Source organism: Erigeron canadensis, chromosome 6 (assembly GCF_010389155.1).
Source record: "Erigeron canadensis isolate Cc75 chromosome 6, C_canadensis_v1, whole genome shotgun sequence".
Classification (NCBI taxonomy): Eukaryota; Viridiplantae; Streptophyta; class Magnoliopsida; order Asterales; family Asteraceae; genus Erigeron; species Erigeron canadensis.
The window spans coordinates 39,773,578-39,834,525 of NC_057766.1; the positions used below are offsets into that span (position 1 = coordinate 39,773,578).

Consider the following 60,948-nt stretch of genomic DNA (forward strand, 5'->3'; position numbering starts at 1 on the left):
CTATAAAACTTATATAACAAACAAACACGAATACTATCCCTGATTTTTATTAATATATTATTTTAATAATATAAAAAGGAAGGTGGTCTGATTGGGACAACGCATCATATATAGCATATCATGGTGATATGGAGGATCTACATGTACATAAATATATGAATGATTTCATGAAGTTGGGTGAACCGTTGAAGGCTCGTGTGGAACGAGGACGACCATCACGTACCATTCCCGCCGCTAAAGTCCCTATTGCATATTATTATTATTATTATTATTATTATTATTATTATTATTATTATTATTATTATAACGTTCGAACGTATTGAATTTCTACATAGACATTTATAAATGAAATAATACCACGAACAATCTATTTTGCAACGCATTTATTCATTTGTTGATAAGAAATGTAATTCATGATTTTGTATAAGGATTTGGCTGTTTGGTTAATTTACAAGTGTGTAACTCTTTTGTTTTTCTTAAATTAAATCAATGATCCTCTTCAAACTTTTACCTTTTCGATTTATTTTTTTAGTTATGTTAGTATTATTTTCATGGCATCATCAATTTTCCCTTTTTCTTCTTAATACATAACATCACCTTCGAATTTAATACTTCTAGTTCACTAAACATTACGATATCATATTTTATTCATAATATATCCAATCAAAATAAAATAAATAATTTATTTATAAAAAAATAATGAATCATTATGTAAGGTCTAAAATTTGCACAACTTAGATTACAACTAATGTAAATATCAAGTAACAAGAATATTAATATGAACAAGTTTAATCAGATATATTATTGATTATATAATAGTGAAATCTGAAATTTGTTAGAAATTTTTACTAACACAAAAACTCAACAATTGTGCAATGCAAATTACACCAAGTAAAATGTTAAGGCACACACCAACAAGGGAAATTGTTTCACAATGTGTTGCCTTCTATAGTGGTAGAGATAAGGCAATACATTTCATCATATAGGTGATGACATGTAGAGGGTTGTCGATTATTTATTGGAATAGAATTTTGGCATCTGTCCTTTCTTTTTTCTTCTTTGTTTGTTTTTTATTTCTGGTATGAGGAGAAGCTTGAGGTACAGGTTTATTAATTGGATACACATATCACATGAAGTGTCCTATTAATTGGAAACGTATCTCTTTGGGACCGAGTTTCTCTCTTTTTGTTTCCCGCCCATACTTGACTTACAAGATATGGGGTGCGTTATAAGTGATGATTGTTGAGAAACGTGGACAATCATCAGTGCCGAGTCTTCTGAGTGAATCCTTGACTTAACACATTTATCTCTAAATTTTCTTCAATCACCGTACCTGTCTCGTCTCTTTCAACTTTTTTTTTTTACAAATGATCGGCTAAAGTTTTATTGTAATATCTTAATCAAGTTACTAGAAAAGAAAAATGCTAATTGGAAGAAAACTTGACTAAAACATTACTACTCCATCTATATTGAAATAGTAATTGTTTACTTGAAAATAATACTTTTACAAAAATTCAATTATTGTATACTATAATGTCAGGATTACCACATTTTCATTAGTTTTGTAAGGATTCATATAAAAATCATTTTTCTAAAAAGTTAAACTATCCATTTTCAAAGAGACACTTAATTATTAATTGACATAAAAAATGAAAATTGGATAAATGTTCTTAGAAAGATTGAGTATATAGAATGTGTTGAAAATCCGTCACGAACAATGCGCAACACGTCATATATATATATATATATGAGAAAAGTGAGTGTGGGGTTGTCTCATACCTAAGTTGGCTAGAAAATCTCTCACGTATTAATATTTTAATATTAATGAATAAATGATGGACACCTTGATTTTTATGGAATAAAAAATCAAGATGTGAAGGGTTTTTTTACCCAAGTTGGGTGGTGTTGTCCCACACATTCACTTCTCATATATATATATATATATATATTATAAAGAATTTTGAATATGCATCATACCTGTGACTGTGAGTATGGAATAAATTATGGTTAAATCTAGTAACCGATGATCAAAGCTAAATAATAATAAACATTTACCGTTGTACCGCGCGGGTACTTTCTCTCATATGTTTAGTTAGAGTTTTGGATTTCTCTTAAATTTTTACAATCACATTAAAATCAAAACTTGTAAATATAGTGGATGACGGCAAATAGCCTTGTGATTTCGAATCGTAAACTCAATTTTTTGAAGTCTTCATGTTAATAACTTATGATAAGTAATCTAAGTAATAGGAGTTGAAGAGCTGAGAAAGAAATAATCAATCAAATAAGGTTATAATGTGTTTTGTATCCATAAGCCACGATTTAAAGTTTAATTTTAAGTCTAATAAGAAATTTGAATTTATATACAATTAAAAAAGATAATTTAATCAAATAAATAATTAAAAGGACACGTGTTGATCAAGGATTACGCCACTTGTCGTTTCAAGAACATTGCAATCCTGTTTTAGTTTATTGATAGATATATATTGTAACAAACCGAACTTTTTAATTAACGGTTGACTTGAGTTGTTAAGTCAACACTACGTGTCCGTTAAGTCTTTAGGGGATTTAACGCTTAGATGTGTTTGATGTGCTAAACGTGTGAGGCTTGAATGCCTTAATGATTGATGTATTAATGTGTTTAAGGTGTATTTATATGCCTTTAAAGGTGCTTAAAGTGTTTAATGTGTTGTAAGTACTCCCAATAGGAGTTTTGAGCCAAATATGAGCTCTATGGAAGTTCGGGGACTAGTTTTGACATAGGTGGAAACCTAAAAACGGGATTAAGGGTTTTGTATCAACTTATTTGCCCCTAATTGCAAAAAATTAATCCTCTCTTTGAACCCTAAACCACCCCCTAGCCTATATCAATCCTCTATTTGATTTTCAACCGATTTCGGGTCCATTAGGAGCAATTAATCACTTGTATATCGATCCGGTAATCATCTTCAAGGTAAGGATTGTATTCTCCACTGATTTTAGGTCATTCCTAAGTGTTCATCTCATTCATACTGGAACTTGATCGGTTATTTGTGTTTCATTGCTAGAATCGGTGATTTCGGATCGTTCGGTAACCCTTATTTCGATCAATTGAGGTTTAGTGATTTCCTACAGGTATGAACGTGATATTGATGATTTCTTTTGATGATATTATGTATTTCATAAGAGTGTCACATCTGGTCTTGAGGTTTGATTTGGATTCGATTGCGTTTGTGAGTCAATTTAGGTCATTCGGATGTCAAATCGATTGTAAAATGAGTATAATGAATCCATGAATCAATTGATGATTTGATAAATATATATAAGCCTTAATTTGATGTGTATGAACTGTAGAGGTCATGGTGGCTTGACATGGATGTTTGATGGTGGAAATTGTTTGCAAAACAAAGGGTTTATTAGGTCTGAAAATTTAGTCGTATTGCAAAAATCATATCTTCTTTATATGAACGTATTAAAAGATGAATCTTACATTTTTGAAAACTTCTTTGAGTCCCCTACGTTTGTTAAGAACTGAGTTTTCTCTCATTTGGTTGTCTTGTATGCCAAAAGTAGTCTACAAAAACTGAAGTCAAAATATGAAAGTAGTCTACAAAATATGAAGGTAGTCTACAAAAAGAGTCAAGTAGTCTACAGAATGGTATAGTAGTCTACAATAGGTGAAAGTAGTCAACAAAGACTATTATACGACATGTATATAGACTATAGGCCGGTTTAGCTTCATTCATGCTTGTTAATCGGTCCTATGTTTGTAATAGGTAGTCGGGAATACTTGTTTTGCACAATAACCTTAGTTATCGTTTGTGTGCGCTTCTACGAGGTAAGATAACATCTTTTGTTACCTGGTGGTACAACAAAACATGTTTTTCATAAGTAAAACCTTCCAAACGTTTATGTATGATTAAAAGTAAAGTAAATGGGATTATGGGAGGTTGATATGGGATATGATGCTTACCTTTCTATGATGAATGACATGTATATGTAGGTTGCAAAGGCATAAGGTAACTTCCCATATTATGGAATGAAGATATGCATATGAAATGTGAATATGATATGATGCCATGTTATGTTATATGGTCATGATACGATGTTATGCTTAAGCTAAATGATCATGATATAATGTTATGCTTTTGATATGTGAACACATAATGGTGACATGTTTATGATATGATTACATGTGTGGCTTTATCACCTAGTCACTAGTCCTTTGATTAGGATTGCCATGTTCACGTGTACGTTAAGGGCCCTAAAGTAAAGATGATATGTGATTAACTTAGGTGAAAGTGTAGCCTACGTTAATATAAAGTAAAGATAAAAGTGATTAGTTTAGGTGAAAGTGTAGCCTAAACTAATGTAATAAAGAAGTCTCGAGCATATGTAAAGTTGTGTTAAGCTTAACCCGTGCTAGTTGTAAAGTTAGTGCGTACGTGGTCACTTGAGTTGCTCCTTGTGGCATAGTTATGTTTGTTTATTCCGGGTGGAGTAACTAACCACTAATGCGTAAAGGCATAAACGGTTTATTCAGTTGGAAATGACTTTGTCTTTCCTTAACAACGTCGATGGACCCCTTATTGGTTACCCATCATGTCGGGTGTGAGAACTCCCTGTATGGTCTATGACCGCCTACACACAACCCCACATCCCTAAGTATGTGTGGCTTATGTCACATAGCCTACGTCTAGGCAAAAGAAAAGTAAAGATATAAAGAAAGTAAAGAAAGATGAAAAGTAAAGCTTTATGATGATAGTCACACTTAGGATTATGATGTTTCTAATGTGTTATGCTATATGACGCTTACGATGTTTATGATGTTTCTTATGTTTATGATGTTTATGATGCTCATGTGATATTAACATATAATGATGATATGATTTTGTTAATATATCTAATCGGCAAATATTTTCAAATATGTTATTCTTACTTAGCTAATTTATTAGCTAACACTTGCTCTTTGAAAATGTTGTGCCATCAGATTAGATGAGTTTGGAGCTAAAGAAAGGATAACTTAGTGAGCATGGGTAGAGACATTAAAGACGATAGTATTTATGTTCTTGATGCTTAAGTTACCCTTAGCCTTTTGTTTGGCTACTTCATTTACGATATTATGATTAAAGACTATGTAATAATGCTTGACGTTAATGTTGGTGCCAAACATGGATTTTCTTTTATTATTTCGATGATGCATATAGTAACACCAAATGTTTTCAAATGTTTCATCCGATTACGGATGGACAGCTTTGTATGAGATCCTTTTCCGCTATTATTAAATGCCGTTAGATAAAAGTTTTTTAAAATCCAGGTTTTTTAACGACGGGTGTTACAAGTTGGTATCAGAGCAATGGTTTAAGTGAACCAAAATTCGACCAAGACCTTAGGATTTTGGACTTAAACCACATGAGAAATGATAGACTTAAGTATCTATGCTTTAGCTTTATGATGAAATACTTTTAGGACGGGTTGGGATGAGTGAGAGTGTAGATTAAGGCTTATGTTATGTTTTATGCTTAATCTATATTCATGTAATTAGCCTTATTCCTCTACCTATGTAGGAAGGTTGCTTTTTTTTTTACCTAAATGGTAGGAAATGCCTTGCAACCTTTGCATGGTAGGAAATGCCTTGCAACCTTTGCATGGTATGAGGATGCAAAGGTTGAAGGGTCTTTTCTACCATTTAATTAGGTAAAAAAAAAATAGAAGCAGAGTTCCTACTTAAGTATAGGTAAGGTATGCCTACATCTTAATCACTCTCATATACCTTAGAGGTATTGAGACTTAAAACCCGCTGAAGAAGCTAGGTTTTGAATGTATTTTACTTTTATATAGAGAGAGATCGATTGAGGGGGTAAACTTGTGAAATTATCTAGAAGTGTGTTTGTTAATACAAAAATTATTTAATTATATATGATAACAAAGACTAGTTCCATTATCATTTTCCTTTGATTCATAAATAATACTGTATATATATATATATTTCAAAGTTAATTAGTCTTTTGTAATATAGAGCTTTTCATACAGTATTTCTTATCTTTAATCAATAATTAACTAAAGTTGTGCTTCTCATTGTGTTGAATAATCGGTCTGATCAGTAAGTAGAATATATTGCTTACATCTTATTCTGTTAATATAATATAGTGCTTCAGTCATATTTGTTGAAAAAGATCAGTTGATCTTAATATTCCAGGTGGACTACGAGTAGAATGAAACTATTCTTCGAGTACATATCATATTAACTTATTAAGCTATCAACATCCACAAAAGTTTGGCCATTTAGAGAAATACATACATACACACGTATATGGATTCAACATCAACAATATTCAATCTTGTCACAAGTAATGTTTAAGGAAAGTAATTAAGATGTAAACAACCATACAGAGTTACAAACTGCTTCTAAATATGGATTCAACAAAAGATGGTAATTTATCCATAAATTAATAACATCAAGGAATGAGCTGTTATAAACGTATAAAAATAATTATACATTTTTATATCAAAATAAGTTTAACCTTAAATTTTAAATAGTTAAGTGTATAACTATTTTACTCAGCCCAAAGGATTGTATCTAGCAAGATACAAAGTTTAATTAAAATAATAATCATTGAATTATTTTTGCAAAGTATGTTTATAAATGCAAAAGTCTTGTGCATGAGAAAATGAGCGACGAAAAAGGGTGGCTCCGAACATGTACATCACATCCAAAAGTTATATAATATTTAACCAATCGGCCATCGCATATATATCTTATTTAGTTATGTTTAATTATATGTTTGAGAGTAACTAAATACCCACAAACGATCATAATCCTGACAAAATAAAACATATATGTACACTACATATTTGAACTTGGATTGAACATTTGCCAAAAGAAAGGTACGCTGCATATTTGAACTTGGAGATCGAAAATATAATTGTTTCATATTTATGAGATTAAAGATGATCGATCACTTTAAATCATCATACCGCAGCGGGGAGGGGGCCGGGATCTTAGGAAATTCTCTGTCTACAATAGTTTGCAGATCGAATTTGAATTAAGGGAAAAATCGAAGTAACTACAAAAGATAATGTGTTGGCAGAAAGAGACTGAATGTATCGGATTAATAATCTTCAAAAATTGAAATGAGAACCATTCTATACTGCCTTACAAAAAAGAAAAAGAAATAAGAGAACCTTTCAACTTCCATAAGTTACTCTTTTGACACGGATATGACTCTTAATTACCATCGTAGAATATATAAGTAACAATCAGCCAACATGCGTTTGGCTTCATGTTGACAAAGGTATAGGTTAGTTTGGAAAAAATCGTAGGTGTCGTACATTTAGGAATTTTTTTTTGAATTATAGACAGTATAAAGAATAAAAGTCTTTAAAATTAAGTGAATGCAATTATAATCTCAATGACAGTTTTTCCTTTCTTTGACAAAAGATGAAGATGATGTGAGAGGTAACACTCTCAATGAAACACAAACACATATATTAACAGCCTTACTTTCATGTCTCACCCTCTCCAGCATTCTTAATTGGTTATATATTCATATTTCACACGCTTTCTCATACATTTATTCTTAATTAATTTAACAAAAGGTTCCATTGATCAATTTATAGAACTTGTAATTAATCTATGCATTATTGTAGAAACATACCGTATTGTTAAAAATGTGAAACAGTTTTTGTTTCCAAACGTTTTTTTTTTTTTTTAACAATTATGCATGTTGCCTAGGAAAAAATGATTTTTCCTAAACAACCGGGTTGACCTTAATTTGCTTATAGGTCTCAGCATCATATATATTGTTCTTCTTATATGGTGCAAATAATAATAGACAGTATTTCAACTCCACTAATTAAAAAGGGTTGGAGGCCACTTCTCCTGCCCCAATATAATTCAACATTATCAAGAGCCAATGATCAAGTTGTGAGGGTGACGTTCATATTTTTAAAGCTAATCTGTAATATGAACTCTAAAACTTTTAGAGATAGCTACTTGCATTAAATCTTGAGGTTTAATTTGTTTATACTATTTTCAGCTTACTCTTTAGTCTCTATTTTTAGTGTGTTTTCATACTCATTTCTTAGTAACCGGATATCGTAATCACATATCTTTATATACTATTCCACTGTAATCACCAGGACCCACATATTGTAGTATTTGTTACAAGAAAAGATCCATATAGTATGAGATTGTTTATTGTTGACAGTTGACATTGGCTAGAAATACAAGGAAAGTAGGTGTTATTGGTCTTGACTACTTCCTGATTCCCTTGGTTAAGTTGTGATAAGGCTACATATATTATACCGACTACGTACCACTAGATTTTTTTTCTTCTTAAACTGATGATGCTTGCATTGTATTATAAAAAATCAAGTTAAAAATTCGAAAGAATGTATTATAACTATAAATATTCAAAGTAGAATTTGCATTCTTTGTGTCTAATTTGTACACATTTTCAAATAGTTGACTTTTCAACTAGAATATTCGAGATATATAGTCGATCCAAGAGAGATCAAAAGGCTATAACTTGAATCATGTGTAATAATTGAGGTAGCAATGTATATAGGCCTACATTACCATTTAGTCCTGCTAAATATTTGTTGAAAAGTTTTGTGCAGCATGCATGCTCCCCTTTGCTAGTTTAGATTCACATGTACTTGTCATATACATTCCATGTTTCTTCCGTGTTCTTTTGACTTGATTCATATTGTCTTCATCCACTGGATCAGGGTCAAGATAACAAAATGAAACAACGCAACACGACATGGCGTACATGATCTCTAAGGCTTTTGATTCTGGCATGATTCTCTAGTAAATATGATATATAAATTGGATTACATAATCATGAGCATAAAAGTTCAATTTTGGGGACAAAAACTGCACGAATGAAGTTTCTTAAAAGTCTTATATATAGCTTCCTCATTTTTCACACTCTATGTTTAGAGACGATTCAAAATCTCGACCTAAAAGTTGTTTGTATGTATATATATATATAATGGCTAACACATGAGCATTTTGCTCTTTCAAGTAACATATCTATACTCCTCTATAAAGCATATTGCTTTTTTTATTTTTGGAAATTAAGCATTTTTTCAGTATTCCCATAATACCCTTACACCCTTACCTTCTTTCTAATCATTACACGATCTCCTCGACCTTCTATCACCCTCTGCCGCCACCCTCCTTCTCCACCACCGCCCTTGATCTCCACCACCGCCTCCCTTTTATATTGTCCTCGTCTTCTAGCCGCTGCAACGCGCGGGCACTATGCTCGTATATATATATACTAGCTAGCTGGTCGATCTTAATATTTAAGTCAATGTCGGATTATTATTCGTTGATTATTTCCTTATACAAACAAGCTAATTGATTAGGTTGGGCACGTCCAGTATCAATTCTAGCTAGCTCAAGCCAATTTTGAACAAAAGTCTAATTGGATCGATCAGTAGAATAATATTGGACTTGCATCTTCCATATATAGGTCATTCCATTATATCAAGGCTAACAAACCAGCGAGCCCAAGCTAGTTAAAAAGAAATACTTGATAAGGTTTATAACTTTTAAAATAAGTTTATTTAAAAATCTTAATAATTATTAGCCGTAAAAGTTAAATAACTAAAAAAATCTAGCCAGATTCAAACCAAGAACAAATAGTTATTCGAATATAAACTCCGAGACAATTAAAAAAAACTTACTCAAACTCTATCAAATCAATCTCAAGCACAGTACGTAACTACAATAATAAACACAAATTCGAAAATCTTACTACTTAAGTCAGACTCGACTTATATGCCTCACTTCACTAAGTATGAACGATGGAAGTAGACATCATAAAAGTCCAAAAACTTAATAAAGAAAAGTTAAGTGTGTATTTTACAAAGTACAACAAATATAGGGGTCTGATAGTTTGCAAGTATCAGACAAAAGTTCACAGAGGGCGTTGACTTTATTATTCAGGGGATTGACATTCAATGGAACCGGCGGTGGTGAAACTGAAGCCGATCGAAGCAACACCGGAAACCTTCAAAGATTTCGGTCAAGTCATCCAGGCGTCGCCGGACGGTGAAGCTTTCGGCCCTCACGATGCTCAACTCGATCTATCTCAAGGCATTCCTAGGTGCCCCATTTCACTATTTCAATTTTGTTAATCGGCAGTTTTGCTATTTTATGTATAAAATTTTCGATAATTTGCCACGTCATCATATATATTAACTATCATAAAACTTTCGTTACTAGTTGTTAATTAACTATTTTTATGTTTATTTATCGCATTATTATATTACTGGTTCTTGACAAATTTGATATATATTTCTTGTTTATTTATTCGTTGTACATTTAACTGGTAGAAAGTAAGGATAATTATTATTATCGTGATTCCTTTTTCAATACTTTTGTTACTAGATTTTATATCATGAACCTTCAAGATCAGGCCCTCAAGTTTTCGAGTATAACACACCATGCAAATGTGACCCAATGCCTTGGTTCAATTGGCGGTGAATCTTGGTATCTTGGAGTTTCAAAGCCCTCTATAGTGGAAGAAATGGATGAAAATGTGGTGCAAGCACGCAGCGGTCACTTGTTTGTGCCTCCTGCTGTCGACAGTGTTCAGGTCTTTAAAATCACAGGCCCGAAATCTTTGAAGCTGATTCGAGGGACTTGGCATGCCGGCCCATTGTTTAAGCCGAAGACAATGCATTTCTACAATCTTGAGCTTAGCAATACCAATGTAAGTACTTCACTTGTACTCAAAACACTAGAATTTCAAGGTGCCATTGGGGTGGTTGTTTGATCCTAATTTGTGCTTTTATTTTTTGTACAGGTAGTGGATCACACAACCCATAATTTCAAAAAGGGAAACGCAACTATGTTTATAATAGATGACTAGGCTGATTAGTGATTTTACAGATGCTTCTAACTATGTTTGTTGCTTATGATGTAATTGAGAACTTGCTCTTGTATTTCAACTCGTGTTTTGCTTATGTTGTTTTCATTCAAGAATCACACCAAAATCTTAGTAAGTTGTTGAAGAAAACAAACATTTCGACACAATAAGATTAGCAAATATCATTCAGAGACCTCCCCAAACCGCAGTCCTGATCTGAGCAGAACTCTATTTACGCGTACTTATCATCCTAGACTGCACCAATATCATCAATGCCCAATGAGAACATATGGATTGGAAAAACATTTTATCTTGTGTAGAATACCAGAACAACCTTCTTCAGAGCTGTCACCATCTTTGATCAATACCAGTTAGCCAGTGGTGGTGTTGGTGGTGGTGAAACTGAAGGCAATAGAAGCAAAAGTTCAGTGGCTGTTTTTCCAATCGCTACAAATATCAGGCTCCATTGTAACTTATTAGAACATTCTGAAATATCATCCATATGTAGTTGTGTGTGTATGGATTTTGATAGGGGCAATTAAAGCTGTGAAGCGGAAGGCAATAAGAGCAGCACCCAGACGCTTCAAAGAGTTGGGACATGTGGCTCGGGTTTCACCAGACGGTGAAGAATTCGGGCCTCATGATGCTCACCTCTCCCTCTCCCAAGACACTCCTAACTTTTCTCTCTTCTCTTTTCTAAATAGTTTGAAACTTGGATTACCTGTTACCATTGGTAGGGTGGTGTTCAAGATGGACAGGGCCGTCCCGTGGATCTCATAGTCCCAAACCATCAATTATAGCCTCGTTGGGTATACAAACAAGTGACTTGGCATGCTGGATGGTTATTCAAGCCAGGGAACACAATGGATTATTGAAACCTTGAACAGAGTAATATGAATGTTAAGTATAATTGATCGGAACTTCACTAGCATTTCTTGTTTTGTAGAATTATAGTAGCAATGCTAGATGAAAATTAGACATGCTTAGTTGAGGTATATATTGGGGCCAATTAACATGGGTGCTCTTTGGTTCAGATTACCATCTCTGTTTTTGGCTAAATTACTCTCAAAAGTATTCTAGAAATACACTAATTTACAAATACGATATTTTTACCTTATAGCTCCAAACTGGCATACTTCAGTATTTTTTTTTGCCATTATATATTATAGTTGAAAGCAGGAAGCTTGCAACTGTTAAAAGCCAAGTTTGATATATTCATAAGGTTCTTGTGTTTTATTTTATTTCATTAATCACAAACCTGCAGTCTGCGGCCTTGATTGTCTAGTTCACTGATATTCTATCTGTTTCATTTTCAAGCTACATATTTGCAATTGTCATCTATTTGCTGATTTTAATTCATGTGTATTTGTTTGCGCAGGTGGTTGATCATATAACTCTGATTTCAAGAAGGAAAACTCAACGGTGTTTGTTATAGATGAGTAGTTATATAGTGGTAATATAAAAGTGATTGTCATCTATCTTCAAGCTTCTTGTAAGTCGTCTACAGACATGCAAAAAGCTAGGCTTTTGCCAAAGATCCTGCAGTTATATGATGCATATGAGAGCCTCTTATTACACCATCTTGTTTTCTAATTATAAGAAACCTGCCTGCGGTTCCTATCATGTTCTGCAATCATGTAGGTTATCGGATTTAATAAGCAATGTAGGAAGCCTTAAAAAAAATTGATAGGATTCTATTCCACCGGTGATACTATTTCCTGTTGGTGGTGTTTTGTGTTTGCCTATTCTCTGAAGTGCAACACTACTTTCTAGTTTCTTGATGCTTTAGATTCCGATAGGCTTTGATTTTGACCACCATCACAATCGCCCGATATAAGCCATATATAAGAGCCTGAGCAGATTCCATATTCTTCTGAATCTCTGCTTCACCCATTAACAATGATTCACCAGTTATGTTTGTAAAGAAATAAGCTGCTTTTTCGACTAGTATAGCGTTGAATGTACAACAACTTTGAATACAATTGACGAGCGTTTGCTTTTATATAAGAACCGGAAATACCTCATCAGCCCCAGGATGACTTTCGTTTGCATCAACCGAAGCATTTGAATAGCAAGTTACTGATGACCTTACAGCAACTAAAGATACACATAAGTTTGTCTCGTAGTACCTATAACTAGAATCCTTTAACTACTAATCACATTAGAACAATAAAAGGAAAAAAGGAAGAGCCTAGTAATCAATCTATGGATACGAATTCGCTACACAGCCAAAACATAAATTGCGTATATAATCCCCGGTAGGTACCCCAATATCGTCAGCAACAGGCATATCCAAAACTCTATCTGTATCCATGATTACCAAATAGACGCCAGCTCCTGAATCCACTCAGAAGATCATGGTTTCTGTTTGGGAGATCAAATCAGCTGATCGAAAGATCAAAGCCTACCGAGATTCTTTTTCTCTCTCTCAGACTCCATTTAGGAATTTCATGATGATGCACTTAAGCAAAAATAATCTACCACTACCGCAAAAGTGGTTGATAAAGAAACCATCCTGTGAATTACTGATGAGGTCAAGAGTTTGATGATAGGAGATTTGAAGAGAAGATGTAAATATCAAGAAGAAGAAATATCTCGGGCCTGACATGCAAATCAAATGCTTCAACAACCTTTGAAGTCTTCAAGATAACTTTAGAATGAAGAGACGAGAAAATTGATGCATGTGGGATCACTAGCTTTTGGAGTTGAGGGTCAAGTTAAGGAGAAAACTTGAATGATTTTCATCTCTAATAGACATTGTCAAGGAAACTAAAGATAATGAAAAAGGATCAAATAAGACTACTCGAAGAGGCAAAGGTTTATTAAAACATGCTACTGACATGAATGACATGAGTCGCGTATTCAATAAAAAAAAATCGATAAACAAGTTAAACAACATGAAAATCTTAAGACCAGGTTCAATGAAGAAGCAAAAACATTAAAATTTTCTGTAACAAAATACTAGAGCTGAAAGAGAACACCAAAGTATTTTGTAAGTATAAGCCATTGAATTCGAAAGGAATTAATGAAGCAGCTTCAATGGCATTCAACTTTGAAACTTATAATGGTGGCAAACTGAGAGTAGTATCAAATAAGAGTGATTTCGAAGTTTAATTAATTCATTACTCCAAAAGCTAATCAAGTTGTTGTTTTTAAGAACACATTCTCATTTACAAACAATGTATATGCATACATTGTATCCATCAAGAATCGAGGTTGTAAATGTGAAATGTGTTGCAAATGCAAAATGTGTTCTCTAAAAGTTCTTAGATGGATACAATGTATGCATACTATGTTTGTAATGAGGATGTGTCTTAAAAAACATCGGCTAGATTTGCTTTTGGACTAAAGACTGAATCAAACCTCTTATCATCATACTCTTGACCTCATCAGTAACGAGCGGGATAGTTTCTTTATCAACCTCATTTGCAGTAGTGTGGAGATTATTTTTGCTTAACCTCTTCATCACGAGATTTCTTAGATCGATTGGAGTGTGGAGAGAGAGAATAAGAATCTCAGTGGCGACTAATTTGATCTTCGGAGCAGCTGATTTTATCTTTCGAACAGAAAACTTGATCTTCTGAGAGGACTCATGGAGCTGGCGTCATGGGGTCTATTGAGTGAGTATGTGACCCGCATTCTTCAAGCAAGGCGTTTGTAGTACGACATAGCAGGACAAGAAAATCTGAAGGAGAGTCATCGCCGCCGCGAGAGATGGATTCGCCGCAGGTGGAGCCGCCTAGAAAATATAATGTTGAATGATGAAAATTTCATGTAGACAAATGTTGAAAATTCAAATAAGATGCTTGACATCCAAAGACTCATGGAGCTGGTATCATGGGGTCTATTGGGTGAGTATGTAACCCGTATTCTTCAAGCAAGGCGTCAGGCGTGTATAGTACGCCATAGCAGGACGATAAAATCTGAAGGAGAGTCGCCGCCGCCGCTAGAGATGGATTCGCCGGAGGTGGAGCCGCCTAGAGAATATAATGTTGAATGATGAAAATTTCATGTAGACAAATGTTGAAAATTCAAATAAGATGCTTGTGACATATTATAAACGTACCCAAACCTATTAAATGACAATATTTAAATGCAAATACACATACAGGTCATGAAGTCAAACGTCGAAGTTCTCATCTTCTTGAATACTTAGAATCAAAAAAACCGATAGCCCAATATCTCGACGGTATATGGGGAGGTTAATAGACTTTACATCAACCTAAATAGAGAGGTTGTTTCTATTTCTACCTAAATGTTAGATATGACCCTCATAACTTCACATGAGATGAGGATCGAACTCATGACCTCTGTCTTCAGAGACCAGTATGTTACCATTGATCTAAAACATGTTGTTTTAAATACTTAGAATCAAGTTTTTTTATAATGAAGCTGTTTGTGACTGTTCAAAGTCCTTGCCTTCCTCTCCATTCCACACAAAACTTTAATTAATAGGTACTTATTACTTAAAGTCTTAAATCCCTGTCATTGTATGACAATCACTTGATAACAACTCATTTTTATGTCAAACCATTGTCATACACCGAAGTAGAATATATATATATATATATATATATTTCAGGAAATTGAAAACATCCTTCACACTAGCAGATCTTGAGGGTAGTCAAGAGGGGAAAGAAAGTCACGGGAAGGGGTCAAGAGTCGCGAAGAACCAAAATAATATTAAGAAAAATCTCTTTTACCCAAAACACGAATAAATAGCACTACTGAGCTAGAAGAAAGGGGGGGGGGGGGGGGGGGTTCCCTAGTAAGATCCTTAGAAAAAAAAAAAAAAAGGTCATTTATTCACACTTATTTATAAGAATTTTGAAAAAAGTTAAAAGGTATTCATATTTAAAAGAGGTGAAGAAATTTAAAAAATTATAACTTTTTCACACTTATACATGTGAGGAAAAAAAGTTCACACTTAGAAGTGTAAGGATTTATTTGTAACACCAAATTTTTCACACAAGAAAGATGTAAAAAAAAATAAGTGTTACAATTTGACTTTCACACTTTTAAGTGTGAATATGTTTGACATTTGTTCACACTTTTAGATGTGAATTTTTTCTTTCCATACATATAAGTGTGAAAAAATTATAATTTTTCAATTTTTTTTTTTACAATTTTATATGTGTATAATTTTTAAACATTTATAAGTCAAGAGGGGAAAGAAAGTCACGGGAAGGGGTCAAGAGTTACGAAGAACCAAAATAATATTAAGAAAAATCTCTTTTACCCAAAACACGAATAAATAGCACTACTGAGCTAGAAGAAGGGGGGGGGGGGGGGGTTTTCCCTAGTAAGATCCTTAAAAAAAAAAAAAAAAACGTCATTTATTCACACTTATTTATAAGAATTTTGAAAAAAGTTAAAAGGTATTCATATTTAAAAGAGGTGAAGAAATTTAAAAAATTATAACTTTTTCACACTTATACATGTGAGGAAAAAAAGTTCACACTTAGAAGTGTAAGGATTTATTTGTAACACCAAATTTTTTCATACAAGAAAGATGTAAAAAAAATAAGTGTTACAATTTGACTTTCACACTTTTAAGTGTGAATATGTTTGACATTTGTTCACACTTTTAGATGTGAATTTTTTCTTTCCATACATATAAGTGTGAAAAAATTATAATTTTTCAAATTTTTTTTTACAATTTTATATGTGTATAATTTTTAAACATTTATAAGTGTGACTATATTACACAAGACATGACATTTTTATCAGGTAAAAACAAAATAAAAGTTGAAATTAGAGGATACCACTTTTAGTGTTGAGGGTGTAACTTTCAAAAACCAGCACCTACGAGCACCATGTTTATAATTCTAGAACACAATCACAATGACACCAGCTTTGTAGACAACATGTACATTCCATAACATACATAATTTCAATTCCCTCTAACCTAACACGGCATAAGTTCTGTTCAGATAATTCCTCTATTTTGTTTCCCTCATTCACATGAATATAAAATGTCATCAAGTTATAAACTTAAAAGTTAAAATGAAAAGAAAGGAAAAGTTCGAGAACCATAACCTCTTAATAGTCTGATATTCTGATCTCTCCTTGAACAAAATATAAACCGATAAAAATATAAATATTATTGGCAAAAGGTGGAGCTAACACACCTTTCAATCCCAGCAAGATATAGGAAATACATTTCTAAACGACAATAAATACATTTTGAATGCTTAGTAAAATACATCTAAAAAATGAAAAATCACAAACTGTAAGAAACAAAGACTATACTTCTAAAGACTTACTCAGGGTGTGTTTTTCTTTGAGTACTACTTTTTTTTCTGAATTGTGTTGATGGTTGTGTTTATTTGAAGAGCCATGCTAGAATGACAAACAAATTACAAACTAATTGTTACAAACATATGTGGCATGTGAGGTGGTTCAATCAAATAAAAGATAGAAAGAAGAGAGAGAACACATAAAGATAGTTTAATTGGTGGAAGTTAAGTTTATAAAAGTTTGTTTGTAAAAGGTTTGTAAATCTAGAATTACTCTTATTTGAATATGAAAGAAAGAAAATGAAAGAGTAAAAAATGATAAAGTCTCCAGACTCACCTCTATCATTCCTTATAAATAATGGCATGTTCAGTTTTTATCCTTCAAGTTTAAGTATTAACCCAACAAACCTTTTCTAATATGAACTCTCGATAGTTTTGTCACGAAAGTTTTCAAAATAAGCATCAAATTCTATATATTGATAACCTTGAGTCATATAGCTAAGTGTATTCAAGCTAAGTGTATTCAATTCATTCACCTACTACATATTGATGACACTAATTCATCTACGTTAATTGAATTCATTCACTTACAAATTAAAACAAACTGATCTACCAACTTTTAGTAGTTTTGTCAAGTAAGTTTTGAAACACAAATTAAAGTGTTTAGTATCCCGGAGTGTAACTAACTTTGCAATTTTTTTTATTGTGTGTATGTATCAAAAATTTTGAACATTTTATGTAAGTATCTCGCTAAATTAAAACTTAATGTAAAATTTTTACATTTACCAATCAAAAACTTTTACGTGAGCAGCTCATATAGTTGTCACATATACATTTTTACATTATGCGTTCAATTTAGCGATATATTTACGTAAAATGTTCAAAAATTTTTATGCATAGCAACAATAGAAAAAGTTACAAAATTACTTACATTCTAAGATACTTAACCCAAAATTAAAATTCTACATGACATTAGTTCATATGCTTTTTACTTGTATAGTTGTATTATTACAGTTATATAGGATGTCAATAAAAGTAGCTCGTTTGATAAAGGCTTTACATCTTGGGCCTCTTCTTATACATTCTACTTCTTCCTCACTTTTTACCCACTTCTTTCACTATTCATCAGCTTTGTCTCTCCTAAAATTACCCCAAGAACACCTCCCTCCTTATACTACCATTTTTTCTCCACTTCTTCCACCATTCATTTATTAATTTATTATTTCATTTTCTTTTACAAAATTAAATAAAAACACATTCAATTTTTTAAAACAAACACATTTTTATTCTGAAACAAAAAACAATACATGAAAATTAAACATTACATCCTAAAAACACATATTAAACCTAATAATTAAAACACATTTAATCGGAAAACACAAACTACATTTACATATCCTTAAAATATGGCCTGTACTTATCAATGAGGCTTTTGTGCGTACTCCGGATTTGCTCCAACTCGTCTTTGTCTATGCCGGTCAGAATTGGCTGTTGCAGAAGCTTAAACGCCGCCCTGACCTGCTTTCGGAAGCGATCATCCTGTCTCATCTTCCGCTCCTCCTCTATTCTTCTCCTATCCTCCTCGATTTTTAACATCTGCTCTTGTTGCATCAACAGCATTTGATCAAGCTTGCCTAACGCCTGTTCTGACCCACTCGAACCACCATGGCTAGAAGTCACATCTGAGCCACTAAACATTTTTCGGCTAACATTACGACCCAGTGGTCTTCTAATTGGGTCGTCTCCAAAAAACTGGTTCAAAGCCACATCCGGTTCCACACTCGGACCAGCCCCAACGTATCCCTCATCCTCTTCCAAATCAACAAAATCAGTTGCAGTTCGTTTCGCAATACTATGGTCTTGCGAAAATGCAGGACAATCTTTTAGCACATTGTAACACTCCTCATATGGATATCAGGTTTGCCCATGGGCCTGTTCATAGATTTCATGAGCAGCCTTATACATTTGTCTGTCATCTGCCCCGCTCTGTCATCCTTGATCTTGCAATCTCTTTAAGATTGCTCCAAACTGCTTGGCTTATAGTTGACTTTTGTTGCGCTCTCCCGCTGGGCGGTTACGGTTGAACCCCTCGATCACTTTGCCCCAAAACATTGACTCGTCTTGGCTTATCCCCACTCTCGAGTCTTGTGAAGCATGTGTCCACGCCTGCGCCAACAAAACCGCCTCCTGAATTGACCACTTCGCCTTATCCGCTACAACAATAACCCCTTTTTTCGTCAACCGTTTAGGCGGGGCAGGAACTTTTTCCACGACTTCCTCGACAGAGGCGACACTAGTTCGTGCCGGTTGAGAATAAGTCCCACCTACAGGCCTCTGGAATTGAGGAAATTGTGAATTCGTAGCAGCATATTGATTAAATTGTTGCATTAACATGAAACTGTTCGTTCAACAATGGCGATTGCAACAACTGCGTATATGGTTGGTTTATAGCACCCGAGCTACTAGATGTCCCCATCATATTAGACGACGACATGGATGGGAGAGATCCCACCAGCAACGCGTCAAATTCATCGATAGTGTTTTGGTATTGGTATTGGTTTGGGTTTTGATTTAGATTTTGGTTTGTGTTTTGGTTACTTCTTTTAGGCATGGTGGCTGAATTGGTTTTGCTTTTGCTAATATGAAATGTAGAGAGATATATGTGAGTATGAAATGGTGAAGAATGTGAATAAGTGTGAAGATGGTGGTGGTTTAAATAGAAAAAAAAATAAGAAAAAAAGGGGGGAGCAGGCCATATAGATTCAAAAACCAACGGCTACTTCTTAATATTTTTGTTTCTTTTTTGTTAGTTAAGTACACACGGACCCCACCTCAAGCCAACGAACGCGCGTCTGAAAATAGAATAAACGGCCAGAACGCGCTTGAAGACGCAGCCGTGCTTATAGCGGTGCTCCCCGGCCGCGCGTCGGACGCCGGGAACGGCGCCTATAAGGACGGGCCTTAGTAGTTAGTATAAAGGTCTTAATTTCAAACCTAAACATGAAGTAGTTGTAGTAGAAGTATATTAGGCTTCGGTGTTAAAAAATGCAACAATTAACCAACATCTATCTCTTAACAAATCTAATTTTTAGTGAGTTGTCGGACATACTCTCTCCACAGAAATTGAAATTGTGATTTGTATCCCCATGACACAGATCTAGTTATCATTGAGTTACCAAACATGCTCAGATTCACGAAAATTCTGATGTGTATCCTAACGACACAATTTATGACCTCTCGTTATACATATCGTATTGATCTTGTGGAAGGAAGATCATTGGCATGTTATACTTTTATTTTGTTCGGATTATGTTCAATAAGTCCGAAAGCTATACGTTAGTTGGAAAGCTACTTTGCAACGGAATTCATGTCTAGGCCTGATGACATGTATTGCAAGATTCGGTCTCCATGTACCGATCCAAAAGTCTACAATTTCTAGCGAATTAATTTTTCATAACGGTGTGGCGATGATTAGAGGTGATCTATCACTGCATATTACTGTATATATATATATTAGAATTAGAACATATCTAAACACTCAAAAACAAATATCATCATCGTATAAGAAAACTGAATCCTTTAACTACTAATCACACATTAGAACAATAAAAGTAAAAAGAGAAAAACCTAGTAATTAATTAATGAATACGAATTCGCTACACAACCAAAACATAAATTGCGTATATAATTCCCGGTAGGTACCCCAATATCGTCAGCAATAAGCATATCCAAAACTCTATCTGCATCCAATATATCAAATCATCGATAATTAATGACCTATTCAAACTACCATATCATATATTTTTTCCTCTACATCATTAATAAAACAGATACTACTAACTATATATATATATATATATAATTTAACAATCATGATTAACTCGCAATAAAATGTTACTCGTATATGATAGCGTGTAAAATAAACAAGATATCGAGACAGATCAATTTCTGATAGGATCCATAATGAGGGTTGTCTCGTTTATCCATATAGAATATTAAGAATGGGAATTAAACAAAAAGAAAATATGTATATAGAAGGATACTTACACCACAACCATATCGAAGAAAAACGCCGACAGGAGGCAGGATGATTGCAAGTATAATCTCAACAAATGTTTCAGCCCCCATATTATTATTATTATTATTATTTTTCCGTGATTGATCTTGTTCTTTTGAATTATAATGGTTAACAGATAGAGAGAAAAATAAATGTTCGGTTTTGTGTTTGTGTCGATCTAACTGATTATTTTTAATTCGAAACATCAACCAAGTGTTTGTTTCAACGAAAACTATGCTATGAATACGTGTCACCTATTCTTGCTATCAGGCTGCCACCTAGGTGTCATTGGACTTACACGTGGACAATCGGATATAAAAGAAAAAAACTAATATCATCTTCAACTTATGTCGCGTTTGATTTACAGAATTATCGAATTTGATGGAATCGGAATTGAATTCCATTTCTTTGAGTGTTTGGTTGTCCAAAGAAGATGGAATCTCATTTGGTAGGAATGTAAATATTCCATCATTTGATGAAATCGCTAATCCTGAATTTCATTCATTCCATCACTTGAATTTTCATAAAATTAAAAATATTCCGTCAAATTTCATTCCTTCAAATTCTAATTCTTTTAAAAGATTTTTTTTTCTTTTCCAAAACATTTTGTGAACCAAACGCACTCTTACCGTGTACATTATCCTTGAAGGTTATAGTGCATGTAAACGTCACATGAAATTTGGATTAATCCCTAAAACAAGGTATTCTAGGACAGGTTTGGGACCTATAATATAATTTATATACTAATCTCTTAAATACATACTTTACAATAAGACTAGTTTTTGAAAAGACAAATTACATGGGACGAGTTTCGAGATGAGTCTAACACAATAATATTCACTCATCCAGAACGAACGAGGGACGAGAGTGGCACAAGACAATAGTGATACTCTTAGACCGCTAGGAGCAAGGCGTGCGTCTCCCAAAAAGCACTCGAGAACGCCTGGGAACGCCGTGAACACTGCTCCAAGCGGCGTTCTTGGCAAAAAAATCGAATACCCCGTCTCCAAAGGAATGCGATGAATTTGCCTATGGAACAGAGCCAACGGCTCCTTTTTGGACCCCACTCCAACGGAATTGTTGACCAGATTTGATTTTTTTTTTCTTTTCTACCTTTACTTTCTCTATATATATACACTATATCTTTACTATATCTTCTATATAACTTATAAAACTCACACACAACATACAACATATATACTAAAATTCACATAACCATATTATCATCTGCAACACTATATTGTCGTCTTCGTCATCGTCGTCCTCTTTTGATTCTTTCGATTCCGACGATTACGATGATGCCGTTGAAAGTGCCGTTGTTGGCGCCATTACTTTGGCAATGAGGGTTGCGCAAGAGGAGGAAGAGGAAGAAGAAGAGAGGTCGCGTTTTAGAAGAAGGGTGGTTCTTGTACGTCGTCGCGCAGAGGCACAAGAAAACTTGATGCGAGACTACTTCGCGGATCAACCGACTTACACCACGAGACAATTTAGACGGCGGTTTAGAATGCATAAGGGTTTGTTTTTAAAGATTGTTGGCGACATGGAACAGAAGTATAGATATTTCAACAAAGGGTGAACGCCGCGGGAAAGCTTGGTTTTACCGCACTTCAAAAGTGTACAGCCGCAATTCGACAACTAGCGTACGGCGTGACGAGCGATTTGTTTGACGAGTATTTGCAAATGGCGGAGAGGACCTCACGGGAGGCGCTTGGCCATTTTTGTAGTGGTACATTTTATACACATGTATATATTATTAGTTTACGTTTTATATATATGTATATATTATTAGTTTACATTTTATATATATGTTATATATTATTAGTTTACGTTTTATATGTATGTTATATATTATTAGTTTACGTTTTATATATATGTTATATATTATTAGTTTACGTTTTATATATATGTATATATTATTAGTTTACATTTTATATATATGTTATATATTATTAGTTTACGTTTTATATATATGTTATATATTATTAGTTTACGTTTTATATATATGTTATATATTATTAGTTTACGTTTTATATATATGTTATATATTATTAGTTTATATTTTATATATATGTTATATATTATTAGGTGTAGTTCGATTGTATGGTCGTGCATACCTACGTAGATCAACATGGACTGATCTTCAGCGTATATATGATGTGCATGAAAGAGTTCATGGTTTTCCAGGTATGATTGGTAGTATTGACTGTATGCATTGGCCATGGGAGATGTGTCCCAAGGCGTGGAGAGGCACCCACACACGGGGTGACATAGGTAGACCTTCGTTGATTTTTCAAGCGGTTGCATCGTATGATCTATAGATTTGGAATGCTTTCTTTGGGCCACAAGGGTCTTATAATGACATCAACGTATTCGAGTCATCTCCTGTGCTTGAAGATCTTATATCCGGTTTGGCGTCCTCAGATATATGTTTATTTACTAATAAGTTTAATTTATATATGCTTATTTACTAATAAGTTGAACTTATATATGTTTATTTACTAATAAGTTGAATTTATATAGTTATTTACTAATAACTCTATTTTGTAGCTTCCTTTTATGCAAATGGTAACTTCTACGAGAGAGGGTACTACCTAGGCGACGGGATATACCCCGAGTATGCTACATTCGTCAAGACTTTTACCGATCCAATTGATGAAAAGAGAAAGCTTTTTAAGAAAAAGCAAGAGTCAGCACGTAAGGGTATAGAAAGGGCTTTTGGTGTGTTGAAAAAAAGATGGAAGGTCCTTAATCATCCAGCTCAGTATTGGGACAAGGCACTCATGCAAGACGTGATTTATGCTTGTATCATCTTGCATAACATGATATTAGAGGACGAGGACAAGGCCATATGTCAAGACTACAATCCAGATGAACCTTCTCTAGTGTCGGACTATTGGGAACAAATGACTCCACTCGAACAACGAATTCAAAACCGCCATGCTATTAAAAGCCGAGAAACACACAATATGCTTACGGCAGACTTGGTTGATCATCTTTGGTCGACCCAAGCACATGACTTTGATCCCGATAACGTGGTCCTCCCGGATCTCAACGAGTATGTTAGTTTGGACGATGAGTAGCTTGTTTGTCTTTTTCTTCTTTTTTTTTAAATAATGTCGTAGTATGTCATTTTTAGGAACTTAAGTTATTATGTTTGTATTAATTAAAAACTTTATTTATGTATTATTTTTTTTATTAAGTTGTATGCAAGTCAAACTAGAAAAACAAAAAATAAAATCAAAAAGTTGGTAAAAAAAATGAAAGTCAAACTAGAAAAAAAAAAAAATCAAGAACCCCTACCTTAGAGAACCCCTTGCTCCAAGGGAACTCCTCCTTTTTAGTCTCATCCTACATGGCATAAAAAGTGTAAGATACGGGGCGCTTGAGAACCCGTTGCTCCTGTCTTATGTGTCACTTCAAGAAATCTCAGAAAAAAATACTCGTACATAGTGTCTGTTATTTGATCAAAGTATATTTTACAGTAACATTTTACAACGAAAATAGTTATCAAGTTACTCGTACAATTAAAAAAAAAATACAAGTACAATTGCTGAAAATTTTAAATCCAAAGTATGTTTATTTATCAGTAACATTAAAGAGTGGATATATAACTTTGACGGTAAATACTATCGTTTATATTTTATAACAATTGCTATAAATTATATTAATAAATTGAGTTTTAAATATATACTTTTCATTAATATAAATTTCATCAACTAACATATAACACAACAACAAAGATATTTACGGTCAAATCTTAAAAAAAACAAAATAAGATATTTAAAATGGTATGGAGGGAGTGTTGGTTAGTGTATTAAACTCAATTTTAATTACAAGTTCAACTGTAAAGTTTATTTGTTATATTAAATTCAATCTCAAACTACCAAATAATTTCGTATTAAATTCAATTCAAGGTACCAAATTCAATTATTAAAGGAAAATATTTCTCCGAAGCTATAATTAATGGTCATTGTACTTTTTTTAGTATAAAAGCGTACTTCATTATTTTTAAAGAAATGATATATTTACAACAATGATAATAAATACAATTTTTATCCATACTAATTACGTACTATGAAATTGTCATTAACAAAATCTAAGTAAATATTGGTATACTATATTATACATATTGGTTATATTGAAGGCAAAAGTTAATATTTAAACCTGTAAAACATACATAAAATATATAAATATTTTTTAACAGTCAATCGATAATGATGTTAAAAAACACCTCAGTATATAAGAGTCAGACTCTGGCAATTTCTCTCCCCGGTTCAAAAGATGTGCAAAAATTATTTGGGCAGACATTTCAAAACAAAATCAAAAATATATCAACTAGTTGTACCAACATCATTTGTATGAATATCTTATATAATTTGATTTTTAATTCTACATGTAAATGTAAATTTAGCTACAAGTTTAAGTCTATCCATTTGTTAAGTACTTTTTAATATTATTATTTTCCCTACATATATCTTTTTTAAATTAAACTAGCACGGTACCCGCGCTATGCGGCGGTGGTCGTGACGGCGACGGTGTGATGGTTGGACGACTGTTGGTGGTGGAGCGGCGGTGAGTTGTGTATATAATTAATGTAAAAGGTTAATGGACATATTTTAAATGATAAAGGACTGACAGTGTAATTTAATCATTGATGTTAAGAGGATAGTGTATATGAAAGTATTTTAAGGGGTGTTAAGTGAAAATATTACATATTTTCAACATTACCAAAAATAAAAAGGGCTATTCTTTTTATAATATAATATAGATACCTTTACAATATATTTTTTTAACATTGAATTTAATCTTAACTACCATATTTTTTGTTATACTAAATTCAATCCAAACTGCAAAATTTATCTATCAAATTCAATTATTGAAGGTAAAAGTAAATATAACTTTACTATTTTTTTTATTGAACAGCAAAGATAACTTTATTAATTATTATCCTTTAAAATTTCACTCAGACATAAATAAGTTATGTTACCTTTTATATATTATGATATAAAGTGTATACACGTTAATGACAACTCATATAGTTGCCAATGTCATTAACAAAGCCGAAATGAATATTGGTGTATTGAATGATGCCTGTGGTTTTGTTGAATGCGTAAAGAACATGATTTTATATGACACAGTTTTAGATACAAACAACATATGAACAATACTGCATAATCATGATATCTAAATCAGGTCATAATGTTTTGAATTTCATAGTTTACATATTTTTGAACCGCAAATTTTGAATATATTTCAATTAAAATCTATCTCTGTTTTAATGTCTCTCTTTTTTTTAATCGTCAATACATTTAGCAGAAAAACCAATATTGATTTCCTAATGATGATTATTGATATGAGGTGTATATAATCATGTTTCTTTTTCTACATCAAACTATCAAACATACATATAACAAAATCTAAGATAGACTTTCCTTTGGTTTGCATTACAATAATTCCTATATAAAAATGTTTTGCATCACAAGTTGAGATACACGTTAGATGAAGATAGTAGTTTGAAAGATGAATGAATCTAAAGTAGAATACCTAAAACCGAGAATAAAAATAATTAATGATAAATGAGTTAAATTTAATTGAAAAAATAATGTGAATTAGAGTAAATAAAAAAAGGAAAGTAAGTAGAAGCGGTCATTGCAGACAAAATAAAATAAGGTTGTTCTGAAAAGCCACTCTACTCCCCTCCTCTTTTGTTATTTGCCACTTTTAGCCGCTTTTGTTAAAGCTTCTTCCTTTTTCCACATATGTACCACCTATTCAACAGCCAAACACACTGTACTTGTATCATTAGCAGTTCACAATTGCATACTCTACTGAAAGTTTGAACCACCAATATAGCAGCTATTAAAAACATGTGTTGGAGCTTTTGAGTTTTGACAGTATAATAAGTTCCTTTAAAGTGCTCCATTTATGGAATGACCAAACCATATACAATTGAAATTGAAACTATTTAGCAATGAACACATTGTGGGGACCATGAGTACAAATTACGAGTAGATACTTCCTTACTTCCTTGTGTATGTTTTTTCTGAAATGTGAATTTTGCTTAATATTTTGTGTCATTATTTGACAAAAGGAAATTTAGCGTTGTTTTTTTAACTAGGTCCGCGTTAGAGAACTCTCTCGAAGTAAAATTGTCTATTTTAAATACCCAATGGGGGGAAACCCCCTACTAATCCGCCTGAAGACACAACAATTAATTGGCGTAAACTCTGTCCCTTCAGACTTGAACCCCGATCGCTCATAGAGGTTCATTGTTGTAACTTTATTCGATCCGTAACAATCATATTGTTTTTAATGTAACTTGACCCAACTCTTAAAATCAACTTGTGACTTGTAAATGTCTAATATAACTATTGTAAGTTAAGTTGTGAGAGCATAGTATGTGGGTATGTGATGGAACAATGACATGGCATCCGGTACCGGTTATCCCTCCATATCTCACTATCCGGCACCGTTTTTAACTTCGGCGTTCTTTGTTTATTTGCCGAACACCGTCATCTTGGTGTATTTTGTTCTTTAATGAATATGTGGGCCAAGGTATTATTTAATGTAGTATTCATTATTAAGATAATATATATATATATATATATCCATTTCCTTACAAAGGAAAAACAAAATAGTCGGATAACATGTATTATATTTACATATATTTTCCATAGTTTATATATCAGAGAAAATATCTTTGTTGAGTTGAGATTGTTTAGTTTTGATCTTGTTTGGTTTGTTTGGGAGTAGAAGAACTCAAGATTCAAGAAAGAGAGGAAAAAGAAAGTATGTAGTTGTAGATCTTATCTTCTTTTTAGTGTTTTTTATGAAGGATTCTATAGTCAAAGTAGTGAAGGTAGAAGGAAAAACGGATGGTCCATTTTTACTTTTGTTTATATATAAGTAAGTAAGTAAGTAACTGCTCAGTGCCGCCTTCCGCGGGTTTTGAGCTCCAATACCTCGACGGTGTATGAGGGAGGTTAAGATGTAGGCAGACCTTACCTCTACCTAAGTAGAGAGGTTGCTTCCAGTTTCTACCTAAATGGTAGAAAAGGCCCTCCAACCTTTGCATGGGATGAGGATTGAACCCATGATTTCTGTCTCCAGAGGCAATGGTGTTTACCACTGATCCAACCATGCTGCTTTACTTTTGTTTATATATGTATCATTATATTTGTGTTCTCAAATAAAATGTAATTTAAAAAGTTTAATATAAAAGAGAAAAGTAGTGTTCTGCGTTGTTTTGCATTCATAACGGCTAAAAACTAATGAAATAATGAAAACTGATGTGGCAGTGAGGTGGCGTTCTGGATAATTCTTGGTCTTGAACCATACCAGATACTCTGATGGGTAAAAAGGTTGTCATTATTAATATTAAACATGATTAAAATAATGTAGTATGTTTTACTTCTTAAATGACACTCACTAATGTATCGTAAATTCCTCATCTTGGGTGAAAATTAAAAAACATCTTTAAGAAAAAGTAGTGATTGGTAAAAAAATTTAAAAAATGAGCATCAATATATCAACTTGATTTACATTTGACAGGTTGGACTAAATAAGTATCCTCATCTCTTTGTAGCCATGTGATTCTGCCACTGCCCTACTGGCAAAATGGTCAAAAACAACATAGTCTCCAAAAGGAGCATATTTACATGTGAGGTTAATTTAATACAATTTGGCAATACTTAAATATATAATTATTAAAAACATTTTTTTTATTTTCTGTAACTTCCAAACATTAAATTTGACATATAATCTCTTTAACCTTTTCTTACAAAGAATTTCATATCTAATCAAGATAACAGGACTAAGGTAAATATAACTATATTATAGTTTATATATTTTTTATGTATATAATTAGCATTATATTTACTCTTAAGCTCAGTATCAATACTAGGCAATAGGTAAGAATTAAATGATTTTGAATGAATGCAAAACTTAAATCCTAGATTGGAACTTTAATCAGATTGAATGTGCATGTGACGTGAAGATTAATAACAATGATTCTATTTTCAAGTTGGTCTAATATAAATTTCAAGTTGGTATAATTAGTTCGACAGTTACATGATTTATATTATATAGCAACTTCCAGACACAATCAAGTAAATATCTTCAATAGAACTAAATATTGGGAAAGTAAATTCAGTTATTTATGTAGATATAAAGAAAGATACGATATATATATATAAATCTTAGATGTCGTTTATTTTATACCTTGAGCTGGAGTAATTTGTGTGGGCTTTGAGAGAATAGCAGGAACAGTAGAGACTGGGCCAGCAGATGTTGGGGCACAAAAGATCTGGGCTGGTAAGCCCATTGCTTGAGATTGATGATGGTATTGATACATAGGGTACATGGGCATCAATGTATGTGCCCCAACTGTTGCTTGACCAGGATACACATGTGAGTAGTGCCCTCCAGTCACATATGCCCCGCCAGTGTATCCTAATTTCTGTAAATTAAAAAGGGGGAAAAAAATGTATGTTAGATGACAACTTGACAAGTAACTAAAATCTATGATTTTCATTTTCTACTATTCTATATCTTTACTTGATAGATATAAAATATTGTCCATGTTTTATTAAAAATATATATCAATAGTTAAGATACGCAATATATTCATATAATTTATGCTTTATTTAATTTTTTAATTTATGTAGTCAATTCTTTTTTACGCATATATGTAATTAACTCATTTAGTATATTAACAAATTTAATTTATATATCCAAAAATTTAATTATAAACATCTTAGATAACTATTATTAAAAACATATAAGCTTTCTCATAATTTAAAATAACATAACATACAATATAAAACACTCAACATAACTGTTTTTCAACGTTTAGTGTTTGACATTGCCAAACACCTACTACTTGACAACTCCTATGCTATACATCAAATCCAACTTTAGTTATACCTATAAATGTAAGTTATTTACGTTATGCTCTAAAAAGTTAACCAAATTATGTATCATATATATAGAACCTAAATTGACTAATTATGACAACTATTTTAACTGAAATATATGTTATGTTATTTAGCTCAACAAAGTAAATTTAATGCCAATTATGTGAAACATGTGCACTACGTATTCATGAAAATGAAATAAATTGAAATGAGTTCACAAATAAAGTGAATCCACTCACATGATTGTAGCTGACATCGGTTGTAGCAACGTATGTTGCCGGAGCATAACCGTAGTATGGCACGGTGTTCTGGTGCGGGTGATGGTGATGGAACGGTGACGCCGGTGTAGGCGTTGGTGGATAATACCACTGCACGTGATTAGGAGGTGGTGTGATCACTCCCGCAGATCTCGGTCCCACTACCACATTTGGCCCTACAATTTACATCAAATCCAAAAATTGAGAAACATAAAAAAAGAAAGAAAAAAAAAACACGACAATTTCAAGACACACGTAACATTTTATACGTATGTTTTTTTGTGATATAAATTTTGAAGACATATATTGAAAGTGATAATAAACCTAAGGATTGTAAAAAAAAAAATAGTACTTTATATATACTTCAAAACCACCATCTAAATTTTCGCATAACAAACGAGTTTTAAATTTTAATACACCCCAACCCGTTGTATATATATATACGGTCACTTTTACTGCACATACCAGTTTGCTGGGGTGGCATTGGTGGTGGTGTAGGCGGGACAACTGCTAAGGTTCGCTGGCGGCGTGCACCAAGTGAAGCAAGATTACAGTTGGCCCGTCGGCCGTTGATCACGGGTGTTGGATCCTCGCATGCCTTCTTTGCCGATTCGGGTTCCTTAAACGTAACCTAATTGTATATGATCGATGTAATTAAAACATATATAAATTAGATTAATTAATAATGTAGTAATTACGTGAAGGAATATAGATAAAGTACGAGTAATTAATTAAGATGAGATGATGAAACATACAAATCCATAGCCTTTGGAACGACCGGTTAGTTTGTCAGAGATAATAACGGCTTCGAGAATATCGCCGTATTTTTCGAAATGATCTCGCATGGCTTCTTTAGGTGTCTCCCACGCTAATCCGCCAACGAAGACTTTGGTCAACGTAGTGTCACCAAATGGTCCTACTACTACTGACCCACCACCACCGTTGTTGCCGCTGATCAACATTGTCATTTCCTTTCAAACTTTATTCTTCTTCTTGCTTAATTAGCTTGTTAGTTGTTTAATTTTCGATATAAAACCAAGACGTTTTATTGTATCTGATGATTTGATTTGATATGATACGATGATAAAGAAGAAAGAATAGTTATTACTATTACTATGAGATTATGGAAGGAATTAAGGGGAAGAGATCGATCGATCGATCGATCAATCAAGGGAGTGAAATGAAAGATAATAAATAAAATCATCCATCTATATCTATATATATTAAAGGGATGGGACTGGAATTTGATTAATGCGGGATAGAGAGAAGGACAGCTAGACAAAGACGGCGTTAAGCTTGAGATATTCATTCAGAAAAACCAACGTTTTTCTTTTATTTATTAATTATTTCTCTTATTTATTTGATAAATAGCATGATTAGATGAAAGTGATTACTATCTTTTGTTTTTTAAGTGTACATTTTATGTTTTTGAAACATGTTATAGAATGCCAAGCATAAAATAAAATAAACTCTTTAAGAGCTTTTAATATGAAGGGATTTCTAACTAGAATATTAACGGCAAATTTAAAATGGCTTTACATAAAATTAAATGGAATTATAAAATATTAAAACAAATATGCATATCAGTAGGGGTGATTATGGGCTCAGCCCGACCCAACCTCAACCCGGACCGCCCCGTGACCCGAAAAGTACAAAATATGTGGACCGAGGGCCGGCCCATGTTTCATTGGGTCGGTCCGGTCCGGGTTAGCACGCGGACTCTGGTTTTTGCTGGCCAACCCGTAACCCGGAGAACAACAATATATTTCATGGTTTTTAAGTGTTCTTATGGTTTTCTTAATAATGGTTTAACTATAATACAATATCTTATTATGGTTCTCGTTTTGGTTGTGCTTTAACTATCAACAACAACATTAAGAAATTATGTGAGAATTCCTAATTACATTATTAATATGATTTTACATAAAAAAAAAAAAAAAGTGTGTTGGATGAAATTCAAAACCAAATCAAATACTGAAATACATATATAAATATATAAAAAATACTAGTAAAAATTATTATTATAATATATATTTTTGTGAGTTTACATGAGTCCTATAACAATGTAATGTCAATGTTGTTCGGGTTGGCAGGTTCTCAGATTTTTCCCTGGGTTAGCCCGGCCCGACCTACAACCCGAGATTTCATAAAATATAGGCCCGCGGACTGGACCATATACTTAACGGGTTGGGTCGGGCTCGGTTTTTTTCGGGTAGGTTAAACGGGTTTGACGGGTATTTTGATCACCCCTACATATCAGATCGGATAAAATATGCATGTCTATCTTTATATAAAACAGTCTGAATATTTCAGTTCTACCGACATCTCCTATGGCTCAACAATACTATAAAACTAGGTGTTTGCTTTAGGCCTTAAAAATTTTAAGGCCTCAATATTTTGTATATTATACTTAATAATATTTTGCATTGGAGTTACACCTTTTTGATTTTTGCATCAACATATGCATCTTTTTTATTAATTACTAATAGTTCAATAATAAAAGTCGAGTTATTTTTTTTAAATTTATATGATAATAAATTAGGCTACCAAATATAATCTCGTTTGGGGCCTCCAAAACCCTTAAGCCGCCACTAAATCCCCTATATGTCAACGTTTCACTAGAAATGTTTGTCCTTACAATACATAAATTTGTATAACTTCTTCGACATATATAGAGATAAAACTAAAAATGTCATACTGTAGCTGTGTAACATGATGAGTGGTTAACATTCAAAAACGTAAATACATAAAGTCATAAGTTTATCAAATTCGTCACAATTACGGTTTTCCACGTTATATATTCTAGTATTCTACTGTAATTTGAAGTAATAATGATGTTCTATAATTTTACAGAGCAAAAGAATAGATGATTACAGAAAAACTTTTATGATTACTAGAACATCAAATCGATATTTTTGATTTTCATGAAATCTTACTTTCCTCTTTTGTAAAAATGGAAAAAGATATATAAATTTGAATACAAAATAAAATAATCTTACTTCATTGGGTATTACGTAAACAAAAAAGCATGTTTCATTCTTCGTAGTCCTTGCAAAAATGATTTTATGCTCTATCTAAAAGAGTAACTTTATATGTCACAAGCAAGCAAAAGAGACATTCCATACATTAAGACAGACGGTGCAGCCAATAAATATCAGTCCAATTGATCAGAGGTATTCCCGGTTTTATCCAAAGTCTTGAGTTCGATCTTTAGGGATGGCAAAACCTTGTGGTTTTTCCCTCTGAATACTTGTAACGGCCCATGGTCAACATCTCGTTGTCTAAAGTACGTGTAAGGCTTCACTATTATTCGGTGAGGTTTTTCTAATGTTGTGTTACATCTAAATGGTGGGAAAAAAAAAAGACAGCAGGTGCAAGGATTGTGAATTTCTAAGGGTACTGGCCATTGATTGGCGATAATTAGTATTTTTAACGAGAGAGTACAGATATATGGCTTTAAACCATCATATATGATGCGACCAATAATAATACGAGTACTAAGGAAGGAGTGTCAGTGCATTAATGCGGATCGAAAAATAATTTTAAGCCTGAAAAATAACTAATTGTAAAATAATACTTTTGTTAATCCAAATAAGATATTTTAATAATAACTAGCATACTATCTGCGCGTTGCACCAGAATTTTATAACCATTTTTTTGGGTAAATACATTTGTTACAGTGTGTCAAAATTACATATTATAAGATTTTGTTAATTGTTTCAAAACTATATGTATTTTAGTGTTGTAGCGTATAGAAAGACATTTTTGAAACCATAAATATATTGAAAGAAACATTTTTGGAACAAAAAAATATGCTTAATCTCTTAATCCACTTCTCTTTTTAAGGGGTTAAAGATAATATGGAAAATGTTAACGTGCATAAAAAGATGGTACAGTTTTCATACTAACGTCTACCCCTGAATTTTATGGTAACTTTACAATTATTTAATGTTTTTAACGAAAACTCTTAAGGCTTCGTTTAATAAAACCCTGAAAATATCATATTCCATTATACATGAAATATCAATATAACATATGACAATACTTCCATTAGTATCTATTAATTTGTTCAAACTTATATATGTTGGATATGTAATTGTAATTCTTAATGTAATTGTTTTTTTTGCACTTAATAAACCAAATTTGCACTAGTTGGTATTCCAGTCCTCGATCTCGTCGTGTTGTTTGTCTGATTAATATGAGGTTTTCTCCATCCGTTTTTTCCTGAAAATTGGATTGACATTCTGCACGAATGATGTATGTATCAATAAATGGACGAACATGCTATGACCATTCGAACGTTAAAAAAAACATAAAGAAATGACATAAACAGATACATATATCGAACAAGACAATGAATTTTTACACAAACTATTTTCACATACACATATAACTATATATATACTATATTAAAAAAAAAAAAAACCAACTCCCTTGTTGAAAGTTAAATGGGAAAAATTATCTAAAATGATTTTAATGATTAAATTACATTATCACTCCTTTATCCTTTAAAATATCTTTATTAACCATTTACATCAATTACTTTTACATCAATTATCTACACCACTTGACGTCGAATTTACCACAAACAGTTGCCCCACTACCACACCATTACCGTTATGACCACCTCTGCATTGTTCAAGAACCTTTCTATCTCGTGCAATTGCAAAAGTGAAAAGACTATTTTCCTAGTGAGTTCAAGATTTGGAGATATTTAGGCAGTGTAAAATAAATTGTTCTCCTATAGAGTGCCTTAAAGAGACGGAAAAAAAATGTCGGTTAGATCTCTTTGCATTTGTGTATAATGCGACCGGTGTTCGGCTACGTATATGGGATCTCCCTTCTGATTTTAATAGTCGTTGGTATGTTGCGTGATTATCTTGTATTGTTAAAAATTAACTTGTTCCTTATCTTTTATTGTCTGTTGGATCGTGTCTTGTAATCACTAGTTTCTTACTATCGTTTTTGATAAAATTTTAAATATCGTTCGAAAAAAAAAAGTAAAAATAAAAATAGTTTGCATAGTCTCGTCTCTTTGGGCTACATAATAATATTGGTGCAATCAAATGTGTGTTGGAGGAACACAAACCACGTGAGGATCACTATTATGTAAAACCAACGTACAACAACATCCTGAACTTAGACGTGGCCAGCTGTATAATGGAACGGAGACAGGGGTACTTTTGGAAAAACAACTTAGATTAAAAGCATCAGCTTGACTTTGACCATACGACCTTTGACCATGCAAATGTTAAACAACATAAAGGTTTACAGTATACGTATTATTTTCCTTCTATCTTTTTGGAAATCGCATTTCATAGGCTCACACTTTAATCCTTTATGCATAATCATGATTTGGAAGCATGTATCCTCTGTATTTTTTGTATTCCAACGGCATTGCTAAAACCTTTTACCACATTTTTACATAATTTTCTTTATTGAAATATTTAGGCTCTAATGACATTACTCTTTCATTTACTTAACTTTAATTTAAACAAAATCCGAATATTTTTTAAAAAACCCCTTTCGAACTTTTTATCACATATGTATTTAAACGTACAATAGAGCTAATGTTGTTACATATACCAAATCATCGAGAAAAACGATAAACGAGTTAGTCTTTTATATTTTCAGTTTAATTTTTTCTAAAGATTACAAATTTATAGGTTTTATTGACTCATATATTGTGCGTAAGCTTTCAAACTTTTAAACATACACAACGTATTAGAAGTTTTATCCTTTTTTTCAATCAACTAATTGAACTAACTTTTCCTTTTCAATCAATTTATTATTTTATTTATTCTCCTAACAAAACAATCTTTCCAAAGTTAATATAAAACCTATTACTTTCTAAACAATTAATAATAACTCGTTTTTTCTTTTGTTGAAAGCAAAACAAATTTTCTCTTCACTTTCTTTAAGGCCTCATTGATAGTGAGTTTTTGGATGGGTCAGGTAAGATTTTGGGGTGTCTTTATAAAGAAAAAAGATGAGGAAGAGATATTATTGATAATGAGTGAAAGAAACGTTTTAAGAGAGAGAAAATTTAATATAACAATAAGATAAAGGTGAAAATGAGATTCAGTGGTGAGAAAGACCTAATTCACACCATTTAACTAAAAACTCAAATATATCAAAACATATTTCTTTTTCCAAGTAAACACAAATACGTCATTAGTTAAAAACTTTTCAAAATACAATATAATGGTTTGTTAGGATGATAAAATTATCTTTGTAAAGTAATTAGGGATGTAAGGATAACATGTTCTTATTAACTTTTCAAAATGAAATATAAATTATCATATTTTTATTCTTAAATTACACCAATATTAATTAGGATTCAATTCAAAACTTTAAATAAACTCCTTAATAATTCACTAAACAAATATGGAGATCAACTATCTATTTAACATTCTTTAAATTGGTATATTTAGACCAACTAATTCTTAAAGACACATACATGCGTACATGCGTGTCATGTATGTTTAGCTCATGGATTATTATATCGCAACACGTTATCTAGAATATCTCTAGATGTTCCTATATATCAATAGAAATATTGGAAACCAATATCAATGAATATAATTCGACTTTTTATATTAATAATCATATTTTCACAACCACCACGACCGTCATCACTTCTCATCGCTATCACCGACGTAGTCACCATCGGTCGCCGTCACTACTGTCGCCTCCACCACCATGTTGCCACTTCCATCACCACTACTCGTCGCTACCAACATCGTCATATCAAGCGAACAAGCGTGTAGTATATAGTACATATATTCATGTTTGTTTGTGTGTATTATAAAAGTTATACTATATTGTAAATGAACTAAAGGTTCTTATGAATTTTTTCTGCACTCATAAACTATTATAATTTAATTTGATTATATGCTTATGAATCTCTAAATATATATAAAAAAGAAACTTTAATTCTAAACTGAATATCGTCTTTTAGATAAAGTTTAACTTTTAATAAGAACTATTAGTTCAAAAGATGATGTCATATACCTTTTTTAATTTTTATTTAATAAATTTAAATATGGTTATTAATCATGGAAAGTAATTCCTACATTTTATAATTATAAAAAGTAGCTATTTTATTCTTAGAATTGTGGAAAATAATTCTTAAATTTTAGATTATACTTTTTAAAATTACTTTTTATTTTTTTTACTTTATCCAATTCTCTTTTATTTTATGTCGTACACTTTTTAAGTTATGAGTTTATATCTGGCTTATATTATATAATGCTATAAATATTGGTTATACGTATTTAATTTTACATTGTTAATATGTTATAATATGTTAATGAGTAAATATTTTGGATAGTAATATAATTCAAATTTTTAAAAATAAAAAATATTTGGATAAAAAGGTATTACCTATATACATACGGTGCCTAAATTAATAAAAATAAATAAATAAAATATTGTAAAAATGACAAATCAACATTTTTCAACATATTTTTATCTATGTTTGTTAAATTTTTATACAAAGAATTTTACATATCTATGTTTAATTTTATACCGTCATAAAAAATATAATTAACACACATATCTTATTCCTTTGATATGAGAAATATTTAAAACATTAAATTTCAATATGTCTTATTTATAACTATTAATTATATTATAAGTTATAACAACAACTTAATATATTTAGTCCGCTTATTATGCGAGAAATAATCTAGTTATATGATATACATAATATACATACTTATTATATACATCAAAACAAGTTCACGAAACCAATGTGATTCACATTTTTTTTACTAGGTTATTTGTTGGGGAAAATTTTGAAAATTTATTAGTGTAAGGGTTGGATGGTGTGAACCAATTATAGAGGGCCAAATGGAGAGGCAAAGGATTTTGGTACAACTCATGACACAAAGACGGAAATGAGAAGGGTCGTTGGTGATTTTATGTATCTTAGCTGGTGCTCTTGTGCCTATTAGTTGGCACTCTTAAAGCACCCTCACCCAATAAAACTAAATTAGCCGAATGGATCTCCTCCATAAATAAACTACTCGTATTTATATATCCAAACCCTATTAAAAATGTCAATGTATGATATATTAAACCTTTTAAAACACAAGTACTTATGACCCATGAACATGTATAATAGCCAAAATTTCATCTCTCATATTCCATATGGAGAGAAAGCCTAAAAAATAAAATAATGCGCCTATCTTTTACATAGATTGATGTAACTGTACCTATTCGTCTATTGATTAATCTTTAATAATTTGTTGGATAGTTTTCTGGTACAGGACTTGGAATGAGGATGTAAGTCCTTATGAGAAAGTAACAGCTCATCACTTTCACATTTCTAGCTATACGTATTCGATTTTGCCAACAGTAGATTTACATCATTGTACTATGCAGATTTAGAGTGTATTAATGTATTATTAATCTTTCAAAACGACATATATGTTTCATGGATATGGATATTAGTAAAAGTAATACTTGACAATTTAAAATATTATATAAAAAGGAAAAAAAAAAGGAGCTGACAAACTCGGATCCACATTTACAACGGCGTCGGATATAAGTCGAGTGTTATTGTGTCAAAAACTTTGTTGTTTACTAGTCATTTACACCGTTCTCTAATGTCATGATTAAGCATAAAGGATAACATTATGGATTAAATATATTTAAAATCGATTGGCAAAGCGACATAAATGAAAACTAGATAAACTTTGTGACCAAGTGACCTTTTTTTAAGAAGAATATTATCTCAGATAACAAAATTTAATATTTGGAGAACATCATATAAGGCTGATTTAAAATTATAGAAAGCAACTATTCATGATAGGGAAGGTCTTGTATATGTAGAATGAAATGATGCCCACGTCGTGTATAACAAATTATATATGTCTTTTTATTTATTTATTTAATCATCAATTTGGATCAAGATAATTATATATTTTCACATGGTAAAACTTTCTCAAGCGTGGTCTTTGTTTTTATATTTCAAATGAAATGATGCATATTGCAAAGCCTCTACAACTTTAGAATTTTTCAATTTTAATCACAAAAAACTGTTGGTGTACAGTTGTGCAACCGAAGTCTTAATACATTATTGATTACAAAATTTAATCATCATATATTTCTAGTTATAAAATTAATACGAAAAAAAGGTCAATTAAATGTGAGTTGTGACAGCCGCATGAGAGTTTAGTGGACTACTTTTTAGTTGTGATCATGATCACCACGCACGTGCATTCAACGTGTCATCCCATGTCTATCACGTATTCACGTGTACCTCTCGTGATATCTCTTCCCATCACAAATCACAAATTCACAACCCTGACTCCAGAGGAATGTCACCACCAATTATTGAATTTTTCAATTTCACATAAAACTTCGAATACTAACTTTGCTGACTGAAAAAAGTAAAAAAAAAAAAATTGAGATAAATACTCTGTTTTATTTTGCTTCTCAAGAAGTAATGAGGGGAACTCCGGACTACTAAAAGTGACGCATAGTAATGAGCTGAATGCCTGAATCAAACTTTAGACCACCATTAAGTCCGTACATAAAAGCCGAACACATAAAATTGTCTTAAAGATACCGAAAACAAAGAACACTAGATTGCTAAGAACAATCAACCAGCATCTTCACCATCAGTCATGTAAGAGCAAATATATATTGCGAAATCAAGGAAGAAGCAAATTTTGCTATTTACTAAAGCTCAATAACACCTTCATCGATAGAGGGAACAACAGTTGGAAACAAATGATAGTTAGAAGAACGAACGGTAAAAAAAATAATAAATTTGGATGAAATAAGCATACATGTTTAATATGAATAAAGAGTTAATACATCAACCATTATCTAAACATGGATCACTCGATAAATAACATTAACGAGAGGAAAGTTACAAATTTCAACAACAAAAAACAATAACTAATGGCATACCAACCCAAACATAACTTATTCCCGCCCCAAGAAAAATCAACGGGATTAACAGCACGTTTTAACATAAGACTAACAGGAAAACCTATATAATACTGAAGATACCAAGTTACTGAATGAATCAGTAAACAAGAAACTCGAAAACTCCACAACAGATCATGTCCTCTTGGCTGCAAAATCCCACAAAGTTGTAACTATAGAGTATAGATGTTTAACATATAACAAAAGCCACAACATGCACAGATACTTTGGTCTCTGCGGGTTTTCTGTTGTGGATAACAGAGGCATACAGAAATTCGAATAGTTCTTTCAGACACAAATAATCTTTAGACAGGCAAATCTAAGAGCTCATCTTAGAAAAGCTTTCGGAAATTTTCAACATTCCTCTTTGGTGGATGTGTATCACCAAGACACCAACCTAAAAAAAAAACTGAGCTTATGCCCCACTGGTGCTTAATGCTTTTGTAAATGGTGATACACTTTAAAATTTACAAAGATCACACAAACAGTTATCTTAAGACTGCAAATAATTTTAATTTACTGTGCAATGTTCGAAAATAAAAGCACATATGTAGATCATTCACATCAACATAATGCATAAATTATTTAAGGATAAAGAGAGATATTACTTGGAAGTTCAAACATGTGAATTCAAAAAATTCATGCCTTGTGTATAAGATCCTTGATGAGTGTACTGCAAATTAATTCACAAAACCAAATTTAAGAAAAGGGACACATCAAAATACAATCAACGAAAAACAAACTGAAATCCTGTAAAATCAAGAACTATGATACAAGTACAAATTCGCTAACCTGTGCATTTGGAACAAGCTGAGATCCAACTGCATCTTTCTTTCCAGATCCATCTCCGCCTCTTGCAGATCCCTTTGTATCACCCTGAGTAATAAATGTATATACCCTAACATCAGCTATCGTACACATGACAAACACATCAACAAATACTGATTAAAGTGAGTTCAGTAAAATGTGTGTCAAATGAATCACATACCTCTAACTGCATACATCAGTATTCCACGTAAGCATCCAGCAGTGAAGCAGAAAAATACAGAGGTAAAAAACGTGTTAGAAAATTAACATCAGAAACTGATAAAGCTGGGATATCAACAGATAACCTTAAAAAACAAAACGAAATGTTTGTTGTACCAACATTTTGAAAACTATTCTTCTCCTAACATACAAGTTTTACATAAAAATATGACATTGAAATATATCCAGCATATGTTATGTTTGGATGACTTAAAATTTGTATAAACTACTCGTCACAAGAAACCAGAACCATCTTAGCCTCAATTTGATTACTGTTATGTACTACTGGAATACGCCCAAATCTAGCAGAAGATATGGCCATGAGCTCTTTTAGATAGGTAATTGAGGACAAAATCTTGGGAGGAAGCAAGTTTTATATTATATGTTGAAAGCACAACATAGGAGGTAGCATGCCTCGATCTTGTCTTTAAATGCCAAATATAGGACAGATTCAAGAGGGGTAACAGATTCCATATGGTTTTTCGGTTGAAAGCACAAAGATAGGATGCCATATGACTTGACATGTAATACATAGAACTTTGATGAAATCTAATAGTAAAGATTTCATTTTGTGACTCGCCAACCTGGTGTTAATACTTATTCTATAGAATCAAGACTTATGTTATATGAAACTTTTTTTACATCCACTTTGATACCCTCACTTGGGTTATAGGCAAGCAGCACTAAGCTTGGTCATATGTTATACGCCTTGTATTCAGACAAGAAACAAGAAAGAAAGCCTATTTGAAAAATGAGAAAGTTGTTGGTGAAGACAAAACCCCCAAACCATCATCATCTTTTCACTTAATGGTTGATACAGAGACCAGAGAAGTAACTCCTGAAAGATTAAAATTATGGAAAACTAAACTTGACAAAACTCTTAGTGTCTTCACAAAGATTGAAACTCCTCAGTTTAGGAAGATAGACGCCATTAGAGTTTACTATGAAGCTTTTGAAGATAATACTAGTTACAAGTTCCAATAAAAATTTGTTCACCAATTTAATTTAATAGTTTAATATTGAAGCAATTAAGTTTAATATATTCCTGTCAATTAAACTTTATCATTATATTCAAAAGACATGATACAAATGTGTTTGTGTATAATGTAGGTTACTTCGCTGATCAGTTATAGCGTATGGTGTCGACATCATGTTAATGCCTGAGTAGGTAAGCGTCATAGATGAGACTGAAGGTTTTCATGTTCTAATGCATCAAGTTCATAAATGGGAATCTTGTCAGGTTCTAATCTACATAGCTAAATAGAACTATAATCTTAATTGGATCCTTTGAGCACTTGATACCTGTTTCATAATGAGCATTCTTTGTTTGGGATTGATTATTAAGGGTTCTGAAAGTATAAATTACAAGTTGGGACCATCACTCAACCGACGAGGAAAGTCTAGTATTCATGAAAACTACTGGCAAAGTGGCATGCTAATAGAGTCCCTTTTTGAGTCTTACTTGTATTATGTGTTGTTTGTATCTAAATTGTGATATTAATACATGTTAGAATAACATGTCGATCTGCTCTACTAAAGAATAATAAATGCTGGGAACAATTAGGTATGTTTAATAGCTTAAGTCACTTTGTTCATTCTTTAATGAACCTATGTTAGGTAAGATGCTTGAATTTCGGTATACATAATTTGCAAGTCTTCTTTACATCACATGCTGTAAGATTGGTATGAACAACCTCTGCATAAATCTTAGGTTACACATGCTAGACATCTAGAACTAGTAAATGATGTAGGAATAACGATTTTAATATCATAACATCAAAAGGCGAACATCCAGATTTGGCTCATTGTGACAAAACACGTAGAGACGCCTATAAAGGGAAATGGGAAGTGAGGGTCATTACGCGTCAAAATATTGTGGTCCTCCCAAATGATAAAGAATACCTCATAGTCTCATACGGTCATACCATCCAATCCGAATTTTACAATCTTGCATTAGAATCATAGTAACATAAGAACAACTAGTAACAAGTACAAAAAACATTATTTACCTCTCGGTAGCGAGACAGGTAAGCCTTAAGTGGTTCGATATAATCTTCAAAACCTAACGTAGCCATTGCCCAAAGCAAATCATCACCGTTAATCGTCTTGCGCTTCTCTTTCTGACACTTATCACTAGCCCTAACATACCACCCGCAATCAAACTCATCAACTACAATATACATATATACTATACTATAATTATAATGATCTTATATTTATAACAGAATAATTACGATAGAGACACGTACTCGCTAGTAACGAAACTAATGAACTCAGAAACACATTCCTGAACAGTATCCTTAGCATCTTTAGCTATCTTTCCATTAGCAGGCAATGCTTTCTTCATGATTCGGCTTATGTTAGCAATCGGAAGGAACCTGTCTTGTTCTCGGATGTTGGAGTGTGGACTCTGTTCGCCGCCGCTGTCGTGACTACCACCGGTCGGACTTCCTGGAGCGTCCGTCATATCGAAACCCTAATTTTATCAGAAATCGTTGTTTATTAATTAATCAAATCTACTGATCAGTAATAAACGAATAATCAATTAAAATAAGAGAAACAAACAGATAAATAAATCAATTAATCGATTAAGGAAGATAGAGTGTAAGGAATCGTAGCAAAAAGTGAGGTGAAATTGGGGGTTTTGAGATGGATAGATATATATACCTGTAGATAGATAGATATAGAGAGAGGAATTTATATAAAAATGTTTGTATTTGGCGCGAAGACAAGGGAGGGATCTGATTGGGTTGATTATGATGCAGGGAGAGATAGATCGGACGTTGGAGAAGAGAGATTGTGTTTTGAATTTTGTGATTTTATTTTTTTTTCCTTTTCTGAGATAGAGAATGGGATGAAGAGAGATCTTTATTGGAGTTTCTTGGCTTCGTTCTATCTCCACCGTTCCTTTTTTTTTCTTTTCTTATTTATTTTATTCATCTATATTTATCCCTTTTTTTTTCCAACCAAGAGATAGTGTGACTATTATTATCATAAGAAAAATAATTAATCTTTTTAAAATTTCTTCTAAAATCATCATGATACTTTTTTTACTCTCATCTTTTAATTTTACTACGTGTTATAGTTAAGAGGATTTTTAAGATGATTAGTTAAAGATATATATCATTTTTCTATATAAATGAGTATCTTTTCGAAATAATTACATGATACACAACAATACCTAGTTTCTTACATACCATGAAAATTTTGAGCAGCGGATTAAAGTTTAATGTTAAAATGAGGTGTTCATTATATATAGTTGACAATTCATCTCTAAATTAATTATCAATCTCGCACAATCAAGCCATTTTAAATAGATGTAACATCACATTAGCATTAGTATGATTATATAAGAGCATTCACAGTGATAATAAGTCTTAATGACTTTTTTTTTTTGTCACATAATTATTCCATTATCATTTACCTAACAAAAAGCTATTACTCTAATAATAAAGCTTTTTCTATAACTTTTTTTACCATTAAAAAGGGAAAAAAAGTCTTATGCTCAAAAGGTTAAGGTTTCTCAACCTATTAATCAAATAAGTCATTTAACCCAATGCTATCAACCTTTATAAAGATTTTTTTTCTTTAAAACAAGTCATTTAAGTGATGTATGTTATATAATCGAATAATAATATTATAAAACTTAAAATTGATAGATTACCTCTACTCATAAGTTTGTTCCAAAAGATTTGGGTATTTCATTATTTTAATGGGCCGAGTTCGTCTAATTGTATTGGTCCATGAAGTAACAAAACCAGTTACTTTAAAGAGATTTTGGCCCAATTATCTGCCTCAATGATTGTATATTGTATTCTTGTTAGAAGTACTCAAAATCTTAATGCTGCAACCTGTAACTAACAAGCCTCCTTAAGACCTTAACCAATCTCCAAACTAGATTCCAAATTCAAAATCTCAGATCCTTCTTAATTAACGAATGTGTATAAAATGAATTCGTACAAAACTTATGCATTAGAGTGGACTTATATACCATTAATCTTCATAAGAAAATAAGAAATTACTCCATTAGACTAGTCTTATGGATATATAGGTCGCGGATTCCATTATTATCTAAATTTTAACTTTTTAGTATGATTTTGATGTAAATAGTTTTCACGTAATATCAATTGTAGAATCCAATGATAAATCTCATCTCTTGATTTTGATGCAAATCAAGAGTTTTCACCTATTATGATTTTATAATTAGGAGGATTTTAAGAAGGGTAAATTAAAAAATATATATATCATTAATTACCCTATCATTATACATAGATTATTACCAAGTTTAATTATTACATCGATGAGAATCATGAGATATTATACATAGATTACCCTTTTTTTAACAAGCTGGCAAACTTTCTTTCCAATTATGATAAGATAATAATGCACAACCAACTTTTCTAAAAAATGTGCATTTTAATTTCTCTTTGTTTATACATTGTTTGTTTTTTAGTCAACAATGCAAGTCTAAAAACGAAACCTAAAATGGTGGTCACGTAACACCTAACCGCCGAAACCAATCTGAATTGACTTTGTTCTAACTATATTTAGTTATGAGTCGGGATGGGAATAAAACATTATCAGTTCGGTATGATGAACGACTGCCGACCCGGCTCCAGCCACCCGTCCTCATAAAATTAGACTTCATTTATTGCAACTTAATTTTGACTCCTTCCGACTTTATGTACCATTTCGACTCCCATGCATGTCTTCATCGTTTCATACATTCCTTTGTATTTTATGAAATAAATGTATCTACACCTTTGTATCATATAAAATTTAGATATATTCTATGTATGTACGCAGTGTGTATATGTATATGACTTTCATATATGATATGACATGAAAAGATGGATACCTTTCCAATGAATGTTGGTCCACAATATCTATTTAAGTGTTATGTTGGTATCAAACAGGGCCGGCTCGGTACGATATGGAAAACATTGACTATTTGACCCTACAAGTTTAAGGTACAACCCTCCCAATAAAGTTAGCATTAATATGCATTAGGTGGTTGTACACTAGTACAAGTTACTATATAAGGTTTTGACTATTCGATTTGTGCTTAAGAATTTTGAGGTGATTTGTCTTTATACATGACAGTTATCGAATGGTAAGGCGGGTGAAATTCAATTGGGTACGTAACAGTATTTATTGCACATGGTGTATAAGGCTATCTCTAATGGAGGTGTCCTTAGATATCCTTTGTCGCTGAAGTTTGTCTAAACTAAGGATTTTTTGAAGGATGCCCTTACCTAAGAGCACGCCCTTACTTGTCCTTACTTAATATATTTTTGTTTTTAGTGGAGGTAAAAAGATATGTAAGGATATTTGTATGGTTGGATATAAAATTATAAGATTTGAAAGATTTGTAAGGATGTATAAGGATTTTTAAGGATATGATGTGGCAGCTTAAGGCGTCCTTAGCATTGAAGATAGTCTAATACTCGTAGGGTATATCATATCAAGTCTCACTCGATATGAAAACAAACTTCACATTTCACAACACTCACTGCAACAAATTTTTCGATTGTATGCGCTCTTTAAAAATGCGTAAAATTTGGTTAAGTTGTTTGGGCTTAAACATGTGTAAAAATAGTCTACATTAAAAAGTGTGAAAAAAGTTACAAGTTTCACAATTAAAAGTGTGAAGAAAAATGTTTACACACTAATAAGTGTGTACAATATTAGATTTGTACACTTTTAAATGTATAAATCATTTTCTGCACGGGTGATTTTCTACGCACTGAAAAATCATTTCTTCGCGGATTATTTTTACGCAAATGCGTAGAAATTACTTGCGAAAAAATGATCTTCACACTAATAAGTGCATAATTTATAAAATTTGTACACACTTATTAATGTGAACATTTTTTCTTCACACTCTTAAGTGTGAAACTTGTCGTTTTTTTCCACATTTTTTAATGTGGACTATTTGTACACATTTGTAAGTACGAACAATTCAACAAGATTTTAGGCACGTTTCAAATTTGTGTAAAATAAAATGTGTATAATTAACTAATTTGTTTTAGTGACTATATATATAAGTTTTGTTTTGTTTTGTTTGACCAATATGTGAAAATAGTACTGGCGTTGTTGTACTTTGACTCAAGGCTGAATGTTAATTAAATAAGCACGGCAAAGCTAGCTAGCGGAATAGCGGATGCTAATGAATATATAGTTCTGGCACGTAAGAGAAAGAAATTTCAAAAGTACCCCTCACGTGGGTAGCACGTGGGGGTTTAACAGTTTAACGGAGACTAGATAATGGTTGAGCGATCAAAAGACTATATGTGAATTTTATCTTCCTATAAAGGAGTGCTAGCGATGTGTTGGATTAACATGACAAAACGTGATCATTTTGATAAACCACAGGGATGCTTTGTGCCGTTTACTTATTTGTATTTATGACAATACTCACATTATTTGACAAGGATAAAGTTATTGTACTTTTTTATATTCTTGCTAAAAAAATTCCTTCATTTATTTTCTTAATGTATATGTAAACGAAGGGTTGGGTATTGTAAAACAAGTATTAAAGTAAAACAAATAAGACAAGATCTTGACCTTTAGATCATGATTAAATTGATGCATGAAGATTCACGAAGTAATTGATGAACGATTATTTTGATGATGCTGTGATTTTCAGTGAAGAGAAACATATTGTTTTATCTGTTTTACTTTAATATTTGTTTTATTTTACCTAAAACCATGCAAAGGATACCATAAAAGTTTAGAGTAATTAAATTAAGCAAAATAATGTAAATTCAGTAGCCTCGAGAAATCAATCATCAGTTATCCGAAGTTGTTTCCGATATGTATTACATGGGACTCTATTTCTCTATATGACTATGTTTGGCACAAGCTTTTCAAGAGCTTTTCAGAAGCTTTAACTTTTAATTTCAAACTAAAGCTCCTAAAATGTTAAAAGCTTTGTTTGGATGTGATGAACGTCCATTTTGTGATTATTTCCTATATCATTAGGTCGTCTTTTGATGTCTAAATGAGTTAAGAAATGTGAACTTTTGGTACTTAATGGGATGACATGTTATGATAGGTTTACAAGACGTGCAAGTGAAGGCAAACGTATCTACTCAACTTAACACGAAGCCACAAGACTTTTGGACGAAGACTAGTAAACGGAAGATGAAGAATTCGAGGCCAACATGAAACACACAACCACATGTTAGTATTTTGGACATAACTTCTTCATACGTACTCCATTTCGAACAAGTAAGGTATCCACAAAAAGGCGAGAGAAAGATCTACAACTTTTATGTTGATGTCCAGGAGTAGCGCCACTCACATGAAGCTACAACGCCGCTAGAAGTCATTCTGAAGCCAACCAACGGAGCTGGAACATCAACCAGCGGAGCTGGGAGCCAGCCAGCGCTGCTGGGACTTCTCCAACGCCGCTGGGAAGGTCGGCCAGATCTAGGGTTTTCCTTAAAACCTATAAATACCCCCCTAAACCCTAAGATTCGTAGCTCATTTCCTCCAGGCGACTTTGGGGGGTGTTCTAGGGTATTTTCATCAGATCTAAACCCTCGTAACACCTCTATATCATCTGAAAGATCAATCATCAATTATCAACAACAATTATCATTCAACAAACAATTATTAGGTCAAATCAATTAAGGTTCGTGGTGTTGATTTGAAGGAGCGGCCAAGAAGGATACGGATTGCGTCACTTCGATTTCCCTATTATTAGTTTGATCTTTTCTTTACTTTTTTTGTTATTGTTAGCGTACTTAATTGCAAGACTATTTGGTTGGCAATTGTTCTTATGGATTTATTTTTATTAATGATTGTTAGGTTTCTTTGTCTTGTCATGAGTAGCTAAATTGTTATGCATCTGCTTGGATAACGTGATCATGCCTTTATAGTGATATTGTGTGCTTGTACTTGTTGAACCGTTTGTATGCTTGATCTAGTTAAAGTAGGTTGGGGACTTGACCAGAAGCCAAACTGCTTGGGTGACTTGACAGGAATCCCGTAAACTATAAAGATTAGGTCATAAAAATAGACTTAGTTCATCATCTTAATTAGGGGACTTGATAGGAAGCTTAATTAAAGGGTTAGGTGCGTTGACAGGAATCTTAACCACTTAGACCGGGGGACTTGACAGGAAGCTTGGTCGTGATTAGTCGTTCAACAATTATAAGTAATTTGGTAGATGATCTATGTGGCATGTGAACTGTTTCTAAGTAGATGTATCCTTTCCATTATTATTATCTTTGCTTTACTTTTCAAATCATTTAGTACTTCCTCGCTAGACCAAGTGGTTGGAAGCTTTTTCTAGTTTTAGTTAATTAAGTCGTGACAAACCCCCAACAATCTTAGAATTACACCTAGCCGCATTCTTAGATTATAGTCCCTGAGAACGATCCTGGTCTTACCTATATGCTATACTATAAACGAACGGGTCCATTGCCCGTGAGTGAGTGTAGTAGAAAAGTTAACTTTGTAATAAATAAATTTAAAACTTGTCTGAAAATTTAATTAAACTTCTAGCTCATCAGGATGCAACTAGCTTTAGCTTTTATTTGAAAGAAAAAGCTCCAAAATGAAACGCTACTTGAAGTAGCATTTTAGGAGCTTTAGCTTTTCAATGAATACACAAATATCTATTGAAGTTGCAGGTATAACTACCATACCAAACACTTTTAAAAAATAAAAGTTACAGCTTACAACTCCAACAAAAAGATCCAGCTACAAGCTACAATTACTTTTGCCAAACATATACTATCTAATTAACCAATAACTTTAATACTAAACCCAGTCGAAAGATCGAACAACTAGAGTTATGAACCCCAATAGTATTAATTATAAGCATTTTTCTTGTACGTATATCTTAGACAATACCAAAACAAAAAATACAATTACGTCGTACATTGACATATTAATTAAATTAATAAAATGGCATAGCAAATAATCACTCTTCCATCTTGTTACCTATACATATAGCCGGTTTTAGAAATCGATTGGGGGTGAAACTGCGAAAGTATTATAGGTTCAATGCCATGATCGACGAGCTAGAGCAAATAAAAACCTAATTTATTAGACCATTTTCATGGTTCAGCGGAATAGGTTTTCTAATTGACCACAATTTTAGTGTGCGTAAGTGAGCTTGAATTCATGGCCTTGAATATTATTCCATTGAAGCTTCTGACATGAACAGATTAAGCTCCACATGTAATTCAACCTTTTGAAAAGGATTAAAAAAAAAATAGAGGAGCTGAGGAAGACTGGTTCAAACGAAATTCATATGTAGACGTTGAACGCACGCTTTTCAAGTAGGTCGTAACCTGAGATCAAACAATTAATTATGTTCCATATATAGCATTGAGAAACAGCTGAACGTGCTATTGGAAATATATAGTCATAATAGATGGCGTGTCTGATTTGCATTCAGGATGTAGACTCTTACGTCGACACAAATCCACGATACATTCTATTTATTAGATGCAACCAGAACCAAATACCAGGCTAGCTCTTTGATTTAATGCGCGCAATGTATCCCTTAAAATCTTTTAGAATATATATACTCGACCTTATTCTTCATAAGAAATAAAATGCTTAGGTTAAGTTAGCATTCGATCATACATGGATATTATTTGATGATTATTGTCAAACAGGCCAAGTTATTGAACATTTTATTAATAAGGGATGTACGTAATGCTTTCTCCATATCTATATCTATATATCTAATAAAACAGCTTTATTAAGCCATCCTTTTTAATTTAAAACTTATCTTAAAAATTGACACATATGATTTATCTTATGTGACATCTCCTATTTTTTTTTACAATATTTAAAGTTAAAATAAATATAAATACTAATATATAAAAAAACCCGTACGCATATTAATTTGCAAAATCTTAAATGCACTATATGACAAAAATAATATAAAAAAAAAATCCCAAACACGTTATATATTATTTATAAAAAAAAACCCTTAAATCTTTTACTTTGTAAACTGTAGCAATAAGGTTTTACTTTTTCAATTTCTATTGTAGCCATAAAAATAAATAACGCATTCAAACTATATAACTTAAACCAATATTTATTGATTATTATCAATGTCAATACTAAAAGTTTTGAAAAATCAATTCAACCCTCACGCAATATATTTATTGATTATTATCAATGTCAATACTAAAAGTTTTGAAAAATCAATTCAACCCTCACGCATTGCGTGAGTTAAAAAACCTAGTAAAATATATATTAATTAATTTAGTCTTTTTTTGAAAAAAATAATAATTCATTTTTCATCAAAGTTAAACTTACATGACTGTACTCTGACATAAAATTATAAAACTCAAGCTTGATGAGAAAGTTCACTGATCAATATAATATTATTAACTTAATTATTAAGCCTAATCGTTTAATCACATTTGTAATTATTAAAATAAATTATTGGGCGTCCAGTATTTATCAAGTAGTTTAGGTGTTTGCTGTCATAGATACTCATTAACTTCTTAAAATTGATATGCTTAAATTATACCAGAGGCCAGGCAACCCAAATAAATCAAATATATATTCAAAGTTGTGGTCTATAGGGTGACTATAAAAAAAAAAAAAGAGTTGCAACAAATTAGTTCACAAAATAATTAAAAATTTGATGTTGATTTAAAACCAATTATATCATTTAAATTGTTATGATTCAGACTTGAGGTTAAAGAATCCAACCACACATAATGTTTTGTTTTTTTTTTTTTTTTTTTTTTTTTTTTTTTTTTTTTTTTTTTTTTTTTTTTTGTCATATGCAATGTTTGCTCCGACCGTCGACTACATACGTATCTTTTGAAATTTGATAAAAGCATAAATCATCTGTCATTGTTCTAGTGGAATTTTGATTTTTGGAGTTTTTGTATGCATCATAATTCACAATAGTCAAAATTTGGATCACATTTGCCATATATATGAAAAAAATTGTACGCGTCTAGAGTCTAGACGATCACTGTCTATTGTTTTGGGTTTTGTTTCCTAAGTCGGGATGGTTGTTAATGGTGAAACGGTTATTACGTTGTTCATGTTTAAGTTTGCGTGCGCCGAACATAACTTTTGTAGACAACAATTCTTGTCGATCATATAGGTGCACAATATACAACAATACACTTTACTTTATGTTACTACAAATTATCGTGTATAGTTTATTTTATATTTTTTTTGCAAGATGAGTTTCTATCTGGGGACAATTTTAATTATCGTGTATATAGTTAATATGTAAAATATCAACGAAATATGTGTTAGGCTGTTAGCTGTTTTGATGTGTCCTCTGCTACATGTGTTGGGCTTTAATTTCGTGTTTGCCTCCCTAGCTTACTTGTCGCATATGGGTCCATTTGCAAGTGTTTCCATGAAAAATTGAAAAGGTGACATTTTTTAAGAGGAAAAAAACAAAAAAGAGCAATTTATTTAGTACTAAAGAGGGCTGGGTCTTGCAAGTGTTTTAATGAAAAATTGACATTTTAAGAGCAAATTATTTTTAAGAGGAATACGAATACTTTTTATTATTATTTTTTTAATTAAAACTTGGAGATGTAAAATTTGACATCATATCATGTAACTTTATGTCGGAAGGAGATTCCCTCAAGTTGAAACAACTTGATAGGTCAAGTTAGTATTATAACATGAGGGAATCTTCATCCCTTTATTTCCTTCTTCCCATATTCTTGGAAATATAGTCCGGCGACAATAAGGAGCACATTATGCCTTCGTCCTTTGACTTGTCCTCCATTCATCATCCACAAAACACAATTGGGTTGGACTTATCCTTGAACTCGATCGTCCTTGGTCACTCGTCCCCCTTGGAGGAGTTGTGTAAAGCTTTTTGTTTTTTTGATTTTGTGAGTATATATATAATAAAATAAAAAGTAGATCTAAAACTATTTCTGGATATAAGGTTGGCCTTAAAAAGATTAGTCCTTTGATGGTTTTTGTTGATATGTTGCTGATTAAGACTAGTACTTCTGGAGATGAGTCTTGACATAATGTTGCTCCTAACACTCTTGGAAAATCTTGAACATAAAGGGGAGGGAGTGGTCTCGGTGTGAAGTCAGCGTTAGACGGTGATTTCCGGTAACACCGTCTTCGGTAGTTTTGCCTCCATTTGGTGACTTGAATTGGGGAACTTCACCGAAGAGAGGGGAGGAAGAGGCATGGATGGGGCCCACTTACGGTATTAATTTCAACCGTTCTCCATTTAAAAAATATATATTTATTTTTGAGATTTAATGCGGATGATGAACGAAGAAGAAGACTGAGAGTAGTGGTGTGAGAATGACTGGCCAAACAATATTGATATTTTCTCCGTCTCATATTAAATGTCTAATTCTAACTGGTTAAGTCTTTTGTTATTAACTTTGATAGTAAAATTTTGCGTTTGTATTATATGACACTTCATATAAAAGATATGGATCAACTGAATTTTAAATATACATTTCAGTTTTTATTTATATGACTTTCATCAATTATAGAATATAAACAAAGATATTTACGCTAAAAGCTTTAAGCTAAAGACTCGACAAGTCAAAATTTAACATTTAGGGTCGTTTGGTTCACATACTGTTTTTGAAGGCATTGAAATTTGTTAAAAGAATTAAAATTTTAAGAAATTAGTAAAATTTGTTGGAATTGAAACTTGAATGAATTATAACTTGTTCATGTTAGGTTGACCAAAATGGAATGAAACTTTCAAAATATAAATAAAAACAATAATTTAATTAATATATTTTATAAAATTAATATTAGTATTATTTATAAGATAATAAATATTTTATTAAAATTTATAGTTTTTATAAAATAATAAAATATTTATAGACTAACACTATTTTTTATTAGATAAATAAACTATTTATAAAATAAATATTTTTTTATAAAATAATAGTTAAATTTTATAAAATAATAATTGTCAGAAAATAATCATTAATAGTAATGTTATTTTGTAACAACAATAATAATTAAATATTAATAGTTTATAAAATATTAATCTTTTTATAAAATAATAAAATTTTTATAAAAATAATAAAAAAAATTATATACTATTATTATTTTTTATAAATAAATAACTTTTTCATAAATTAAAATACTTTAAAATATCAATAATATTTTATAAAATAGTAATTAATTATAAGAAAATTATAAGTTATTGCCAAAATATAATCATTAGCAATAAAATTATTTTTAATACATAATGATAATAAGAATAAAAAATAAATGCACTTTTAATTATCAATTAATAATATAAAGACTATATAATCACATCATAATAATTTAAAAAGAGTTGTTTTTAACAAATTTTAAATTCCATTAAAATTTTAAATTTTCTTTTCAATTTATCAAAGAATCTTGAATTCCTTAATATGATAGAATTTGAAGAATTCCAATTTTTTTTCCATACATACCAAACAAGTTTCCATACGTACCAAATAAGTGATGCAATGGAATCTGAATTACATTCTGTTAACCAAACATGTCATAGAACGAAATTCAGATTTCAATTCCATCAAATTCTGCGAACCAAACACCCTCTTAGTAAGAGACGGAGTGAATATTTATGGAATATCAATTTTCATTTAGTTAAGCCCTTAAACTATTGTTTATTTATAGAAAAAAGTTATATCACTTTTAATAAATTTTCTTTTGACCCTATTCTATATTATAAAATTTTATAATTTAATTTAATTAGTTTTTAACTTAATATAATTTGTTTTGTTTAATAAGTTTATTTTTATTGAAATGGTGAGGCCTTAAACTAATTTTTTTAATCGTGTATATTGCGTTTTTATTGATTCAATTTATGAAAATCTAAGAAAAACAACTGGAGAGGATTTCAACGAGATGGAAAAGTGTGTTATGTTGTATGTTTTGTCATTTCTACTTTCTTTGTAGCCAAGTGATTAGACATATTGATATGAATAATTATCTTATACACTTATTTTTTTTTATTGTTTTGTTAGAGGTTCTTATGATAGGTAAATAACAAAACTGTATACATAACATATCTTTTATACTATATATATATATTGTTTATGCTTGAGTTCTATTGTTAGGCCGGTGCTTATAGGGTGTCCCCCCACGCGTCCCAAGACCCAAAGACGCTCCTCCCCTATTGAAAGCTTACGTCCTTTTGTCTACGTCCGTCCAACACTTCTTCCCGTGGAACACTCATGGACGCTCCATGTGGGGCCAGATTGCATGTTACATCCAATTAAAAAATTTTTTTTTTGAATGTTTCGAATTTGAGCCTTCAATGGCTAGTTGGTCGTCTTCCTAAATGAACAAAGCCACTACCTAAAAAACGAAACCAAATCTCCAATTTTTTCGCATATTGCAACCGAACCAAATCGTGTTGTTGTTTTGTTTTGAAATAAATTGTCGTTATGAACAATCATGGTTTTAATTTTGTTGTAACTTTTTTTTAAATAAATGTAGTGTGGTTTTATAATAAAATGTGTTACAATTAATTTTGTGTGTTTTAATGTTAAATAAATATGAATTTTGTGTGTTTTAATGTTAAATAAATATGTTGGTTAAATATATATATATATATAATATATATTTATAAAAAATGTTAAAAGAATTGATAATGTGGTGAAGAAATTCTAAAAAAGCTGTCCTTATAGACAGTGAGTGTCCTGAAGAGAATTCTGGATTATGTGATGCTGATGTGGGAGTGAAGAAGTTCCAAGAAGTTCCCACTTATAAGCATAGCCTTGTAACTCAAGATCGTGGATTTCAAGCTTGTGTTTCCAAAATCCAATATTCATTTTTTATATTAAAGTAGTAAAACAAGTAAATTCACCAAATTATATAAATAAATTGTTATCTATTTTGAGAGGTAGAGAGACACGGATTTTCATATATATCTGTTCATATAGCTCTATATATACATGTCTGATCTCGGTTCATCTTTTAGTCATACGTTAAAAAAGTTTTCCCCATAGAGTTATCATTTTTTATCTTCACACTCACATCTCATGTGTTTTCCTTATCAGCAACTCTAAGAAATCTCTTTTCACTGAAATATATACATACAAAATATAAATCGCCGATAACAGTTATCAACATTCAGCTAGATAGGGACTCATTCGGGTTAGAAGATGTCAGCTCGTATAGGAGTAGCGGACTTCGGGGAGTCGTCATATTCGGCACCGCCTTCTCCGACTCTCGGCGAGCTCTTGAAATGCGTGAGTAATTCAACAAACGATAGAAATATTGTTGACGAAACACATCTGGAAATGAACCAGATGAGCCACATGAACAACGAGCAGCCTGATCATTCGTTACCTTTCGTCTTATCGTTTACTAATCTGACATATAGCGTGAAGATACGAAAAAAGATTGGTATTCCAGCTATATTTGGAGACCGGAAAAGACCGGTCTCTGTACCAGCAACCGCGGCAGATCCAGTTGCTGGTGAGAATTTGCTTTCAAGAAACAAAGTTTTGTTAAATGACATTTCTGGTAATGCTAGGGACGGCGAGATACTCGCTGTCCTTGGCGCGAGTGGCTCCGGGAAGTCCACTCTGATTGATGCTTTAGCGAACAGAATCGCTAAAGGAAGTTTAAAAGGAAATGTTACTTTGAATGGGGAAGTGTTGGAATCCAAGTTGTTGAAAGTGATTTCGGCTTATGTTATGCAAGATGATTTGCTATTTCCTATGTTAACCGTAGAAGAAACTTTGATGTTTGCTGCCGAGTTTCGCCTTCCTCGATCTTTATCAAAGTTGAAAAAGAAGCAAAGAGTTCAAGCACTAATTGATCAGTTAGGTCTCCGAAACGCGGCAAACACCGTCATCGGCGACGAAGGACATAGAGGTGTGTCCGGTGGTGAAAGACGTCGTGTTTCGATAGGAACTGATATCATTCACGATCCTATCATACTCTTTCTCGATGAACCGACATCCGGGCTAGATTCCACGAGTGCGTATATGGTTGTAAAAGTATTACAACGTATCGCGCAAAGTGGAAGCATTGTGATCATGTCCGTACACCAGCCTAGTTTTCGGCTTCTTGGTTTATTCGACCGGTTGCTATTTCTATCTCGTGGTCAAACCGTTTACAGCGGCTCGCCTTCAGGCCTGTTATCGTTTTTTGCTGATTTCGGCCATCCGATTCCGGATAAAGAAAATCGTACGGAGTTTGCTCTGGATTTGATTAGAGAACTGGAAGGGTCACCAGGAGGAACAAGAAGCCTAGTCGAATTCAACAAATCGTGGCAGGTTTTGAAACGATCGCGTCACTCTCAACTCACGGGTGATGAAACCCCAACTCACGGGTTATCGCTGAAAGAAGCAATTAGCACGAGTATCTCACGTGGTAAACTTGTTTCCGGCGCTACAACCGATATTAGCCCGACTTCAATGGTGCCTAGTTTCGCGAACCCGATATGGAAAGAGATCATAGTTTTGTCAAAACGTACCATGACGAATTCATGGAGAATGCCGGAGTTATTTGGAACTCGGTTAGCTGCAGTTATGGTTACCGGGTTTATCCTCGCCACAGTGTTCTGGAAACTCGATAACTCCCCGAGAGGCGTTCGTGAACGTATAGGATTTTTCGCGTTTGCAATGTCGACGACTTACTACACATGTGCAGATGCGTTGCCTGTTTTCATACAAGAACGTTTTATTTTCATGAGAGAAACCGCTTACAACGCTTACAGACGTTCATCCTACGTTCTATCTCATTCGATAGTAGCCGCTCCTTCACTCATTGCATTGTCAATCGCGTTCGCAGTAATTACATTTTGGGCCGTTGGACTCGACGGGGGAGCTTCTGGATTCTTCTTCTACTTTTTCATCATCTTGGCCTCATTTTGGGCCGGAAGCTCTTTCGTTACGTTTCTATCCGCGGTTGTGCCTCATGTTATGATTGGATATGTGGTTGTTGTGGCGATCTTGGCTTACTTTCTTCTATTCAGTGGTTTCTTTATAAACCGTGATCGAATTCCTGACTACTGGATTTGGTTTCACTACATTTCTTTGGTGAAATACCCGTACGAAGCGGTTTTACACAACGAGTTTCAAGATCCTAATAAATGTTTCGTTAGGGGAACGCAGATTTTCGATGGCAGCCCTCTTGCAGTCGCGGACGACTCGATTAAATTGAAGTTGTTAGAAAACATGAGTGAAACATTAGGATTTAACATCACGGCAACCACATGTTTGACCACTGGTTCTGATATACTGAAGCAGCAAGGGGTCACTGATTTGACCAAATGGGAATGCTTATGGATTACAGTTGCTTGGGGTTTCTTCTTCAGGATCTTGTTTTATTTCTGCTTGTTACTTGGAAGCAAAAACAAGAGGACTTAAAGTGTCAACAACACAAACTTCATGGTAGTGCTTTGTAAGTTTTTAAGTTTGGCGGGAAGTCAAAACAAACATTCAACTTCTTATATTTATTTTGCTTTCTTTTTGCATTACTTTTTTATTATTATTATTAAATAAAAATTGTAATATAATACAACAACTATTTATCATTAATTATTGTATGAAAATATTAGCTAAAGGATGGTTTCATAGGAATTAAATTCTTGTTGTTAGATATGGTTGGGAAGTATTGGACCCATTTGAACATTTTTGGAATTTTTTCCTTCTTACGTATATAGCTCGACATTGTCGAAATATGAAATGAAATGACGATACATGATAAGGAAAAGATACAAGTCGGTTCAAGGAAAACAAATTCAAGGTAGAATATGATAGATATCGAAAAAATATACATATTTTATTAACATATGAATGATAACGGTTGTGTTTCACATATATATATATATATATATATATATGTCATTGTAGTGCTAGCAAGAAATTATTTTATAGATTATTCTCCCGTCTACAAAATTTGTGATATATATATATATATCTTCATCAAACATAAAATAAACATAGAGAAAACACAATGAATGTATATATGTTTTACTTTTTTGTATCTTCAAACTTAATTAAAAATATCTAAAAACACTTTCTTCATCGATATTTAATGATGTTTTTTTAAATAAATCAAATATGGAGTCTTTGAAAAGTCCCAAACAAACCTAATGGACATGAATCACATTATTTCTAATACGTTAAAAGGCAATAGTATATGATCGAAACTTGAATGTGACTGCAATAAATGGGGTTGGGTAGGCCGGGTGGGGGTGGGAGTTGGGAGGTGAGAACCTTCGTCGTCTACAAAACTTTTTACATTATGTATATATATGTAGACTATGTATGCGCGTCATAAATGAATGAGTGTTAAAGATGAAATTTAAAGCTAGCCAAGGGGTACATAACTATAGAAACAAGAGTTTGGTGGCAAAATTGGTTGCCTAAATTATTACTCTTATTACTCCATCTATCTACCCCTTTTTTGCCAAATATTATCAACCTTCAATTCTTATTGCTAACTTCAATGAGATGCTCTCTCCATTTGTATCATAAGCAATAGTTACATATATCAATCTTATACCCGTACTATACATATACAGTTAATTACATCAATTTAGTTTATGATTATTTATCTAGATAGATGAGCGTGCAATGCGACAAACACAATTGGTAATCGTGACTGATGTTGATGGCAGTGGCGAGAGTTCATATCAATCATGACACTTATAAGTTAAAAAATATTAAAATAAATGAGAAGATGTGCAAGAAAAATAGAGTTATATATATGAGGTTTATCCTTTTTGTTGGTATAATCAATAATAAGCTAAATTTCCATACATATAAAAATAAAAATGTTGTATACATATCTAATCTAAAATTAATTATAATAAGTTAAATTTCCATACATATATAAAAGTGTCGTATTTTCCAGTTTTATAATTTTTGTGATTACAATCAATATGATATATTATGTTATTAATTACATAAAACAAAAGGTAATTACCCTCTATGTATGAGTTCCATGGCCTTGTGAAAATCACATAACACGCATGAACACTGTATATGGTCAAATTGTACACCATTTTTATGATCAAAAGGTTTGGTGAGAAGCATCAAATTCATGAAAAAGACTTGGTACACAATCACATGCTCATTCAATACGTCGATCAGTATGTTAATCTTGCTATCAAAACACATCATATCATGTTGCTTTTAATTAATTAATTAATTAGTTGCGTGTTACACTGTTTAATTTGTCGAATTTCAAATGATCGAACACAAAAATCTTTTAGCAAGCATAACAACTTAGATTAGGGATATGTATGTAGGGATTGGATATTGTAAAACAAGTATTAAAGTAAAACAAATAGTATAAGATTTTGACCCTTAGATCATGATTACATTGATGCACGGATATTCACGAAGCAATTGATGCACGATGATTTTTACGATGAACTGTGATTTTTAGTGAAGAGACAATCTATCGTTTTAGTATTTGTTTTAGTTTGATATTTTTTTTTATTTTACCCAAAATCTATATACGTAATTAAAAAGCCTATTATATAGGCGCATATTTCTTTTTCATGAAAACAATTTCGGATGCAATAACCATAACCAATAATCTTCATATATATGTAGTTCTAGGTCATTTGAACATGTCGACACCTGTGTAGTTCAATACTTAGAGGGTCGTTTTCTTTTAAAAAAAATTAAGAGGATTTGGTACTGGAAAAGAGTTTGAACTTTCTTTTTTTCTTGTTAT

General features: G+C 32.2%; 6 protein-coding genes across 7 annotated transcripts; 3 read left to right on the top strand and 3 right to left on the bottom strand.

The window, feature by feature from the left end:
- The first annotated feature begins 9,867 nt into the window (after positions 1–9,867).
- On the top strand, positions 9,868–10,962 carry LOC122605552. Its single transcript, XM_043778512.1, has 3 exons — positions 9,868–10,100; positions 10,385–10,709; positions 10,803–10,962. Exons 1-3 carry the CDS (start codon positions 9,955–9,957, stop codon positions 10,866–10,868), a joined length of 537 nt encoding a protein of 178 aa, XP_043634447.1. The 5' UTR covers positions 9,868–9,954; the 3' UTR covers positions 10,869–10,962.
- Positions 10,963–20,736: 9,774 nt separating this feature from the next.
- Positions 20,737–21,241, bottom strand: LOC122606119 (salt stress-induced hydrophobic peptide ESI3). The gene is made up of 2 exons (XM_043779084.1): positions 21,152–21,241; positions 20,737–20,844 (listed from the first exon to the last, which is right to left on the bottom strand). Exons 1-2 carry the CDS (start codon positions 21,230–21,232, stop codon positions 20,761–20,763), a joined length of 165 nt encoding a protein of 54 aa, XP_043635019.1. The 5' UTR covers positions 21,233–21,241; the 3' UTR covers positions 20,737–20,760.
- Positions 21,242–22,500: 1,259 nt separating this feature from the next.
- Positions 22,501–24,241, top strand: LOC122604878. The gene is made up of 3 exons (XM_043777741.1): positions 22,501–22,675; positions 23,247–23,345; positions 23,709–24,241. The coding sequence occupies exons 1-3, from the start codon at positions 22,501–22,503 to the stop codon at positions 24,239–24,241; spliced, it is 807 nt and encodes a 268-aa protein (XP_043633676.1).
- A 2,486-nt stretch (positions 24,242–26,727) lies between these two features.
- LOC122605218 (probable RNA-binding protein ARP1) lies at positions 26,728–31,524 on the bottom strand. 2 transcript variants are annotated; one of them, XM_043778123.1, is made up of 5 exons: positions 31,089–31,524; positions 30,799–30,964; positions 30,316–30,509; positions 29,382–29,619; positions 26,728–26,929 (listed from the first exon to the last, which is right to left on the bottom strand). In XM_043778123.1, the coding sequence occupies exons 1-5, from the start codon at positions 31,299–31,301 to the stop codon at positions 26,883–26,885; spliced, it is 858 nt and encodes a 285-aa protein (XP_043634058.1). In that variant the 5' UTR covers positions 31,302–31,524; the 3' UTR covers positions 26,728–26,882. The 2 variants fall into 2 exon arrangements, with proteins under 2 accessions (XP_043634058.1, XP_043634059.1); XM_043778124.1 differs by having other exon boundaries at positions 26,728–26,949.
- An 8,573-nt stretch (positions 31,525–40,097) lies between these two features.
- On the bottom strand, positions 40,098–44,158 carry LOC122605587 (nuclear transcription factor Y subunit B-1-like). The gene is made up of 7 exons (XM_043778547.1): positions 43,969–44,158; positions 43,551–43,777; positions 43,311–43,440; positions 41,264–41,269; positions 41,068–41,151; positions 40,884–40,948; positions 40,098–40,424 (listed from the first exon to the last, which is right to left on the bottom strand). Exons 2-6 carry the CDS (start codon positions 43,766–43,768, stop codon positions 40,892–40,894), a joined length of 495 nt encoding a protein of 164 aa, XP_043634482.1. The 5' UTR covers positions 43,769–43,777; positions 43,969–44,158; the 3' UTR covers positions 40,098–40,424; positions 40,884–40,891.
- Positions 44,159–56,212: 12,054 nt separating this feature from the next.
- On the top strand, positions 56,213–58,838 carry LOC122603871 (ABC transporter G family member 6-like). The gene has a single exon (XM_043776706.1). The coding sequence runs from the start codon at positions 56,409–56,411 to the stop codon at positions 58,623–58,625; it is 2,217 nt and encodes a 738-aa protein (XP_043632641.1). The 5' UTR covers positions 56,213–56,408; the 3' UTR covers positions 58,626–58,838.
- Positions 58,839–60,948: the final 2,110 nt, after the last annotated feature.

Bases quoted from the DNA above. Each gene is read 5' to 3' on its own strand.
- LOC122605552 (XM_043778512.1), top strand. From the start codon at position 9,955: ATGGAACCGGCGGTGGTGAAACTGAAGCCGATCGAAGCAACACCGGAA. The intron at 10,101-10,384 runs GTGCCCCATTTC...TTTTGTTACTAG, and splicing joins CTATCTCAAGGCATTCCTAG to ATTTTATATCATGAACCTTC. The intron at 10,710-10,802 runs GTAAGTACTTCA...TTTTTTGTACAG, and splicing joins TTGAGCTTAGCAATACCAAT to GTAGTGGATCACACAACCCA.
- LOC122606119 (XM_043779084.1), bottom strand. From the start codon at position 21,232: ATGGGGGCTGAAACATTTGTTGAGATTATACTTGCAATCATCCTGCCT. The intron at 20,845-21,151 runs GTAAGTATCCTT...TATTGGATGCAG, and splicing joins TTCTTCGATATGGTTGTGGT to ATAGAGTTTTGGATATGCTT.
- LOC122604878 (XM_043777741.1), top strand. From the start codon at position 22,501: ATGAGGGTTGCGCAAGAGGAGGAAGAGGAAGAAGAAGAGAGGTCGCGT. The intron at 22,676-23,246 runs GTTTGTTTTTAA...ATATATTATTAG, and splicing joins GCGGTTTAGAATGCATAAGG to GTGTAGTTCGATTGTATGGT. The intron at 23,346-23,708 runs GTATGATTGGTA...TCTATTTTGTAG, and splicing joins AAGAGTTCATGGTTTTCCAG to CTTCCTTTTATGCAAATGGT.
- LOC122605218 (XM_043778123.1), bottom strand. From the start codon at position 31,301: ATGACAATGTTGATCAGCGGCAACAACGGTGGTGGTGGGTCAGTAGTA. The intron at 30,965-31,088 runs GTATGTTTCATC...ATATACAATTAG, and splicing joins GTTCCAAAGGCTATGGATTT to GTTACGTTTAAGGAACCCGA. The intron at 30,510-30,798 runs GTATGTGCAGTA...TGTAAATTGTAG, and splicing joins AATGCCACCCCAGCAAACTG to GGCCAAATGTGGTAGTGGGA.
- LOC122605587 (XM_043778547.1), bottom strand. From the start codon at position 43,768: ATGACGGACGCTCCAGGAAGTCCGACCGGTGGTAGTCACGACAGCGGC. The intron at 43,441-43,550 runs GTACGTGTCTCT...GTGGTATGTTAG, and splicing joins ATTAGTTTCGTTACTAGCGA to GGCTAGTGATAAGTGTCAGA. The intron at 40,949-41,067 runs GTTAGCGAATTT...ATTAATTTGCAG, and splicing joins AGCTTGTTCCAAATGCACAG to TACACTCATCAAGGATCTTA.
- LOC122603871 (XM_043776706.1), top strand. From the start codon at position 56,409: ATGTCAGCTCGTATAGGAGTAGCGGACTTCGGGGAGTCGTCATATTCG.